The sequence below is a fragment of the Xenopus laevis genome, chromosome 9_10S, assembly GCF_017654675.1.
Source record: "Xenopus laevis strain J_2021 chromosome 9_10S, Xenopus_laevis_v10.1, whole genome shotgun sequence".
Classification (NCBI taxonomy): Eukaryota; Metazoa; Chordata; class Amphibia; order Anura; family Pipidae; genus Xenopus; species Xenopus laevis.
In genome coordinates, this window is record NC_054388.1 from 27,582,446 (window position 1) to 27,653,715 (window position 71,270).

At 39.3% G+C, this 71,270-nt stretch overlaps 1 protein-coding gene across 2 annotated transcripts; it reads left to right on the plus strand.

Annotated features, from left to right (window-relative positions):
• Positions 1 to 25,482: 25,482 nt before the first annotated feature.
• Positions 25,483 to 58,447, plus strand: hlf.S (hepatic leukemia factor S homeolog). 2 transcript variants are annotated; one of them, XM_018240540.2, is made up of 4 exons: positions 25,483 to 25,797; positions 30,816 to 31,145; positions 52,737 to 52,957; positions 57,818 to 58,447. In XM_018240540.2, the coding sequence occupies exons 1-4, from the start codon at positions 25,683 to 25,685 to the stop codon at positions 58,034 to 58,036; spliced, it is 885 nt and encodes a 294-aa protein (XP_018096029.1). In that variant the 5' UTR covers positions 25,483 to 25,682; the 3' UTR covers positions 58,037 to 58,447. The 2 variants fall into 2 exon arrangements, with proteins under 2 accessions (XP_018096029.1, XP_018096030.1); XM_018240541.2 differs by having other exon boundaries at positions 57,821 to 58,447.
• The last annotated feature ends 12,823 nt before the right edge of the window (positions 58,448 to 71,270 follow it).

A 71,270-nucleotide genomic window follows, 5' to 3' on the forward strand; every position in this document is an offset into this window, starting at 1 on the left:
GTAGAGACATAAGCCGGCAGTACGTCTGCTTAACTTTTCCTCCTCGGATAAGCGTGCTCCCCCGATCTGCATGGGCTCCTCAGAAGAAGTAGGAGTTGGAGCGGTAACAGGGGTAGTAGGAAGGAACGGTCTCTGGAATCGGGGAGCCAGGGGAGGAAGAAATGTCTTGCTTCTCTCTCTATCGGACATATGTTCACGCATTCTGGTATCAACTTTGATGGCAAGAGCGATGAGGTCTTCCAATTGCTCCGGAAGATCCCGAGATACCAGGTAAAAAAGACCCTGGTAAAAGAAAACGCATTATTCCAATTTGTCTCTGCGGCTAAAGTGCGAAAGTCTATGGCATACTCGCTGACACTGCGACTCCCTTGGTGAATCTGCAGCAAACGGGAAGCAGCGGTGGACACCCGGCCGGGTGCATCAAAGACCTTGCAAAAAGACTGGAGAAACAACTCGAAATCGTGAGTAAGGGGAGAGTTCTTCTCCCACAAGGGGGATGCCCACTCCAAAGCCTCCCCTTGGAAACGAGTAATCACGAACCCCACTTTAGCCCTCTCAGAAGGATATTGCGAAGGCTGGAGCTCAAACTGGATTTGGCATTGGTTGACAAACCCACGACAGGACTGTGGATCTCCATGGTAGAGTGGAGGAGCTGGAACCTTAGGCTCTGAAGCATGAGAAGAAGAAATGCCGACCACCGGAAGAGGAGCTGCTGCGGCAGCTGGAGGATTAATAGATAATTTCTCTAAGATGGCCTCCAGCGCTTTACCAAAATGGACCTGCTGAGCTTCATAGGATTCCATACGTGTAGCCAGTCCACGGAATGCTCTTCCGAAATCCGGAGGAGGCGGAGCTTCCTCAGAAGGGTCCATGGCCCGAGTATACTGTCAGGGCCCAAAGGCACAATTTGGAGTGCGGACAGAGGAGGAAGCAAATAGGCAAACACAGTTTACGGTACAATGGATTAGGCAGAAGAATCGTCAGTTCAGGCAAAGGTCATCCAGGCAGCAAGGTTTCGTGGTCGAGGTTTCAGGCAAAGGTCAGTCCAGGCAGCGAAGAATCAAGGTCGAGGTTCCAGGCAAAGGTCGAGAATCAAGAATCAATAATTCGAAAACACCCAGGAACTCTAGATAGAAGAACCTATACTCGGGCACTGAGAGAACCTTCTGATGACCTTAAATAGGTGGATTTTCACGCAAAAACGCGCTAGATGACGTCACAGGACGTGCGCCAGAATATGCGCCAGCGTCTGCACGTTTTGGACACCAGCGTCTTAAGGATGCGCCATCATTAATACGCTGCGCGAAAACGCCAGCTTAAATACACTGCGCGAAAACGCCAGCATCACGCTGGCGTCTGACGGCTGCATGGCCTCTTCTGGGCGCCACCATCTTGGACGCGCCGAGGACGCCTTACAAAAAGGGACTGATGCATAATCTCTGTAAATTACTGATCCTCTCTCCTCAGTATTTGTCTTTGCTATAGAATATTTGGCTTGAGCAGTAACAGCAGTAGAAATCAGGGGCTGGAGGACATGGAGTAATCAGTTTGAAAGGTTAGTTCTTACTCTAACAATACCAGGAGAAAAGTCACCTTTTTTGGTGCCTGTTCCCTTCATCACTTAAGCTTAACTTCACTGTTTTAAGCAGAAATACTTACCATAAACTGAATTAACCCAAAGCTAGATACTTACTATCTATATCAGTGATCCCCAACCAGTAGCTCCTGAGCAACATGTTGCTCTCCAACCCCTTGGATGTTGCTCCCAGTGGCCTCAAAACAGGTGATTATTTTTGAATTCCAGGCTTGGAGACAAGTTTTGGTTGTATAAAAACCAGGTGTACTGCCAAACAAAGCCTTAGTGTAGGTTGCCAATCCTCATAGGGTCTACCAAATGGCCAATCACAGCAATTATTTGGCACCCCAAGAAAATTTTTCATGCTTGTGTTGCTCTCCAACTCCTTTTACTTCTGAATGTTGCTCACGTGTTCAAAAGGTTGGGCATCCCTGATCTATATACACAACAACTACTCCAAGTAGATTAAGGGGGTGGTTCACCTTTAACTTTTTTAAGTATTATATAGAATGTTTTTTTTATAGAAACGTTGCAAATGGTATTTATAATCTCGTCTTCCTCTTTCCAGCTTTCAAACCCTCACAACCGAAAACTGTTGCTCTGAGTCTATAATTGTCCTATTATTGTTACTATTTAATTACTTACCTTTCAATGCAGGCTCTCTACTATTCAAATTCCTATTTCTTGTTCAAACCACTGCCTGGTTGCGAGGGTAAATAAGACCCTAGCAATCAGCAAAAATACCAAATGGGGACCTGCTGAACAAAAAGCTCAATAACTGAAAAACTTAATATTAATTATATATAGAGAGGGAGAGAGAGAGAGAGAGAGAGAGAGAGAGGGTGAGTTAGATAGATAGTGATGTTACTTAAAATAAAAAATGAAGACCAATTGCAAATTCTCTCAGAATATCAATGTTGAAGTCATATTCAAAGTTAAAGGGGTATTTCACATTTGATATAACTTTTAATATGTCATTGAAAGGCTTATTCGAAGCAAAATTTAAATTTGTCTTAATTTTTTCTTTATAGTTTTTGAATGATTTGCCTTCTTCTTCTGACTTATTCCCGGTATCAAGTGGGGGTCACTGTCTTCCCCAATTAAGACTGGCCTAAATGCAGCGTTGATGAAACTGGAAAGAGAAATTTGTGAATTCTGTGCTGTTGGATAATGTCAGTGTTCTTGCTGATAGCACTGCCCCCTCTATGATAATTAAAAGTGTAGGAGGCTTTCTTTCATATTACATCAAGAAAGGACCCCAACATCCAGTTTTAATGGAATATTTAACACTGGATACTTAAAGGAATTACACAGAGGACCTCAAAAAACACCTACAGCACTTAAAATCCCTCTGATTTGTATCTGTTTGTTACCCTCTTTAGACTGTAAACTCTATGGGGCAGGGACCTCCATCTCTTTGACAATAAGCACTTAATATGTATTGTAACTATACTTTATAGTTATGTGTTTTGTATTTTTATACTTATTTGTATTTATTATTGTAATGTCTCCCTGTTTCTTCTACTGATTTATTGTTCTTCTATACAGTGCTTTGCCCTCAAGGAGCACTATACAAATAAAAATATACATACATACATACAAGTGTAGCTTTTGAATAATCCTAATGTATGATGTCATTACACAGGTAAGTACCATTCTCTCTTTCCCAGTACCACCATGAAAGTTTTCTGGGTTTGCCTGACAGCTTGTAAATAGGAACCCCCCAGTAATTTGGTGTAATTCTACTTTAGAAGCACCTTCTCTTGCCCCACCCCACCCTACTGTGACATCACTGGAGCATTCTGCTTTAAAAAAAATGGCTGCATGCTGGTGCTGCAGATCTGTCCAAGTGATTGTTAGGCAGTTAGGGTCAGAGATATAGACTGTAGGTGTGAATGTATAATATATTTATATAGTGGACAGTATATGGGTATCATAGAGCCCTAGGTTTGGTTTCAGCCATGACACTACAGTGAAGTCTATTTACTTGCCTTCGAAGTTGCGCCAGCGTTGGCTTCACCGCACTTCACCAGGAGAATTCTCGCCAGGGCGCCGCTAATTCACTAAAATCGGAAGTTGCGATCAGGAAGACGAAAGGTAGCGAAGTTGCGCTAGCGTCAATTCGTCAAGCAAAGCAAAGTTACGCTAGCGATGCCTAATTTGCATACGGCGCCAAGTTAAAATACAATGGATGTATGTGTAGCAGCAAATACATTACACTACACAAGCCTGGGAAAGCTTCATAAAATAAAATAGAGTTGTTATTTTGCCCTATACATGTGCCCACTGTATAGTTTAGGTGCCATATGTTAGGAAATGTAGGGGGGGAAGGACAGTACCCCCAAAAAAATGTACAATCTTTTTCAGCTTATCACCTTTAAAAAGTAAAAGACGACAGCGTTTTTTGGGACTTAAAAAAAATTTCAACTTTTTTTTTAAGCAAATCCTATCTACTCTATTGCACTTCGCCTGGTCTGATGGGGCGAAGGCAAGTCTGGCGCAAGAGGTAACATTCAGCAAAAAATGCTCAAGTTAGTCAATTAGCCTAGTTACGTTCCTTCTCCATAGTGCAACTTCGTCTGGCGTAAGGGTGCGAAGCAGCGCTAGAGTAGGTCCACTTGCTAGCGAATGTTCGCTAGCGTTAGCCACTTCGCCCTTTAGTAAATTTGCCCCTAAAGGTTAAAAGAGAAAAAAATGTGGAACCACATGAGGTGAGGATCTGTATATTGTCTGGAAACATTTAGCCTGCTCTCAAATGTCTGAACTAGGAGAGCACAGGCATTAGAGGTATGTGCCCACCCTTTTCACATGCTTCTTCTGCATACCCCTAGATATGTATGGCAGCACTCACAGGAAAAGGGAAGTAACTAGAATTACATGGGGTGCCTAATAATGTAGTAATCAATCCCCCCTTTTCCAGCTGGACTACATGGGAAGTATGGGAGATTTTTCAGAAGGTATAGTGAGCTGATGATTTACATTATACAAACAATTTTAACTCAGATTTCTTGAACTTTAACTTAGTATCTTTACTTAGTAAACAGTTTAATGATGATTGGTGCCATTTAAGTTCTCAAATTTTACGTTTTCACACATTTTAGCCTGTTTTTTGTGGCCTCACCAATCTTAAGACATTTCAGCACTTGCATTTTATACCCGCAATTTGTCCCATTTTTTCCAGAAACGGCTGTTTGTGCATAGCTGCCAGGATTGTAATTAGGGTTAGATGTAAGAGGTATGTGCTTAATGGTGGTGGTGGGGGCGCTGGGCACATACCTCTATCCTTTTCTTTCCCTAGTTTGGGCCTGTCTAAATTGCCCAGTGAGGGTGGGCGCACAACTCATGCACACATGGTGGTGGTAGTATGTAGTGGGGTAGGAGTGTAGGCATACACATGAATCGTGACGATTTTCTTTGCAGCCACTGCACCCCCTGCTTCCCCCGGTAGTTACGCCACTGCGTGTAGGGACAACTTTGTGTACAGTAAACCTTAGCCCCCCACCTCTATCAACCCTGGACCACGTAATGTGTGAATTCCACTTTGGTTGCACTTCCTATGGCCACCTACAAACCACTTATTGTGGAAGGCGGAATAAGGGTTGCACATTTGCCAGTGACTAAGACCTAACAAAGTAGGCGGGGCAGATGTCATTAGGGTGTGGCAGTGATGTTGGGGTGGGCATGATGACATTAGATGATGGTGGCTTACTGGGGAAGAAATTTCACTTACAGAGGCAATGTGCCACTTTGACGGCAGCATGGAATTATTCATTCTAATTCTAGAGCCATGTTATAATTGCTATTCTCTGTTTATCAACGCAATACAAGCTGCAGAGCAGAAGATTAGTCCAGCATGGTCCATCAGCAGGCAACAACTCATCCAACCACTAGCCGGGAGTTCCACATCCTAGCTCCTTCCATCATATTCCCCAACGCGCTAACTTCAGTGAGCGCCTTTTGCCAAGGCGCGTCCCCGATTGCTAGACATTGCGCGCTTCAAAGACCCGCCGACTCCTGCAAAGCACGCTCCCACGTGATCCTCCTGGGTATTTGCAGCTTTTCGCCGCTCTGCTTCTTAGCAATTGGCGAAATGTAGGTCAGCGCGGCCCTGTCACATGACAAGGCACCTGCCGGCCGGCATTGCTTCCTTCAACGAGAACTTTGAAGCAAGGTTAGTTTGATGGTTCTCTGTGCGCTTCGTCTTGCAGATTGAATGCAGGCGGGCGGTTAAGCGCATCTAGTTTGGCAATGAGCTTTTTCCTGTGTTAGTGCTGCTTAGTGCCAGCCTCTGAAAAGAAGTATCTGTGTGTGCGCTTAAAGGAGGCTATAGCCAATTATAAGTGCATTATTGAAATCTGTGTGCTGCGTGGTGTATGGCTACACAGAAATCAGTGCAGTCTAAAGCAGGTTGGCTGCTACGTGATCTGCTAGACCAGCATGTAACTTGTTGGTCAGTAGACTTATCTTATATTCCAGGCTCTCATTCTGACCGATGAATGGTTGCTAGTGTAAATTGCTCCCTAACAAGTAGATACCTTCTGGAGTACTGCTGAACATAAAAGCTAAATAACTAGAAAAATCACAGATCAAAAAAAGAAAAGATAAATTGCCTGAGAACATCACCTTAAGAACAAATCCTTTAAAGAAAAAAAATGAACACAGGTACTGATTAAATAGCTGAGGTGCTCGATTATACTACAGCACTGTTGCATAAATGTATTCACTATATTATACAATGGTAAAATCAACTTAACTATAGAAAAACCTAACTACAGTAGAACCCCCATTATTTGTTTTTCAGGGGACCAGAAAAAAATTGTGTAAAATGGAGGAAAATGTAAAATCAGCAGCGCCGGATTTGTTTGCCGGCCGCCCCTAGGCCGCGCGGTCCGACCAGGCGCCCGCCTACACTTCCCCTTCCCAGCGCGCCGGCGAAAAAGCACCGGCGCAGCTGGTGTAATAAAATGGGGGTGCACACGTCCCCATAATGCGGCTGGGCGGCATGCCGTCCCTATTTTTTGCCGCCCTAGGCCCGGGCCTATGTGGCCTCGCCACAAATCCGGGCCTGAAAATCAGGGAAATGTATTATGCATAATATATAGGTGAGACCACAAAACAAACAATGTAAAATGAGGGGAAACTTAAAATGAGGGGATTTAAAATTGAGGTTTCACTGTAAAGTCAAACCATAGAAACCATGCTTAGTGATGTTAGTATGTTAAGAAAACATTTTTTTCATTTTTTATGGGTGAGAGGCTGAAAAAGATCGACAATTTTTTAGGGGCTACCCTCCTTCCCCCCTACATTTCCTAACTCATGGCAACTTAACTACACAGTGGGCACATGTGTAGGGCAAAATAAAAATTTAATTTGCTGTTTTGAAGGTTTTCCAGGCTTGTGTAGTGCTGCTACATATACCTCCGTTGTAACTTGAATTTGGCGCCGTATATATATATAATCTATATACTCTATATTGTTCTGAGAATTCGATTTACACTGAATGTTATGTTAAACATTAGTTAAGCAATTAGTCCTCGTGTGAGTCTTGACCCATCTTGTCCTTCTAAGGAGGCTGTAATGTTGTGTGGCATTGGGGAAAGAGGCATTGGCCACGGTTATTCCCCTAAGCATTGATACATTGTGGTCTGTAATTGATTATTAGAATTTACAAGCTATTACTATGCTTGAAGATCACTGAGCTTGTCCTTGAGTGAGGCCGGATGTTGTTATGAAAGTGGTGCTCTTATACCCTTCTTATCGCCCACTTGCCTTTCGTGGAAAATAATTTTCTGCGATAGAGTTCAGCTCTCATCTGTTCCAGAGGTCACACATCTATTTTTCTATTGGTTAATTAAGTCTGTATAGTACATAGACCCATTATCATTTTCAGTGCCTTGCAAACATTTTCAGACCCTTGACCAATTCTCTCATTTTCTCTTAAACCCTACACTGAAATGTTATTCTCTTGTCATAATGCTGTTTCATAACACAAAAGTTATTTTCTTTAGCTTTTTTTATGTGACATTGTTTTATGAAGAAAGCTTAAAAATAATAAAAGTAAAAAATAAATAGTACAAAAAACATCTTAAATACCTGTGCTTTAGATAAAAATATTTCATAGAACGCAATTTCATCATACGATTAGTTATTGTATAAAATGAGAGAATTGGTTGAAAGCCTCAACATATTTGTAAGGTACTGTATGTTTAAAAAAAACATACTACTGGCTATATCTTAAACATATGGTTATTTTCTTTAGCTTTTTTTATGTGACATTGTTTTATGAAGAAAGCTTAAAAATAATAAAAGTAAAAAATAAATAGTACAAAAAACATCTTAAATACCTGTGCTTTAGATAAAAATATTTCATAGAACGCAATTTCATCATACGATTAGTTATTGTATAAAATGAGAGAATTGGTTGAAAGCCTCAACATATTTGTAAGGTACTGTATGTTTAAAAAAAACATACTACTGGCTATATCTTAAACATATGGAACATACTCACTTCATTATTTTGCAAGTTAACCCAAAAGTAAAAAGAAGCCTAATAAAAGAAAAAAACAATATACAACTATTAAACATATTCAGTGCTTTTAAAGTTGTAAAAACAATTACTATTGATAGCAGCATTTGACGAATGCCTAGTTGTTACTAGTTAAACAATGTTGCAAAAGTATTAGTTCCCCAGAAATGACATGACTGGTAAAGGGGCGGTTCATCTTTAAGTCAACTTTTAGTATTTTATTAAATGGACAATTCTAAGCCACTTTTCAATTGGTCTTCATTATTTATTTTGTATAGTTTGTTTAATAACAAACTCAACTTTCCAGTTTTCAAATGGGGTCACTGACCCCATCTAAAAATGAATGGCTATAAGGGTGGTGGCACACGTGGTGATTCCCGGTGAGAATAGTCGCCCAGTGACAAATCTCCTCTTCTTTGGGCGACTAACCTCCCCGAAATGTCTTCCCACCAGCAAGGAAAAGGCAAAGTTGTCTCTCAAGGAAACTTCGGGAAATTCGGAAAACCAAAGTGTTCCGAGTGCTATCCCACCGGCGATACACATTCTTGCTGGCAGGAAGGCATTTTGGAGAGATTAGTCACCCGAAGAAGAGGAGATTTGTTGCTGGAGACTAATCTCCCGGAATTCGCCACGTGTGCCTCACATTTGAACTTCACAATGAGGATCACTTTGCTGGGTCACGATCACAGTGAAAACAAACTTGTTCCCCTGCCCGGTTTAATTGTATTTTAAATGGATCAATAAAACTTTCAACTATTTTATCAAAGTTTGGTTTCACTGTGATCATGACCCAGCAAAGTGAGCCTCATCGTGAAGTTCAAATGTGAAGTATCTAATTCTGCGGCCAGAGCAGCTGATGAGTGATCGACCGGCGAGTGATATACTCCTTTCCCTTCTGTGATCTTTTGAATGGCGTGCACCGCTTCTTCCTACAATCACCACGTGTGCCACCACCCTAAGGCTTTATTGCTATTGCTTCTTTTTTTACTCATCTTTTTATTCAGGCACTCTCCTATTCCTCTTATTCATAGTAATGCATGGTTGCTAGGGTAATTAGGACTCTAGCAACCAGATTGCTAAAATTGCAAATTGGAGAGTTGCTGAATAAAAAGCTAAATAACTCAAAAACCACAAATAATAAAAAATGAAAACCAATTGAATATTGTCCCGGAATATATCATACTAAAAGTTAATTTAAAGGTGAACAAACCCTTTAAGGGCACCTGTTGCCAAAAAATATTATACCCAACCAAAGGTGCAGTGTAATAGAGCCTGCACTCCGGTTGGGGATAGCAGTAGGTTTATTGAAAAAATTTCCCACCGCCAGCGCTAGGATGGTGCAAGAGGCCATGTCAGTCAGAGGGTAACCCCAACCGGAGCCTACACCTTTGGTTGGGGATAATATTTTTGGCAACAGACGTCCTTTAATCAACTGTGTTTTCTTACATTGTTTTAATAGTCTGAGCCATTAGGCCAGAGAATAGAAAGGGACAGACAAACACTGCCTTCAATAGCAATACACGACAAATAAGTTAAAAACCATAGAAAAATTTTAATGAATGTATATTGCAAAGCTGATTATGTTTTGTTTTATTAGGCAAAAAACAGCATTTTTGGGGTTGACATTTCTTTTAACAGTTATTTTTGAAATTATATTTGAAAGTGTAAGTAAACACACGTACTGAGGCCTGATTTTAATCAAATCTTACCCATAACGGAGTAAAATGCCTATGCATTTTAGATCCAGTTTTAAATCCAGTTCGAGCTCCAGCCTTCACAATATCCTTCCGAGAGGGCTAAAGTGGGGTTCGTAATAACTCGTCTCCAAGGGAAGGCTATGGAGTGGGCGTCCCCCTTGTGGGAGAAGAACTCTCCTCTTACTCATGATGTTGAGCTGTTTCTCCAGTCCTTTCGCAAGGTTTTTGATGCACCTGGCCGAGTATCCACCGCTGCTTCCCGTCTGCTGCAGATTCGCCAAGGGAGTCGCAGCATCAGCGAATATGCCATTTACTTTCGCACTTTAGCAGCAGAGACAAATTGGAATAATGATTCCTACCATGCGGTTTTTTACCAGGGTCTCTCTACTCGCCTAAAGGACGACCTGGTATCCTGGGATCTTCCGGAGCAATTGGAAGACCTCATCACTCTTGCCATCAAAGCTGATACCAGAGAGAGAGAAGCAAGAAATTTCTTCCTCCCCTGGCTCCTCGATTCCAGAGACCGTTCCTTCCTACTACCCCTGTTACCGCTACGACCGGCCCGACTTCTGCTTCTACTGAAGAACCCATGCAGATCGGGGGAGCTCGCTTAGGAAACGTTATGCAGACGTACGGCTGGCTTATGCCTCTACTGCGGAGGCAAGGCTCACTTTGCCTTTAATTGTCCCATGAAGCAGGGAAACGTTCGCGCCTAGGTAAGTTTGGGGAGACTCACCTGGGCAGAATTGATCCTTTCCTTCATCAACCTTCTCGTCTTTTTTTGATTCCACTAGAGCTTCAAGTCTCGGCTAAGCAAATCTCGACACAAGCATTTCTGGACTCTGGGGCTGCAGGAAACTTCCTGGACAAGGCGTTTGCTGCTCTGCATAGCATTCCTCTACTTCCTTTGACGTCTCCTCTTCGTGTTCTGGCGATTGATGACAGACCGTTATCTACAGCCTTTATCTCCCATGCCACACCAAAACTTGTAAAAAGTCGGCAGAAACCCTTCCTCCACACCGTTCCTACGACTGCCCCATTGATCTTCTTCCCGGCACCATGCCTCCTCGAGGTAGAACATACCCTCTTTCCCCTTTGGAGACTAAGGCCATGAAGAAATATATACAAGAAAACCTCCAGGGTGGATTTATACGCCCTTCTTCTTCTCCTGCTGGGGCCGGGTTTTTGTTCGTGGAGAAAAAAGATGGTAGCCTTCGACCTTGTATCGATTACCGGGGGCTTAATAAAATCACTGCCAAAAATCGTTACCCTTTACCCCTTATATCTGAATTTTTGACCAACTCAAAGGAGCTTGCATTTTCACCAAGTTGGATCTCAGAGGGGCATACAACTTAATCCGGATCCAGGAGGGCGACGAATGGAAGACTGCATTTAATACTCGGGATGGTCATTACGAGTACCTGGTCATGCCTTTTGGACTCTGCAACGCGCCCGCAGTCTTCCAGGAGTTCGTCAACGATATTTTCAGGGATCTGCTGGGGCTGTATGTAGTTGTTTACCTGGACGATATTCTTATTTTCTCAAAACATCTTGATGAACATAGAACCCATGTTCGGGAAGTTCTTTCTCGCCTAAGGAAGAATGCCTTATTTGCCAAGCTGGTAAAATGTTCCTTTGAGACTTCTAAAATCCCATTTTTGGGCTATATAATTTCCTCTGAAGGCTTTGAGATGGACCCAGCCAAGATTTCTGCCATTCAAGAGTGGCCTTTACCTACTACTACCAAGGCTATACAGAGGTTCATTGGCTTTGCCAATTATTATAGACAATTCATTAAAGGATTTTCGTCTAGGATCTCTCCAATTTTGGCTCTCATGCGGAAAGGTGGAAGACCTGATGTATGGACTTCTCAAGCCAAAGAAGCTTTTGAATCCTTGAAAAGTTCCTTTTCTTCTGCTTCTGTCCTAAGACATCCTGACCCCCTTCTACCTTTCTTCATAGAAGTTGATGCTTCTGATGTAGGTGCTGGAGCCGTACTCTCCCAAAGACAACTCTGTGATGGGAAACTTCATCCATGTGCTTTCTTTTCTAAAAAAATTTCTCCTCCAGAACGCAACTATGACGTTGGCAATCGTGAACTTCTGGCTGTCAAGTTAGCATTTTGAAGAATGGTTCTTCTTGAAGGTTCTGCAGTTCCTGTGACCATTTTTCCGGACCATAAGAACTTGGAATACATTCAAACCCTTAAACGTCTGAACCCCAGACAGGCTCGTTAGTTCTTGTTTTAATTTTGTCATTACTTTCCGACCTGGCTCCAGAAACTAGAAGGCGGATGCCTTATCCAGAAATTTTTCTCCTGTGGACTCCTCTTTGAAGGACAAAGAACCGATTGTTCCATCTGCAAAGATCGTGGCTGCTTTGTTTCCTTCTATGGGGTCTCAAATCTTGTCTGCTCTAACTTCTGCACCTGCTGATACAACTCTTGGTGAGGCCTTTGTTCCCCCGGATCTTCGTCAATCTATTCTTCATCAATCACACAGTTCCAAGCAAGCTGGCCATCCTGGGATCAAGAAGACTACCGAGTTATTATCCCATCTTGTTTGGTGGCCATCTCTTCCGAAAGATGTTAAAGAATTCTTGTTCCGTTTGTGCCGCATCTAAAACCTGCCACACCTCCCCCGAGGGATTACTTTTACCACTACCCATTCCTTCCCGGCCTTGGACACATTTGGCCATGGACTTTATTGTGGACCTTCCTCCCTCCCGTGGTTGTACAGTCATTTGGGTGGTAATTGACAGGTTCAGCAAGATGGCTTACTTTATCCCTCTCCGTAAATTACCTTCTGCTTTGGAACTTTCTAATTTTTTCATTCAACACATTTTTCGCCTTCATGGTTTTCCTTTAGAAATTGCGTCTGACAGAGTTCACAGTTTATTTCCAAGTTTTGGAGGTCCTTATGCAAATCACTCAATATTTCGTTACATTTTTCCTCTGCCTATCATCCTCAGTCCAATGGAGCTTGTAACATGTCAATCAAGCTCTTGAACAGTTTCTAAGATGCCATATTTCCTTATGCCAAGATGATTGGGCTGATTTACTTCCTTGGGCCGAATTTGCTCACAACAACTCTCTTCATGCCTCTTCTGACAGATCTCCTTTTTTTGTGTTTATGGGCAGCACCCTTTGGCTTTTCCTCAAGATGTACTCCTCTCCAATGTACCGGCTGCCAACGACCAAGTTTCTCATTTGTCCGCCATTTGGCAAGCCACGAAGATCAACCTAGAGAAGAGTTCCTCCAGTCAAAAGTTTTATGCCGATAAGAAGCGTTCACTTCCTCCATAGTATGCTCTTGGTGATAAGGTGTGGCTCTCTACTAAGAACATTCGTCTTAAGATTCCATCTGCTAAGCTAGGCCCCAGATTCATTGGCCCTTTTCCCATTATTAAACTCATTAATTCTGAGACCGTTCGTCTCCAGTTGACCCCAGAGATGAAGATCCCGAATGTCTTTCAAGTATCTCTTCTCAAGCCAGCTGCGGTTGGACATGTTTCTTCTCTGCCTGTTCCTGTATCTGTTGATGGTCATCAGGAATTCGAAGTGGAGAAAATTTTGGATTCTCTGTGTCCAGGGGTTCTCTTCAGTATTTGGTGGAATGGAGAGGGTTCCTGGGTCAAACATTCAGACATTCATGCTCCTCTTCTAATTCGAAGATTTCATAAAAGGTTTCCTCTTAAACCCAGCCTTGGTGGTCTGGAGGCCCCCCGTGGAGGAGGGGGTACTGTAAGGCGTCCTACGCGCATCCAAGGTGGCAGCGCCCAGAAGAGGCCACACGGCCGTCGGACGCCAGCATAACGTCTGCGTTTTGGCGCAGCATATTAATGCTGGCGCATCAATCTGACGCTGGTGCCCAAAACGTGCTGGCGTTGGCGCGCATTCTGGCGCACGTCCTATGACATCATCTGGCATGTTTTGGCGCGAAATCCTACCTATTTAAAGACGCCAGAAGATTCTCTCAGCGCCCGAGTATAGGTTCTTCTATCCTGAGTTCCTGGGTGCTTACTATTATTGATTCCTTGATCTTCGACCTTTGCCTGAAACCCCGACTTTGATATCTTGCTGCCTGGACCGACCTCTGCCTGTAATTCCGACCACGTTATCTTGCTGCCTGGACCGACCTTTGCCTGAACTGACGATTCTTCTGCCTAAACTTTTGTACCACGAACTGTGTTTGCCTAGTTGCTTCCTCCTTGGTCCGCACTCCAAACTGCACCTTCAGGCCCTGACAAGTGCATTCTCTGTATGTCCATTGCTTCTTTGTAGGTTATTGAAAGTATTGTACCTTGCAGCTTTGTAGAGTATTAATGGTTGTATTTATATAATTGTGGCTAGAACTGTATACATAGTACAGCATCTGCACTCAGGACCAGTGTAATAAGGAGGTCTTGTGGGAGACTGTATAAATTACAAAAAAAATATCGTGAATAATCTGTAAAAAACAAAACCCTACCCAGCTTCCTCCTGATGAATTACGCACAAGTGCACATATTGACGCAAGGGAACCATGAAATGATCTTCAGCTTAGACATGGTGGTAGATCCAGGGGCCACTACTGGCTTATGTCAATAGCTGCTAATGTATAAACTGTTATGGGACCTGTTATCCACAATGCTTGGGACCTTGGGTTTTCCGGATAATGAATCTTTCCATACTTTGGATCTTCATTCTTTGGATCTTCTACTAGAAAATCATGTAAATAAATAAACCCAAAAGGTTGGTTTTGCCTCCAATAAGGATCAATTATATCTTATTTGGGATCAAGTACAAGGTACTGTTTTATTATTACAGACAAAAAGGAAATATTTTTTAAACATTTGGATTATTTCATTATAATGGAGTCTATGGGAGACTGCCATGCTGTAATTCAGAGCTTTCTGGATAACGGGTTTCCAGATAACAGATCCCTTACCTGTACCATGTGATTACATTAGTCTGTAAATAAACAATTACAAACAGTCCCTAAAGCCAAGTCCAAATGGAGCAAGGGCACAAACAGCATATTAGGGGTTGAATTTACACCTGCTGGCATCACGCTTTCCTGTAGGCATCTTTTCTAGCATATAGCTTTATATCTGACAGATGATATATCAGAGTCGGTCTTATGCTGCTCTAAGTCAATCAACTGTAGTGCTCAACTTTAGGTACAGTGTGGAATAATGAACACTTTGTTGTAAAGTATAAGCAACAATGTAATACATTAATCCTATAAACTACATGGAATGCCTAGGGGCTTTCCTATATGCCACATCACACAAATTACATATTTAAGCCATTTTAAGCATGGTTCTTGTTAATTATACAAAACACAAATGACCCCCCCCCCCTCCTTTGTTTCCTAAATTTTAACAGTGCCCTTTCAGCTAAGGCTACTATTTGTATACCTTATACTCAGAGCAAGAAGCAGTGCCAAGATGCAACTAGCCTATCACAATCACATTATTTCATTCTTCCCATATGTACTTATGTAAAGCTGTTCATCACAGTGATGGCAAGCCTTATGTAAGGTACCTAATAATTATGAAACTTTTTTCCTGGAATAATATTTTGTACTGTAGGTTTCAAACTGCTAATTAATAAGGCCTGCGATTCTGGCAAATGTGTTATTTAAAACCACATTGTTTGCTCTTTAGCTTACCCTTAAATGGTGTCCTGTTGCCTTCTGTGGAAGGATTTCCAATAGGTCATTCATTGTTCTGCACTTCCCACAGTCATCTGTACAACCATGAAAACATAAATGAAACTGTCATTGCAAAATACTTTAAAAATTACTTTAAGATAACATACCCTACTAATTACTAACTAAACTATGAAGTTTCAATCCTGTGAGTGAACAGCACCTTCAGATTCTACAACATGAATGTTCTGAAGGGGAGGTCACACAGGCTGAGGTCAGGAACAGGCTGAGGTCAGGTTGGGCAGTGAGGATCAGAAGTCAAGGTCAATCAGAGAATCCAATAGAAGCAGTAATGCAATAAAGCAGGAAAGCTTAGCATCCACAGAAGCTGAAGATCCTTTAGCAAAGTCTCTGAAGTGACTGGCATCCATAAATAGGCAGAGCATAAGCACAGACTGGTACATATCATAAAGCTACCTCGCTAGGAAGTGTTGGGCAAATTCTGGAAACAAGGGCCCATCTGCAATTTATTATTTTGCCAAGAGAAAGAATTGCAGGGAGATTTGTCATCTGTGGTAGCGCAGCTTTAAACAGTTGTTTAAATTAAACGGGCTGTAAATTTTTTAATTTCACAAGCCTTTCTCTTATAGTTGCTCTGGCAGGGCAGAAATGTAACAAGCTGATTCAGGGCTGGGCCAAGTCAGAGCACCGTCGCTAAGCCCCCCTCCGTCTGCGTGTACACTTGTTCATATCAATGCCCGCTAGCTCACACTTGGTGTAGTAATGTAGTTCTGTGTGGACCAGGAGGGGGATGCAGAAGTTCTGTGCCTCCAACCTCATCAGGAACTAGGGGCAGGCAGGGAGAAGAGGTATCTGCTTGGTTGCCCTTTAACTTTGCACCCTAGGCATGAGCGTCTTCTGCCTACCCCTAGTTCTGGCCCTGAGCTGACTAGTTGGAAAGGCGAAAAAGTTGTTCTCATCGCTAGATTTTAAACCATTAGGTGGGGGTGCAATGAGTCTGTGACCACAAACTTTATAGGCAACCTATGATTGTTTCAAATTACCTGAGCTTTTTGTTACAACCCAATATACTGCCAATGTATGCTGCTGGAAACTACAAGGATGTGTAATTAATTTACATGTGTTAGAAACAGTTGCGGATAAAATAGGCAGTTCCATAGATTAAAAAGTGTATCCAGAAAATTTTGGCCATATAGCATGTCATGTTCAGTGGGCATTATGCTCTGAAAAAGTTGAGACCTCCAACAACATATTCACAAAATTCTAGTGATGCCCTCATTGCAGCACATGGACTAGGTAAATATCCCCTCGTGTTTGGCCTAAAGTCCATCTAGCCATTCCAATCTCAGACTGGAGATCTAGGGAGGCACCAAATCCTATGTTTTTTTGGGGGTTTCAGGCATATCCTGAATCTTTCACTAAAGCTGGCCATAGACGCAAAGATCCGATAGTACGAATCGAGGATTCATACGATTTTTGGACCGTGTGTGGAGAGTCCCGACATTTTTCGTCCGACGGAGATCGGTCGATTGGTCGATCGGACAGGTTAGAAAGTTTGTCGGCTGACGATAATATCTCTGCATGTATTGCCGATCGTATGATTTTTAGTGGGAAATTGTCACTAGTTTTTGTCGAACATAACTTTCGTATGATTGCTATCAGGGGCGGAACATCGGCTGATCTGTTCTTTTACTACTTTATTTGATCTGAATGGTAAGTGGCATGGGGAAGTCCGATCATTCGAGGATTCGAGCGATCGGATCTTTGCATCTATGGCCAGCTTAAGGATTTGGATGAATCCCAAATTCCAACCCTAATGCAAATTAGCCTTATTTTTTTAGAAAAAGCAATAGTGCCCAAAAAGGCACTGATGCAGCCAAATGCTGAATTCAGTGCAGCTCTAATAAAAAAATATTTTTTCTGTGAGCTGGAAAAACATCAGACACACCGTGTTTCAAATCCACGTCATTCACCCACATTATTTAGTGAAAAATAATGATCCTGTGGGTGGGTTATTGTGTTTGATTTGCTTTCCCTTTTATATACCAGCGAATATGACAAAGGCAAGAAGGATAATTGAGCATCTTCATTAAAGTCTCTGATTCACGGGTATTAGTTGCTATTTTTTTGCAGATTCTGAAACACAGAAACCCTATTTAAGTATTTATTACTGATGGGTTTGGGTTTTTTTTGTAATACTGTGTCAACAAATGGATTGTTCAAAAAAAAATAAAAAATATTTGTAGGGTGTTAAAATAATAGGAATTAGAAGTCCCAGTTCCATAATTTCAGTGTTCCTAGTTTTAAATACTTACCACACCTTGTGCTACTTGTCCAAATGCCAGTATGCACTGTATCCTTTAATTTAATTTTTTTATTTAGGCAGTTAATTGAGGACCACACCTGTAGTGGTGCGTGGGCCAGCCCAATACCCACGGGTTTACCTGTGGGTCAGACGGGCTCAGGTTGACCTCGCACCCACCTTTCTGCGTCGCCGGCGAGTGCGGGTTGAGCTCTTCTGACTGCTCTCCCCGCCTGCGACCTTACAAATGTCAGTTCTGACTTCCGGGTTCAACTTTTATAGACACGTGCCTGCTTGCCCCGTCCCTTTTGTGACATCATCGGTGGGGTGGGATGGCACGGGTCTATAAAAGGAAAACCGGAAGTCGGGCACGGGTGGAGGGAGGGTGGGTGGAGAGAGCAGCTGCGGGTTGGGAAAAACCCGACACGCACATCACTAAACACCTGTACTGGAAAAAGTGCTTTGAATATTCTTTGTGTTTCCTTTATTTTAGTATTCTGTATTTTTTTTATCTAGGTCAATGCTGATTGGCACTTATGCTTTATACATGTAAAGCCAACTATTTTATTACAACGTTATATACTTTTAATTTTATTCTTATTTACTTTGTCTTCTCTTAATTGTATTCTTTTAAATTAATACCCTAGCTGAGATTGCCTATCTTACAATTCTATACATATTTTTTGATCTATTTGAGTTAATGATACAGCCTTTCCCACCACAGTAGCTTGCTTTTAGTATTAGATTATATAAATAATTTGTTCTGTAATTTTTGTGCAGTGTCAGATGGTCATGTTTAAGGATCAAGTAGACAAGGTTTCGCTTTTTATTAGAAATGGACAAAATCTAGGATTGGGTTCAGCCAAATAGCAGCATTAATCAGATATGACTGAATACTTTGCTTCTGTCAGAATTTAACCAAAAGCCTAGGCATGTGAATTCAAAATACTGTACTACTAAAAGGGTCAAACCCTTGCAACCAAAACTTGTCTCCAAACACAGATTTCAAAAATATGCACCTGCTTTGAGGCCACTGAGAGCAACTTCCAAGGTGTTGGTGAGCAACATTTCTCACAAGACACTGGTTGGGGATTACCTCCCTAGATGAAGGTCTCAGTAGGGGGTCAGGAAACAAATCCTTGTGCAACTGTGTGCTTTTTTCCGATGAAATTATAACTGCACATATTTAGGAATGTTCTGTCCACACATTATTGTGAACTTTCACTTAAACAAACAGTTTTGAGATTGGTTTATTTGGTTTTATGTTAAAATTACTTTCCCTTTCATGAGGCTCCGGTCTCCGCGGATTTGTTTTCATTTACCAGTGTCATGCTGAGTTTTGAGTTAAAGTAAAGTTAGGAGGTGAAGAATCACCTTGGGATAAAAAACTGGTAGCTGCTTGATTTCCCTTAACAAAGGCAGATTAAATAAATGCTGTAATCATGGAAGATTTGCCTACAATTTTTGACTGTCCTGTGTGCCTTGCATTCAGAGACTCCAATTAGTTGTTAAAATGCTCTTAAAAAAAAAGCACTTGGTAGACATTTTATGTCTTGTTGAAGATTGAAGATCTCAGCAGACAACCATGTTTTCAAAAGCCTAATAATGAGCCATAATTACACTCAACCTTTCAGTTTTTTCCCTTCAGCTGGTTTCCGCACACCTGCTTTGGAGCACGATGAGTAATAGGGTATATGGCTTCAAACCACAGGAGCACTGCTTTTGCGTTATGGCCCAGCTGGATTCTATAGGAAAGCAGCAAGTACACCCTTCACTTTGCTATTAGTAATATACATTCATGTTTATTTGGTACTTAACATGAGAAAGTTGTGTTTAATCTGCATTAGAGGGAAGTTTTAGAAAATCACATATTTATCAAGGTGTGTTGTTTTATTTTTTTTACACCATGTGAACATGAGATTTGCCGCTATTATTTTACACTGCTTCAGATTTTTGTAAGTAAGTTAAAAAAAAAATTCCGTTAAAAAATTACGATGCCTTTCACTTATCCACTCTGCTGGACTTTCCATTACAAAACAAATCTCTGTAGGAAAGCACAAAATGGATACTAAGCTGCAGTATACTTAATTATGTATAACAAAGTGCCAAGTGCAACACACTTTCTTGTGTTCATTTTGTAAAATTTTCATAAAACCAGTTTTTGGGGCACATTACTTTTAAATAAATATGTCTGCACTATTATATATTTTTTCTTTTCAGGAATATTGCGTGAATACTTGAGGACACCATGGATTAAGCATTATGAGCTTGCTTGATGTGCACTTACTTTGAAAGTCTGTTGAGTACGTAATTTTACCATGGGGTGGCTGACTTATCATCCTTGGTCTGACTCACCTAAAGGGTCTACAGCTCATGGCACTTTGTAAACAAATTTCACAAAATTAACACAGCACAGTTTGTTGAACTTGGCACGTTATTATAGATAATTAAGGGTACTGCACCATGGTATCCATTTTGTGCCTCCCTACAGAGATTTGTTTAGCCAGTATGAGTAGTGCACAATAGTGGAAAGCTCAACCCAATCCCAAAATAATTTAACACTTTTAAAATTGTAGGGTGCTTAACCATAAGACCCTTCCCTTGTATCAGGATCAATGGAGCAATATGAAAAAAATCTGGATGCACACCTTGTGTCAAAAGTGATTTATTAAGCCCATATACATCAGCAAAAAGGGAGCAACATTTCAGGTCCCTCCAGGCCCTTTATCAAGCCTTTTATGTCACACAAAAGAACCACTATAGATAGGAGCAATGAGGGAGGTCACCCCACAACCAATATACATACAAGATACACAGTAGTCCAAAAATATCATAAAGTTCTGTAAAGTCCAATGTAATCTCAATTAAAGTGTCCACTTTGCATAGTGTCTTAAAAAGACATTCATTAATTGGCAAAATTGTAATCTGAAGTTTCGGAAACACTTTCCACACATTGTACTCTGCACCTTTCCTTAGAGACATGAACATACAGTATGCAGAAATTGTGAACCACACTCAGGGTGTCCATTGTCGATCAATTAATATCCTTAAAAAACAAAATAAATTATTCAAATATATACAGACTTATAAAAACAATACTAATTTATATTAAGGTATGACAACTTACATATGAATAAACATGGCTGGGGTATATTCGCTGTTTAGATCTTGGCCCATAGTGTATCCAATTTATGGATCCAGGTCAAGAAATGCTCCAAGTTCATACGAGATGACGAGAACTACCGTTTAGGGAACGTTTACAATCGGAGCAGAGGAACCGGTAATCTTCAGTGTTAAACATCGCAGGAGACCAGCACAAGGAACGTCCAACGTTGATTACTATGTGTCCGAAGGGACCAAGGCACCAGAAAGGAAGCTATCACATCACCGAACAGCGGCTCTGGGAAAGTGCTACCAAGGATTCCTCTACTGACAATAGAATGAACAGCTCAGCCTGCACATTTTCTATTTCTTCTTTTTTAAGGGATTTAACAGTAGGACATGTAAGAAAGAAAGAAGCCACCATAGATATAAAGCATTTAAAGTGTTCACATCACTACCACCCAGAGGAACAGAAGCAGCAACCACAGCAGAGCGCGAGGGAAAACAGCTACAGGAAACGTTAGTACATAACATTTCAGACACTACTCTCTCACACCTTTGCAATTGTCAGTTTTACAGAGAGGTCTTACCTTTTTCCCTACCTTCTGTTGTAGCACCTTTTCACTAGACATTGAACTTCAGAGGTTTTTCTGCACTCAAAGATTAAAAAGTCACTTCTCCAAGATGTATATAGACTATAACTATGCCTTTAATGCAATGCAGTGTAGTATTTATAGTAATGCCGGTCTAGGTCACTCAAAACTTTCTCTTAAAAAACTAGAATTGAGTAACCAAAGTTCCTTTATACCCCTACCACTTATAACATTGTGGAAGCTTATTTTAAATTGGTGACAAGCAATACAGAGAAGCTCCAAAGCAAATCTTAACGCAACCCTTGGTTTGGATGTAAACCTAACCTTAATTACCATGAAAGAGCTTGTCTAAAAGAACTAATGTCCAATAAAAGAATTATAATCAAGCAGAAAAAGGGGGAGCCCTGTGAAATATTGAAACAATTATCACACACAGATGTTTAAAGACCACTTAATAATATTCCCCTTACTTCCATACAGCATTGGGTCTCATTGATGAAGACCTAAATCACTTTTTGATCAAGAAAAATCCCATTACCCCTGTATTTTATACATTACCCGTAACATAAAAAATCTCTCTGAACCTCCTGGAAGACGTATAGTTGCAGACATACTGTATATTCTATAATGAGTCCTTTGGTGATTTTCCTTGATAGAAAACTTCAAACATTGGTACAAGATATGGGACACCACTCATTTACTTAACATATTGAAAAACCTCTCTTTAGCTGATTATGATATTTTGTTAGTAAACTTTGATGTCACTATCCTGGATACCTCAATTTCTCACACATCTGGCCTTGAGGCTTTTAATCATTATCTACTGAACCACAAAACCATTTTTACTTGATTTATTGGAGACCGTGCTCCATCAGAATTATTTCCTATTTGCTGACCGATAGTATTTACAACTACGTGGCACGGGCAGCCATGGGCAGCAATGTAGCTCTTATTTACACCATTTTATACATGGCACATCTAGAGGATACATATGGCTATTCTAATCTACTATTTCTTACTATGTTGCTGGTCATGTGGAAAGGCACAAGGGACACAGCTTGACTTCCTTGGAACAACATTGATCCAGTAACACTGAACTTTTTGTATGTTCTGCTAACAGTGTGGCACTGGAATAAAGACAAATATTTACTGTAAAAACACAGATAACTACAGCCTTTTGCATTATTCAAGTTTCCACCATATATCACTCGACAAATCTGTACCGTTCATGCAGCTTACCAGGGTAAGACGTATTGTAAGTAAAGGGGATGTTTGTAAAACACGCCTATCCAAAATGTCCAGTCGTTTTTAACAGAGAGGATATCCAGCAGAGGTTATACAACAAAGTCTGGAAAAAATGAGTAATATGGACAGGGATCAGCTGTTGGTCAATAAAGTCACAAAGGTGTCCAATGACGACAGACTGATATTTGTAAGTAAGTTCACTAAGGCCAGCCGACAAGTTTCCAACATCATGCGTAAGCATTGACATATTTTACAATCCTGTTCACCTCACCTACCATCCTTTTAGTAACCTCCCCTGATGACCTGTAAAAAAGGTAAAAACCTATATGACCAGCTGATATTGGGGGCACAAACATAAATGTACAACAGTTCTTGCAGACCCCTTAATTTGGCACTTTCCCCTGCATACATTGTACACAATGTAACTCAGTTATTAAGGGTAACTTTTTTTTATCATCACCCTCATACTGGCATAAAGTATGAGATTAAACATATTTTTACATCTTACTCATCATATGTTATTTATCTATTGAAATGTCCCTGCAATCTAATTTACACACAACAAAAACGGCACGACAAATGAAAGACCTATTCTCTAAACAAAATCCACAATACGCAGAAATCTGACTACTCTGCCAGTACCAGCACATTTTTACCAAGATAAACATTAGATTAGCCATTAGATTAGATTTTAGATAATAGACATGGTAGAGGCACCTAGACGAGGAAGTAATAAACTCCTCCAACTGAAACAAAGGGAAATTTCCTGGATCCATAAATTGGATACGCTATGGCCCCAAGGACTAAACAGGGAATATACCCTAGCCATGTTTATGTATCATGTCATACCTTAATATACAGTACATCAGTATTGTTTGTAGTCACTAATTGTTTTTATAAATCTGTATATTCTAATATATTCTAATAATTTATTTGTCTTTTAATGATATTAATTGATCAACATTGGACACTCTCAGTGTGGTTCATGGTTTCTGCATATGTTCATGGGTCGCAGAAAAAGTTATGTGTACAATGTGTGGAATGTGTTTACAATAAATCAGATCCACTGTTGTATTACAGTTTTGCTAATTACTTTTTTTGTTGCTTGGAATGCAAGAATTTTGAAGATACTATACAAAATGGACACATTAATTGGGATTTACATTGGACTTTACTGGACTTTATGGACTCCTATGTATCTTAAGGTGTAAGGTGTATATTCGTTGTGAGATGACATCCCCCTTGAAAGGGGAGGGGTTTACAAGCCCCACCCCTCACTGCCCCTATATGTAGTGATTTTTTTGTGTGACAGAACAGGCTTGATTAAGGGCCTGCAGGGGCCCAAAACATTTTTTGCTGATGTATAGGGGCTTAATAAATCACTTTTGACACAATTCGAAGTAAAGGTGTGCATCCAGGTGTTTTTCATATTTCCAGTATGTGGTCATTCCCAATATGGAATGACTTGAAGCCCCCCACTAAGAATAAAGTTCAGCATTTGTATAGCAAACACTGTAACTAGCTGCATCACTGTTATTATTGTATGGACTAAACCAGCACCCTTATATTGGCTGCAGATTTAAAACTTTTCTGCTGATTGGAAAAAGGAGCATTACATACAGTGTTTAAAGCAATTGCAACACCCCTTTGCAAATTAGCCCCTCTTGGTAATTTAGCTTTATTAGCAGGTTCATGCAGCCGTTACACTTCAACTCTAATACTTTAAAACAGTCTAGAAAGTACTATGTACACAGCATTACTATAAACACCACAAAAATCCATGGAGTTATCCCCATAAGGTGGCCCCACATGGGCCAACAAGAGCTGCCAACTCTGTCCCTGCAGACTAAGTCAGCAGATTAAAGGACTGGTTCACTTTTAAGTTAACTTTTAGTATGTCACAGAATGGCTAATACTTAGCAACTTTTCAATTGGCCTTCATTTTCTTTTTTAATAGTTTATGAATTGTTTGCCTTTTTATTCTGACTCTTTCCAGCTGTCAAATGGGGGTCACTGACCCCATCTAAAAAACAAATGCTCTGTAAGGCTGCAAATGTATTGTTACTCCTTATTACTAATCTTTCTATTCAGGCCCATCCTAATCCTATTCTATTCTCTTTTTCAAATCAGTGCATGGTTGCTATGGTAATTTGGACCCTAGCAACAAGATTGCTGCCCCCCCCCTCCACAGGCTGGAAATATATCTGTCTGGAAATCGGACAGATATCAATTACCAGGTTTGAAAATCCCATTGAACAAGGAGTAGATTGGCGTGTTGATGTTGCCCATGTCTGATGGATCTCAGTGCATGATCTGTTTGTTGACCCCAGGGCTGGCAGCGTATAGTCACCTTTACTGTTGCTGCCAAGGTTTCCAAAGTAGATTTCAATCAGCAACCCTCAGAATCCTTAGCAAGCCTCACTGCTGGATAGCAGCAAACTGTCTATTTCATCAGTAGCCAATCATCTTTTTGGCAAGTGTTACAATTTTTTTATAAAATGGTACCACTATGTACCAAAAGAAGTATTTCTTGTTTGTAAATGCTCCAGTTCATTCCTGCATCCAGTGGCATTGCGCAATTCAGTACAGTGAGGGGAGCAAGCGGTTAATCCCATCATGAAATCCCTCTTGGCATCCAGCTGCAAAATAAAAAGAAAAAAATCAGCAGGGAGAGCAAATGCAACCTAAATATTCTTGTACAGTTAAGAGGATCAGCTTGGGGACACTCCTACATGTTCCTTTTTAGGAAGGAGGCGTGCCTGTGACATCAATTGTGTCATCTGCTGCACATGGAGATGTGTATGTTCCAGCAAGAGCAGCAAAGCACAGAAGTGTGTGTGTGTGCATGCAGGTAGCATCAGCAGTGATCCCTGCGCTACCAGTCTATAGAACAAACCCTCCGATAACTTGTAAACGGCATAGCTACCCATTTTTTTTCTTTCCCTTTTTTGGTTGTACTGACTTGAAGCAGCTGCAAAGAATTCACCATGGAGAAAATGTCCAGGGTTTTACCTCTGAATTCAACTTTTATACCTCCGACTTACGGGGTCCTGAAATCTCTTCTGGAGAATCCGTTGAAATTACCCCTGCACCACGAAGATGGTAATGTATCTGCCAAAATCCGTGGCTTTCTATGGCTGTGTGCGTGGCCGGACACTTTATAATACAAAGAAAAATTGGGGCTTTTATCTGTATTTGTCTTGACTGCTCATAAGTATAATCAGGCTGTATTTTATATACAGAATATTTGCACATAGGATTAACTGTGATTCAGAAAATAGGTGTGTGTGTATATTTATTACTGTATGTGTGTGCAGATGCATGGATAGAGAAAGCCAGAGGAGAGGGTTCCATGTATCAGAGAAAATCACAGAATTTGGACATGCCTATATTTAGTAACTATTGTGTAGACTGATACAAGTATGGGATCCATTATCCGGAAACCCGTTATTCAAAAAGTTCAGAATTACGGAAAGGACGTCTCCCATAGACTCCAAATATCCATTATCCGGAAAGCCCCCTGGTCCCGAGCATTCTGGATAACAGGTCCAATTCATGTACTTTATTATAACATTGGGTCAGATTTGTACATCTGTACATTACATTAATTTTTTGATCTTCCTGTCCTTGGGTGTAATGACATTGCATACAGGGGATTTATGGGAGTGGACTCTATAACCTGCATACTGTGTACATCTGTAGAGGGGCAGGTACCCGCACCCTCTGGCATCAACAGTTCTTTCTCAATGAGAAAAGTTTGTTTTATCATGCGCCTCTCCACTTGATTTTATGATGAATAAAGTCCCTTTTGTTCACTAGTTAGAAATCAATATTTTGTTCTAGTTGGTGTATGAATAATTAGACAATCAGTAACTGGTACGTTGTGTATAGAGCACAAAGACGTGATTGATTAAATTAATCGCTTAATAGGATTAGAGGGAGTCTTGCTTCATGAGCACCTGTTTGGGGTGTGTGGTAGTGCCCTGTACACGGAGGGAGGGCCTGCTAATGTTGCTTGGCTGCAAGTCATTAAAAAATCAGAAGGTATCCTGTAGTAACCTCTTAAGCATGTTAGCTCCATCATCTGAACTGCGGCCAACAGTAATTATGTTTTTCATGGTGATTGCTCACCTTACTAGTTATTTTGAAATCCATTATCCAAAAAGTGCCAAAATAAAGCAGTGCCATTTGTCATTGTTGATGGATTCATTGTTTCTCTTTAGTAGTAAGACATTAGCTTTTATTTGATGTTAACTAAACCTTAAGGCAAGGATGATCCAAATGATGATTTCTTACATTCTGGATATGAAAGCCTATATGTGTACAGGTATAGGACCTGTTATTCAGAATGCTCAGGACCTGGGGTTTTCCGGGTAATGGCGCTTTCTGTAATTTGGATCTTCATACCTTAAGTCTACTAGAAAATCATGTAAACATTAAATGAACCCAATAGGCTGGTCTTGTTTTCAATAAAGATTATTTCTATTTTAGTTTGGATCACTTACAAGCTTCTGTTTCATTATTACATAGAAAAAAGTAATCATTAAAAAAAATGGATTATTTGGATATAATGGAGTCTATGGGTGGCGGCATTTCCATAATTAAGAGCTTTCTGGATAATTTGTTTCCTGATAACAGATCCCATACCTGTATTACCAAGCTTTGTGGTGAATGGATTATGTTTTTAACAGAGTTATGGAAAGACCTACAAGGTGTCAGAACTACTCTGATCTAATAAAATGGTTTACTGATGCTACTGAGAGTATCCTTGTAGTGTTTATGGTATTGAGATGCTGGGTTTTTAGAATTGTCCATAAGGAACTTGGCCAAGTAGTGAACCTTGTCCTCACTTAAATATAAAAATATTCATTTATATAAACATATTTATGGGCAGCAATTATTCTGTCTATTGAGGTGCCTAGATCCATACAGTCTCATTGGGGTTGCCACCTGGCAGGTATTTTACCGGCCTGGTTGTTAAAAATGATGGCTGTTTCCAATGTTATTAATAGGAAAAAAAGATAAATATATATAGGAAGGCTGGTATTTTTTTCCAAAAAAGGTGGCAACCCAATGTCTCATATATATAGATTTGCCTAAAACTAGTCTATGCAGCATTTTACAATGAAGAAAAAAAAATCCTGGATTTTGTGCTGTTGCCTTTTAGTCCATGCACAGAATAAATTGAGCTGTACTTTGAATTCTCTCCATATAAATATATAGTATATATAAACTCATTTGTGGTTAGTTTGAGCAGCTGCCAGTACTTAGCTCTAGAAGGTGTGGGGGGGGGCTTAGGTTCCCCAAAAAGAGACTAACTATTTAAGTATGTTATAACTCAGATATCCATTGTTTATATTTGTAGCCCCTCAAACATAGGTTTCGCCCTGCCTGAGTGTGTTCTTTTCAGACGTTATTGAACTACAACAACCAACTCCACTACAGCAACTGTCTAGTTTCACTGCTGCTTTTTAGCAAGAGACTATAAGTCATAATGTGCCAACCATCAGCATTAGCTGCAAACTCATATATATTTTATAAGCATCTTTTCAACATTCAGTACACATTTATAATAGCTTAAAAGTACAGAAACGCCAACAAATTTAAATGTTTTATTGGAATGACAATATAATGTACTATTGCCCTGCACTGCTAAAACTGGTCTGTTTGTTTAAAGGGATACTGTCATGGGAAAACATGTTTTTTTTTTTCAAAATTGTCATTTTAAAATCTAACATGGGGCTACATATATTGTCAGTTTCCCAGGTGCCCCTAGTCATGTGACTTGTGCTCTGATAAACTTCATTCACTCTTTATTGGTGCACTGCAAAAAATACACCTTTTGGGTTAGGAATGAAATTTTACATGGTAGAGTGAATTATTTGCACTGTAAAAAGTGAAATTTAGAAATAAAAACTACACCATCAAAATGATGACAGAATCCCATTGTAAACTACAGCTTATCTGTTATCTGCTGGGTATCCTGTGCATTTTCTAATTTTTCAACTTTGAATGGCTGCCCCCATAGCTTGTTTATATAAACTATAGTAGAGTTTCTGAAGCATACACACCAGCTGTACCAGTCAGTGCAGCACGACCATACATCATATTTCAATTACTTTAAAACACTGTTTTTTGGTGTTACTGTTCCTTTAAGGTGTATTTGTAAATGTAACTTATTAAAAGCAGTGTCTCTCTGTCTGTTGCTTTTCTCTGCACTGTTGGTCTTCTTGTATACATGTAGTTCTAAGAAACTTTCCAATATTCAATAATGACACATTTTGAAGGATTTATAAGTTGTTTGTATATATAATTGTTATTGTCCTTTATTAATCAATGTATTCACTGCTGATTCTGACTTGCAGAAGCCAATACTCCACCAGCTAAAACTGCATTCCCATAATGCATTACATGTTTCTTTACAGGTCTTCATCACATCACAGGTCTTCTGCTACTTTTTTTCCATAGTCACAACCAAAAGTGCAGAGCATAGCAAATTTATGATGACTTTAAATGATCCTTTAAATAATTTGTAAACTATGTTGGAAAGTTGCTTACAAACGCATGGTGGCAGTAAAACATACAGTAGTAACATAGGTTGAAAATAGACACTTATCCATCGAGTTCAACCTTTTAGGTCTGTATAAACCCTAAAATTGCTAGTTGATCCAGAAGAAGGCAAACTACCCCATCTGAAGCCTCTCCAATTTGCAGGAAAAAAAATCCTTCCTGACTCCAAGATGGCTAATGGAACATTTCCTGGATCAACTTTGTACTAAGAGTTACTTTTAATAACTCTGTAAACCACGCAGGCTTTATTGCTTCCAAATTATTTCTTATGCACTGTATGTAAGACCCCAAAAGCAGATGTAGAACCCTTCCAGTTCCTGGTTTAGAGATAACCATCTCACTGTAGAATGGCGTTTGATCACTAACACACTATTGGAGGATTCTGGGAGTCATTATTAAAGGGGTAGTTAACTGTTATTTTGATATTCAAGGCAAATGTCATTCTAAGAAACTTTTCGATTAACATAAATTTCAAAAAAATATTTAATCATTTTTAAATTGCTTCTGAAAGCAGTATCTGACTGTGCCTTCTGTACAAGACTTCACATTCCCATAATCCTTTGCATACTCTGTGATGAAAAGCTAAAGAAGAAGGAGAATCCCAGAAGCTAGAGGATGGCTGGATATTGCTACATAGTTTCAGTGGCATATTTAGTCAGAATCAGCAGCTCAGAGGATCTCTGCCTCCAGTATATATTGCATATACAGATAACTGGTTTACAAAAAAATTAGAATGCCCTGAATCTTAGATTTGGCCAAATCGGAGCCTGGCTAAGCAAAATCCAAACCTTTAAAATCACATGACTTTTGGTCATGTGAATAAGGGGGTTACATTATTTTCTCCCTTCCATTCCCTAATCTGTGAATGCAAATAAGGGTTTGGATTTGTTTCGGGATTCGCCCGAATCTTTCCTGAAAGATTCAGGGTTCAGTGCATCCATAAAAAACATATTTTAAAAACTTGCTTAGAATTACTTTTTGTTTTCTCTATAACAAATGTTGTATTTGTGTTTATTTCCCTATTAAGGTGTGCAGACTTTCCTTGTAAAGGCTACAGATACTTTCATAAATGCTTCATTTTTAGACTTTTACAAATAAAAACTGTAAACAAAACAGGCCTTGTCAGTGGCTGGAGAATAAAGCAAATTGTGTGCACAGAACATTCCTTACTCTGCATTTTGCATAGAGAGCTACCATAGTGTTGAGCATGAGTAGATCATGGGCATTATGCTGGGGTTATGTTGTTTTCAGAGAATGCCTTAGTTGAGAGAAGCAAAATGGTAGCTGCTGCTTACTGTATATAAATAAATGTTATTAGACAGGAAATGAAAGGAAGGAAGCAGACAGCATGCTATGCTGTGAGTTCAAGGGAAAATAAAAGCACATTCAACTTTATCAGTAGGCTGTTTAACATTTAAAACTGCTTTCAGAGGGTGATGCTTTTTGTTAAAAAGTGGTATTTGCGTGTAACATGTCTGTATTTCCCTCCCCCCCACTCATAAGCATGAAGGTATGTTTTCTAAATACATAACTTGCTCTTATCTCTGTAGCCTTCTGTAAAGAGAAAGAGAAGAAGTTAGAAGATGACAACACAGCCTCTACAGTCCCACAGTCAGCTTTTTTAGGGCCAACCTTATGGGACAAGACGCTACCCTACGATGGAGATACCTTCCAGCTAGAGTACATGGACCTGGAAGAGTTTCTCTCTGAAAACGGCATTCCTCCCAGCCAATCGTCACACGAACTGAGCCATCACCAGCCAAGCCACCCACAAGCTTCTGCTACGTCACCATCTGTTATTGATCTAAGCAACAGGGCATCGACATCTGTCCTGCCAGGCCTGGTACCTCATAACTGCATGCACAGCCCAGTCCGACCTGGTAAGTGTCATATGCAGAGTATTGGCTAATCACCTAATGTGTCACTGTCTTCTTTGAACATAGGAAAGTTACAGCTCCAATGTCCAGGGTTTGCAGGAACTTGCACTGCAAATATAAGTAGAAGTGCCAAATGCTGGCCTCCTGTAGCCTCCTAACAAGAATATTTTGGAGCATTTAGCCTGTTGCTAACAGGGAAGGCCCATTTCTACTTTTTTCTAGTAAGAGAAGGAGCACCTTCTCCAGTATAGTGTTAGTGAAGTAGAAATTACAGTGAATTTACATGTTGTGGGCATGGTGATATATTTAGTTTATTGCAAATCAGAATGTTATACTTGTGGATGCATCTGCACTCATTAACACAGTTTAACTCATAATATCTTAGTGTAGACGTATAATATCCCAATATAGAGAAACTTAGATTTTTGATTTTAAGAAATCTGCGGCTGGTAAGGATTTTTCTATTAAGGATGGTAGAGAAAAGATTTTTAAGAAGGCTGCTAATGCACTGGTCCTTGGGTAATAGAGTTAATTCATGAAAATAGACTGCAAACTCTCCAGTAACCTCAGCAGGGACCAGATTGCTCTATCAACTATATTTTTAGCAGTACAGTACAACACTAGCAAAGGTTATTGTTTTCATAAATCCTATTTATAGCTCCTAGTTGGGTGATCTCTTAAAGAAAATATAAAACTCTGAATAAAAATGATGGATCAGCAAATATAATAAGCAAATATGGCCTATTGTACTTTATGTATAGTAACAGTGTTCTAGATTTTGTGTAGTAATAGGAAAGAAGGTCTAACAACATTAAAATCTATAAGGGGTTTTTGGTTTCTTAGATTGGCCAGAAGGCAGCTGGGACTGTTTTATTTCTAATACATTAGCTGGCAGGGAAGCAAAAAAAGTTCATCCAGCTCTCTAGAGGAAGTGTGAAACAGAAACAGTTCACTTTGCAGTCCACTTTGTAGGGCACAGAAAAAAGTTACATATCTAGTGATCCCCAACCAGTGGCCTGCAAGCAAAATGTTACTCACCCTCCTCTTGGATGCTTATTCTATGAGGCCTCAATCCAGGAGTTTATGTTTTAATTCCTCGCTTGGAGGCAAATTTTGGTTGCATAAAACCATGTGTACTGTCAAACCTGTATGCTTTCAGTCGACATAGTGGCTACCAAATAGTCGATCACAGCTCCTATTTGGCACCAGCATGGAAATTTTTCATACTTGAGTTTTTCTTAATTATTTGCATACGGGTAGAATTGGTTGGGGACCCCCGCTCCAAACCTTATGAAAAAGAGCAATTGTGTACCAAGTGCAACCCAGAAACCAGTGGAGGTGAGATCCAAAATAGTAAGATCACCTATTCACCATACATAGAAAAGGCTGTAGCCAAATATAATCATACTAATCTTCTAATATCCTTAAATGAACCAAAGAGGTGTAATGCAAAATAGTGAAATGCAGCTTTAATCCAGAATAAAAAGCTCTAACCGGGTGTACTCACAAGATCTCAAAGTAAAACAAAAAAATAAAATCCTTATTGGAAAGATATCCTCATGCTCTATGCGTTTCATTTTGTCCGCCACGCTATGTAGGGAGAGCAAGTGCATGCTTGTGTCCCAACATGGCCACCCACAATATGAGCACCCTCTCTCTACCAGCAATTTCGTTTTCACAAAATAGTATTGTTTTCCACAGGCTCTATTATCCCTCACATCATGTGGGGGTTTTCCCCTGACAGGTGCCCTTTAAGATGTTTGTGAATTTGAAGATTTTCTTGGATAATGAACATTACTACACTTCAACTCCAATTTCAGTTCAACACCACTTTATTTAGTACCCCTATATAAGGACAATAAGTTAAATATTCGAAGCTAACACTCCAGAGATGCCAGTTAAAGAAACCATAAATAGCAGGTGTCGACTCACACATGACACACCCTTTGTCTTGTTTACCTTTCCAGTCCCGTAATTGAGCACACACACGGTTACAATGCTTCTCACATTACCTGTCATGTGACTGGTTGTGCGGATTATTATACACACATGGTGCTGCCTTGTGCTGCCGATCTGCTTAGATTCTTAGCTCCTTCTAGTGCTAATGACTAGTGCCTGACGTGTGAGGCAGCTCATATCCAGTCTCTTATCCTGTCTTCCACTTGCATTGCACATTAAACTTTGCATTTTATTTACTATAATGCACTGGATTCTACCTGCCATACACCTAAATGTGTCCATGAACAGGGGTTCTCATATGTGGTCGGCATTAAAAGGGTAAGGTTGCAAACCTTATCCTTTTAGTGGCTTTGCATTCTTTGAGTACACAGCAATTTACCTGACAAGCTCCATTTAGGGTCAGAACAGTCTTAAAGAAACAGTAGTTAAAAGTAAGTAAATAAGAAAATTAAAGTGTTTTAAAGTAATGACAATATGCTTTTGCCCTGCACTGAAAAATGGGAGAAAATGGGAACCCATATATCAGATACAGACACAATACAAATTATACTTCTATACGATTATAAAAAGAAGAGAATTTATTTATGTTTATTTTCCTCTATAACAAAAGTGTTCTGAGTGCCATTCCGCCTGTGATTTACATTTTAGCCAGCGGGAAGGTATTTAGGAGAGATTATTCACCCGAAGAAGAGTCGATTTGTCTCTGGGCGACTAATCTCCCAGAGTAGCCATGTCTGCCACCACACTTTATGAAACTCAGGGATTCTGCTCAGCAGGGACAAAGATAAATATATCCGCTAAATGTATAAATTTAGAACAGTTAAAGAGTTGGCGACCCCCCCTCCCAGAGCTGCTTTAGAAGGTGAAAAATTAAACTTTACACTTCAATACAGAGAGTCCTCGCGTTACATACACCTGACTTACGTACAACATACTTACAAACGAGGGATATTACAGTAACATACTGTGGTTTGCTTGATTTTTAGGGCAAGACATTCGACGGCAGACGGCACTTCTGAAAAAAGAGGGTTTATTGGAAATCCTGCTGCCCAGCAGGATTTCCAATAAACCCTCTTTTTTCAGAAGTGCCGTCTGCCGTCGAATGTCTTGCCGTATACACAGTGGGGTCACTGTCTGACTGTGCACCTGATCAGAGGGGAGAGCGGTGAGCTAGTGCGGCCCTTCCCTTTTGTTTGCTTGATTTTTATAACCATTTAGCTTTAATAAACCACCTGCCCCAATCTCCTCTGGTGTATGTTGTCTAATGGGGAGCACATAAATGTAAAAATAAATACTTTGTTAAAATAGACATCTGTCTAAGTTGCATTTAATAAGTAAATGTTTATGTTTTAACCGATATACAAATTCAATTGAAAAACGAACCTACAGAGCCTATCTCGTTCATAACCCGGGGACTGCCTGTATAAGAAAAACGGTCGCAAATAGAAAATAGAAAGTAATTGGAAAAAGTCTTTATTTCTGGTGATCTATCTGAAACCAACTGAACTGAAAAAAGGTTTTGAAGTGAACAACTCCTTTAACCCTTTCCCTGTCAGCTGTTTTGTCCTAAATGCGAACATCTACTGACAAGCATTTTTTAGACTTTTTGTTAGGTATCCAGACAAATCACCCCAAATATGAAAGCCTGGGGTCCTCTGAACAGTTTTATGCCTAATATGTATAAGTTTACCTAACCACGTGGCATATAGAGGCCCCACAATTAAGACACCTCATATGGTCAGTCATTTCAAGTACTGCAAAATCAACACATTTACATAATTTTTTTGAGGGGGGGAAAGGTAGAAAAAAGTAAGTTCACTTCAGAAAACCCATATATTTTCCGAAAGTACACATTCCCCCAAATCTAAATTGGGTATGCATGTCTTTCTACTCCAAAGCCCCAAGCGGAAACATTTCCAAAAATCACCTCAAAACTTCCATTCTTTCAAAAAACTTCTCCAAAGCATTCTTTTTCCCACATACTATTAGGTTTCACCGCAAATAAGAAAGCCTGGGGTCCTCTGCACAGTTTTATGCCCAATATGTATAGGTTAACCTAAGCACGTGGCATATAGGGACCCCAAAACTCAGCTGCTGAAAACAGAGCCCCTACTGTGTGTTATGTGCCGTAAGACCACCGAACTGTAAAAAGACCCCCAGAAAACCATATATTTTTGGAAAGCAAATATTCTGACAGAACAAAATAAGTAAATTATATCTTTCTATACCAAAACTCTAAACAGCAAAACTATACTACTGTAAGGGCCCATAGGCACAGTTAGGAGTGCGGACCAAGGAGGAGGCAGTTTGTCAGACAGGGGTTCGTGGTAACGAGGGTTCGGCAAAAGAATGGTCAAGTCCAGGCAAGGGGTTCAATCCAGGCAGAGAAGGTTCCTTACTTTTTAACTACTACCCTGTCCTGCCAGGACATTGATCCCCAATTATGAACATGGAAACCGGGATCAAGATGGCTTACAAATCGCATACTTAGTCATCAAGAACCTGGAGCCAGAGTGGCATGGAAAAACATGGGGCCCCAACTCTGCTGCTTGGCTCTGCATTTAGCTACCAGAAAAAATAGAATGATTCACATTTTGGCAGTCAGTTGGGGAGTAAGCCTGGAGCTTTCTTGGGGCCTAGTAGTGTAAAAAAGTGATTGGGTGCTTAGGTCTACTAGATCTGATTAGTCTGACTGTGACTTTTCAGTCCAATTGGTGGGAACATTGCACTAGCTGTGATTCACAAGGATTTGGAACATATCTCAACATGACTGTGACATCACAGTGATTACAAATAGGCATAGGCAAATTTGACCTGTTAGCTTGGTCAAAAATTCGCCGCCGACAAAAAAATATTTGTAGCGCGGTGAAATCTTTTTGTCTCGCCTCTTTTTTTTTTTTTTTTTTTTGTCGCATGCTGTCATACAAGTCTATGGGCGTCATTCCCGCGGCGAAACAAGGCAAAAAAATTCACCCATCCCTAATTGCAAAATCAGATCTGATCAGTCTGCTGTAAAATCATATGCAGTCACACTATCCACAAAATCGAATGCAAGTGAATCGAAATTGCATGACTGATAAACACAGAGGTATTTATATTCATAGACAGATACGGGAACATTCTGGTCCTTAGGGGATGACGGCTGGTGCGTCAATACAGTCATGACCCCAATCACAAGGCTCACAATACTTGCAGTCTCTGCTTCATACAACCCCATTGCTCACAAAAAAAAGATGGGGCTAATTATCCGGCCAAGAGGCTGAAGCTCTTTTGTTGTGACCAGGTAACATTCCACAGTCAATTGTTGCAGCAGTAATTTTATTTTGTTCACTAAAATAAGAGCCAGTTCCTGCAGTAGCCTTAACTAATCCAATCTGTTCTTGCAGCTTCATACATTTTTTATTATTTTTTTTTTTCTATTATCAAACATTTTCTGTACAGCAGAATACATGGTCAGTGTGAGCCAGGAGTTATAAGTGGTATCCTGATTGCCATTAACTGTGGCCCAGTCACTATAACTGAATAGATGTTTGCTTTTATTTTTAACTGCCCTAGACCAGTTCAAGCTGACTGGTTGCTACAGTTTTATTTAAAAAAAAAAGCTCTGCCAATTTTGTGATTAAACATTGTTGCCCTGTAGCTCTGGGTTTCTATGTTTGGTTTCAACGAGGGTACTATGTATGTTTTCCCTGTATGTTAGTTCCTCCGGGTGCTCTGGTTTCCTTCCAGACACCAAAGAATATACAGGCAAGTTTATTGGCTCCTGAAATTATATGAATGCAACAGGAAAAAAGATTGTAAGCTCCATTGGTGCACAGACTTATGAGTTACAAAACATGTACCTGACAAGTAATATGTTAACCTGTGTACATCGGCTATGTAGCGGGGCTTGCACTTTTAAAATAAGGTCTGACATCCTGCAAGAGGTGCAAGATCTTTTACCCTTTTTAGTTCTGTCCCCTGGTGGCAGTTGCATGGTGTACCACCATCAACACTACTTGCTTAAGTTTGCAAGGCTTCTACAATCATAAGGGTCAACTGGGCTGTTGGAGCACAGGATTCTGGGCCCTGCTTACTGCCCAAAGTAGGGGAGTCAGTTTGCAGCTGACTGTGTGGGTGGGTCGGGAGGGAGGTATTCACAGTGGGGTTTTCACAGCTTTGTCGGTGAGCCAAGAGTTGTGGATATCCCAGCCTGATACTGGCTGCCCGGAAAAATGCTACTGCTTACCAGTCACTGGCCCAGTGAATGATAGCTGGTAATTTGTTGCCTTGGTTTACAAAACCTGGAGCAAATGAGCACACACTAGGGGTCAATTACAAGCCCTGGAGGTGCCCAGTAGTTCACAGATACACAGCACTTGTGCCCAGGGGAGTTGCTGCTTTTTGTGCAGAGTATTGTACGAAAATCTGTCACTCTGTGCGAAGACCAGCACAGCTCAATGATGTGGACTCTGAGTGCTGCTTCTCCATCCTTGTGCCTCAGAATGATGGACAAGGGCTGGGATGGCAGGACACCTACTTGCCTCCCCTTTTGAATCTAGCGTGGCCTAACGCAGTCAGAGAGGAGTGCGCAGATCTCTGCTTAATGCTTCCTTTTTTTTGCACTTTGCCCATTGCGCAGTCCATTGTGGAATTCAGCCCTACTATTTAAGTATGTGTACACAAGTGGCGCTATCAAGATGGCAGTACCAATTTGAATGTTCCTGCCCAAATCATTTGTAACGATTTTCCCAAGCTGACAGATAAGGCTAGGTCATTAACAGTATTGAACTGCTTTTTGCCTGCAGGCATGACCTATCCATCTAGAGAGAAAAAATATGACACAAAAACAAACAAAAAAAGAGAGAGAAAATATGACACACAAAAGAAAGAGAAAATATGACACTTGGCTACATTAAAGGTTTGGTTTTTAGAGGGGACGAGGGCTTACTATAATAAATAATAACATAACTTCATTGACTCACACACACTTGGGCAGAGAGAACTAATAATGTTCTGTACAGTTTGAGCAGAATATTTTTAGACCAGTGCTCTGTCAATCATAAGCTTGTATTGCGCATCAGGGTTTGCCCATGGCAGATTCCTAGTATGAGGCTGTTGCAATCTGTGATGGAGGTGTGGGCTTTGAGCTCTTGGGTCACATTGAATCACTTGTGCCAGTTATGTTATGAGCTGCAGATCCTGCTGTAACTTTCACTGACTTTCGATAATTGTCATATTAGTACAGTAACTGTAACAGTCTGGCTGTCCTGAGTCGCATGTTCCATTTACAGGTGTTATAATTCCTTGTACAGCATTACTACAGACCACAGTTATGTTTGAAACCAACAATGAGCAGAACAGACACTGCAAGTATCCTGGTTAGTTGATAGAGGCTTCTGGAAATTCAGATGCAGAATTGGGAGTTAAGATGAAAGTGACCCAGCAGCCCTATGGCTGCTCACAAGTCAAGCTACTTTGAGCCTTTATTTGGCTTTTTTTTTTTTTTTTACTTTATTGTATTACTGTATATTTGTTTCACACACCAGCTGTAGTGGCTTGTAGGGGCTATTCCAGCACTAAATTTTTTATGTTTAGAAGTGAGTCGCCCACCCAAGTACCCCTGTGCTCTCCGACTGCTACTTTCATTTAACTTAACTGTAGGGTGGATGCCCTCTTCTCCTTCATATCAGTTCCAGTATGCTGTCAGTGTGGGATTCACAAAACCATATGATGTGTTAATTTGTATCTTTAACTATTGGCCAGAGCTTACAATCTCATGGAAATGTGAATACTCTTTCAACTACAGAACCTTCTCGGATGTGGCTATGGCATGGATTTACAGTCTGCTTATTGCCTCTTAAGATATTTTATGTTTTAAAACATAATCTCTTTGGTTTTCACATAGACTTTCATTTTAAATTTGGCAGCCTGTGACTCTACGAAGGCTGCCATCATAGTCCGCCTATCTTGATACCCTTCACTGTTAATAGAATTGACGGTATTACCTACCAGAGGAGCAATATTTAACAGATAAAAGCATTCTTTGCTCAGTGAGTTTGCTGCATAAGAAATAAAACTGCTGCCAAATTTGTATAGAGGAGTTAGAAATGTAGTATTTACTAAGCTGACCTGTATTTATTTAGGCCGCTGTGAGACATCACAGTCACTTACTGCCTCTACACATACTGTAGGTTATTGTTGGTTTTTAGTAGCAAATTACATTATTATCTTGGTATGCTTATCTTATCTCTCTCGAAGGCAGAGGTCTCTGTACACCCCTTCAAGGGGGGGGGCAGAGCAAACTCACAAACAGACGACATCTGTGTACTGTTGCCGGGGAATTCCCTACGACTTCAGTTGAACTGAACAAGCCATTTGGATAAGTGGTGAAGCATTTTCAAGAAAAACTCTAAATTCGAGTTTTATTTTTACTATAAAAAAACAATAGATTTATTATACCCCAAGGATGGAAAAAGTCTGAATCTGAAAATCCAGCATCTCAGAGCTGCCAAGGTTGTATATAAGTCCATGGGGGAGGTCCCTATCCTATTTGGAAGTTTCTGTGGTCTTTGAAATTAGCAGAACATTTGACATATTTCTGACAAAAATCCGGAAAACTCTGGGATTTCCGATCCGATTAAATCATGCTTTTTTTATTAATAAATAAGGTCACATCACAGATTCTAGTTTGGTCAACTTTTTTTATTTAAATACTCAGAAAAATTCAGATTTTGATAAATACAGTAAGCTCTAAATGTCCCGTTGCCTTTGACTTAATTCTGCTTGATACTGTCCTTTAATGCTTAACCAGCTTCACAGCAGAAAAAAACCATAGCTCACATTCAGTTACCTTGATGCAGTGTGCAATTTTGAGTGCAATTTCCATGGGTTTTTTCTTCAGAAATCTAGCAACATTGTGGGTGCAACAGGGGGATTCACTTTGCTCAACTGCACTGCACCTACAGTAGTCGCTTCAAATTCACCAAAATAGATTCCTGGTATAATTTCCGGTCTTTACCATGTGAGTACCATCAGTATATGATTCTTTAGGCACCTCTGGGAACTCTGGAGTTACCACCAGATCGGGGGAGGGGGGGGGTTGGGTAGCTCCAGGGTTCCTGTGCTTCAATAGACGAAGCATTAGGGATTATCTCTCCATAAATAGATACAGTGATCTCTCTGCTGTCATAAGCCGCACGTACTCCAGCCTCGGATTCTTTGCAGTGATTCTTTGTTGTAACTGTGAAATATCTTTGGTGTGACTAGCTGGAGGCCATCATTTGACAATGATGCATTTGTGTTACCCTAAATGCAGTTAAGGCCAATATCTCTCATGAGGATTTTTTTCTGAGGTTCAAAAAAAATTATGGGTACACACACTTTATGATTTATGATTTATGATTTCTGATGCAGTTATCAGTACCATTACTTATTTTCATGGGAAAAAATGACATTTCCACATGTGACATTACAATGACTATATTATATTATATTCCCATGTACTTTCTTGCCTTGAAATAGCTACGAGTGAAGGTACAAATCAGCGCTCTACAAATACATGTTAATAAAGTCTAATATGTTTTTACAGCAGTACTACCTATGTGATTGTAACTTGTTACCCTGCTTGTGTATTTATATATATATATATATATATATATATATATATATATATATATATATATATATATATATATATATATATATATATATATATATATATATAAAAAAATATATAGTCTGGAAACACACATACAGTACATAGTAGATGAGGTTGCAAAATACGTACAACCATCTACTTCAACCTTTTTGCTAGTTTGTCCAGTGGAAGATGAGGAAGACCTCAGAGGGGGAAGAAATTTTTTCCTGATCCTAAGATGGCAATTGGATCAGTCCTCGGATCAACTTAGTACTGGAGTTCAATTCAGTAACCTTTTTTTCTCCCTTTCTTAAAAGCAGCCCAACCCTTTCTTGAAGCTATCTAATGTATCTGCCAGTGCAACAGCCTTTGGCAAAGATTCACCACTCTTACTGTATCAACCACTTCCACATCACTTAACCTGAAATCACTTTCCCTCTGTTTAGACTCTAGACCAATGTATGTCCTCTTTTCATCTGAACCAACCTATGGAAACTCTTATAAGCCTCAGTTACTCATACTGTAACATCTGTAACTGAATGGGGCCCAAAATATTAACATAGTATGATTTTGTGCATTTTAGAATTTTCTACTGCTAGCTAGAAAACACAAAAAACTGGCACCATAAAAATAATGCTGCGCTGTGGTGCCTTTCAACCATATCCACACAGTTTACCCTGTAAAGAAACGAAAAAAAACATGACTTTATTTAGTCTTTCTTTGCTTTTAGTTTCCAATAAAACATTCTTACCCCTTTTTAAAATATTTTATACAAAGTAGTTAAGCAGCCCCAGATGTTACTTGGAATTCTCCCCTCCTGTCAATATAACAGAGACATGGTTCCCATTAATAGTGCAGTGGGGACACCACAATCTGCTGAAGCCTTCTCCTTAGTATTGTGCTTATTGGCAACCTAGTAGTTATGTGATCATTTGTAATAGCCTTTGCTGACTTGAGTGCTCATTGGTCGGAAAAAACCCTTAAAATACCCTTGTAGGTCAAGCCAAATCCATATTTTGGAGCGTAGCTAAATGAAGGCATGCAAGGTAACATCATCCAGATAGATTAAAATACAACATTCATGCAGAACCTTGATCAATTATCTAATTTAACAGGAAAATAAATGCTACAGTGAAACTTTCATGTTCAGCGAAAGTCTTTTTAGTGTTACATTTGTTCATTTTAGGAAAAACATAAATAAAATCACTGAAATCTGCTGTTTGCACCAGTATCCAGTTTGTGGTTGAGCTGGTTTCTTCATGTATGTTGTACAAAAGTATTGCTAATTATTGTTTTTCTCTTTTGGAGACAACTGATAATTCAATAGACCAAGAACTTTGAAAGTTCATTATTAGAAAATTTCCAAGAGGAGCATGTGAGAGACTTAGACTCAGCTGAATTTTCCTGTTGGCATGGAAACGGTATTTTCTCTTTAAAAAAAAAAAGTACTCGACAGATAAAATCTAAAACTGCAAAGTGCACTAAATATATATATATATATATATATATATATATATATATATATATATATATTAAAGATGTGGAATTGCTATGTACAGGCCTAGTTAACCAGACACATCAGGGACTAAGCTGCAGTGTGCAACAAAGAGCCATTTCAGCTTCTTTCTCTCAGATGGGTTACTCGTAGGCCAGACTCTTCTGCCATTCAGCAGAAGTGCCAGACCTAGCTGGCCGAGCACCCTAGGTAACATAGTAAGTTAGGTTAAAAAAAAGACATGTCCATCAAGTTCAAACTTTTATTTCTAATTTAACCTGCCTAACTGCTAGTTGATCCAGAGGAAGGCAAAAAAAAAACATTTGAAGCCTCTCCAATTGCCTCAGAGGGGGGAAAAATTCCTTCCTGACTCCAAAATGACTGAATCAGACTAGTCCCTGGATCAACTTCAGGGTCGGACTGGGGACTGGCGTGTGCGATGCATGTGTGCGCATGCAAAGGGAGGTTGCGGCATTGAGAAGCCTCTGAATCACGGATATGGATGCAGATCTGGGCCAGCCCAGTCCGACCCTGATCAACTTGTACTATGAGCTATCTTCCATAACACTGTATTCCCTCCCTTGCCAGAAAGGCATTCAACCCCTTCTAATGTATCATCCACTATGACTGATTCAGGGAGAGAATTCCAAATATTCACAGCTCTCACTGTAAAAAAAAATAAAGCATTAGAGCAGGGGTCCCCAACCAGTATCTCACGAGCAACATGTTGCTCTCCAACCCCTTGGATGTTGCTCCCAGTCCCATCAAAGCAGGAGCTTTTTTTTAATTCCTGGCTTGGAGGCAAGTTTTGGTTGTATAAAAACCAGTTGTACTGCCAAACAGAGTCTCCTGTAGGCTGCCAGTCCATATAGGGACTAGCAAACAGCCAGTAACAGCCCTTATTCGACAACCCCATGGACTTTTTCATGCTTGTGCTGCTCCCCAACTCTTTTTTTACATTTAAATGTGGCTCACGAGTAAAAAAAGGTTGGGGACCCCTGCATTAGAGAGATTATTATATGATCCCCTTATATATTTATACATAGTTATATCACCCCTTAAGCACCTGTTCTCCAGCGGAAACAACCCCAATTTGGCCAGTCTTTCCTCATAGCTAAGATTTTCCATACCTTTTACCAGCTTAGTTGCCCTTCTCTGTACTCTCTCTGTATATAAGGCCCCATCTAAAACATGACGTACAGTTTTGGTCTCCAGTGCTCAAACAGGAAATTATTAAATTAGAGAGGGTACAGAGAAGGTGATCCAGCCAGCCAACTCACCCCCCACCCCACCTGCTGTGCACAGTGATGCTGCAAAAGGTGGACATGTGAGTACATATGCATGCTGACACCTGCTGATGCAGAAGGATCAGGAGATGAGTAAGTGGTCAGAAGATGAGCTGGTGGCCAGGGCCCAGACTAGCAGTAGGCAGAAAGAAGAGGTACTGTGCCTAGCGCCCCCAATATTGTGCCCTACGCATGTGCCTCTTCTGCCTACCCCTAGTTCCGGCCCTGTCCGGCAAAAAATACAGACAAACTTAACAACTCTGTCCCCCTCACCATCCCTCATACTAATGAATGTAAAATTCCCTGATGCACACAAAGCGGTGACAGGTGGACTTAAGCTTTGCCAGTAATCGCCATGCTGCATCCAGTAGCATTAGGCTCAGATGTGGTATTCTGACTGCACGTGTTCTCATTTGGAGAGCAGCAACAGTCAGAAAAGCCTGTATGCCCACTGCAAGCGTCCTGTATATATATCCCAATTAAAAAAAAATTAAAAAGTTTTCTTTTTTTAAATTCATAAATATTCATAAATATAAATCACCGAACTGGAATGTGCACTTATTTTTATAAAATCTTGAAGACTTGAAAAAACAACTCAAATGCAGTTAAATCACATTGTCCAATATCGAGGAGTCTACCAACTTTAAAAAAACAAAAACTATAAAAATTTGAATTGAAAAAATCTCTTGAATTTTGCCTTGAAAAACTCCCCTTGACTTCTACATGTTTCTAGATGCTGCATTTATTCTTTGAGTTTTTAATTCTTAATCTCGAATATTCGAGTTTCAGAAACTCTAAAGTGAGTTTAATAGCAAAAAAAAAATTGCTGTAAAAGCCTTTAGTTCTTTCTCTCAGTCTCTATTTTTTTGTCCCTATTTCTCTAAATGCCCATAGCTGATATACACAGATGTCACAGTATATAAGATTCGGACGAATACCGAACCGAATTCGGATCATAATTTGCATATGCAAATTAGGATCTGGAAAGGAAAAAGTGCAAAAAACATTTTAACTTCCTTGTTTTGTGACAAAAAAAGTCACATGAATTCCCGCCCGCCACCAATTTGCATATGCAAATTAGGATTCAGCAAGGCACAAGGATTCAGACGAATCCTGCTGAAAAGGCTGAATCCTGGATTTGGTGCATCCATAGTTGCAAATCTAGGGAAATATATTGAATTCCAAAGACAGTGAAGGGCAGAGTACAGTGTGTGCTTCAGTATGAAGGAGGCAATATAGGGAAGCATATTTAATTCCTGAGGGACAGCGGTATGTGACAGAGGGAAAGGACAGAGGTGGGCCAGCCTGCCTAGAAATTACATTTGGGGTGGGTACAGGGCAGAACGTTATGCAACTACAAATGTAGTGGCAAATATATTGCCAGGAATTTGTCATTCCAGCTCTGGCCTTGAAACAAAAGCCAGGTACATTCCATTTCTAGGTCTCAATCTGAAATGGATCAGAGACTCAAAAAAGTACATGAACGGTCAAAAATCAGAATAACCAAAAAAACGTTGGTGACATTGGAGGGCTCACAGTATAAGAAAAACAGCTGCATTCAAATAACCAACATTGATCAGTGAAGGAGCTTAAAGGATCAGACTTGCTAAAACTGTGTTTTGCATTCCGTGCAGCTCCATACCTACATATCGTTAGAGGAATAAAAGCCAGGGCAATTTGTTCATTTTTTTAAAAAAACTTTTAATGCGATGCTTCATCTGCATCTCCATAGTTAATTAGCCTGTTCAAGTTCTGCTTTTGATTGGCCACCTATGTGACAAATCATAAAACAGCTCATGATGCTTAAAACAGAAGAGTTCACGGGCTTGCTATAATTTCTTTACTTTTTTTCTGCTTTACCCCAAGCTGTTATATAACATTCATTTGGAAGCCATTGGCTAATTCCAACTGTTGATTTCTCAATATTGCAAACAATAAAACTCCATATATTCAGATTACAGTTGGTGAGAAAAATGGGGATATGTACAGTACATCGAAATCTCTGAATCCTTTTATCAAGTGGTTGTTATAGTTCTACTTCTCATGCCTCACAATCTTTGTCCTCCTCTCCTGACATAGGAACCAGTGTGTTTGTAGTGCATTGTTGTTCTGCCCATACAGTATGTATTCACATTCAAATAGTTGCTTTGTTATGGGCCTTAATTCCTAGCATGTTATCCCACTGCAGGTCTGGCATCTCGGTGTTAAAACCATATCAATGTGAACTACACAGGAAAATAAAATGTAATCTTTCCTGACACTTTGGAAAGTACAAGGTGTATTTTTGGAAAGTCCTTTATCCTTCTTGCATTTCTGCTATAGTTTGTTCCAAACCAGTATCACATTGTAAAATCTTCTTCCCAAGAAATGTGAGCTCCTACTATCATTACCTTTTTGTTTTAATGTGTAAAAAAACAGCTTTTCTGAGTTGATAAATCTTTCTATTCTAAGCGAAACGCTCCATTCCAGCCTTCGTGTGACCTGAGAGTACTGGCAGGTGTTGGTGTTTTGTGCACGTGTGTGGGTTCTACTGTGTGCATTGCTGAAATGAAATTGTTCTCCCGCATGTCCTACTAGAAATCCAATAGCCATTGACAGCAAGAGTACATCTGGGTATCAGTGTATGAAATGGATATGGGAATTAAGCACGTGTTTATGGTACATGGGGAAAAAAGTAATTAGAATTAGAACACACGTGCAAGACGAGAACAAGGAAGAAAAGCAAATAAACCGACCAATGCAAGATAAAGAGGGATCAGTACTTTTATTCAGTTTTTAGACCTTTAGTAATGTTTGCTTTTAGCTTCATTAGGCCAGCTCATGTAATATCTAATTAAAAGAAACCCTTTATCTCAGTTTTTAGGTAGATAAGTCACCCAGAGCTAGGGTCAGCCGATTATCTGCACTGCTGTTTCTCATAACATATTCCATTTAAACCACAATGCCTTGCTTGACTCTGCTTTACAGGTGTGTTAAAGAGGTTGTTCACTTTAAATTTACTTTAAATATGATGTAGAGTGTGTGTGAGAGATATAGAGATTGTGATCTCAGTTATCTTTTTATTCAGCAGCTCTTCAGTTTGTATCAATCTGATTCTATGGTCCAAATTCCCCTAGCAACCATGTATTGATTTGAATAAGAAAATATGAGGCCTGAATAGAAAGAGCAGTAATAAAAAATAGCAATATGTGTGTAGCCTTACAGAGCATTTGTGTTTTAGATGGGATCAGTGAACAAGTCAGAAGAAGAAGGCAAATGATTTAAAAAAAAAAAAAACTTGAAATGGGGACCAATCAAAGGAGGCTTACAAATGAGCCATTCTATAACATACTATAACATACTAAAAGTTAATGTAAAGTTGAACCACCCCTTTAATCACAGAAAATGCAAGTTATTGTGGGAGTGGAAGCCTTGGGGGGAGGGGGGGTGAATACTGCTATATTGTTTTACAGGCACATGTAGGGAATAGTAAAGAGAAGACAGACAAACACTTTTAAAAGCAATAACATTTGCAATGAACTGTAATATAATTGCAGACGTGCAATGAATGTGTAATGGGATCTGTCTTAAAATTTCATTTATGTTCATTTGGCAGCCTTTTATATATAGGATTACAGTCACTTTAAAAATGTTCCTGTGTATCCCTGGTGCCACAAAAGAACCAACCTTGAACCACATGCTTTTTTAAAGGGTTGGTAAACCCTTCATTAAACTTTTAATATGTTATAGAATAGCCAATTCTAAACAACTTTTCAATTGGTCATCATTACATATGTGTTTTTATAGTTTTTTAAATATTTGCCACCTTCTGACTCTTTCCAGCTTTCAAATGGGAGTCATTGACCCCATCTAAAAACATCTGCTAGGGCTCTTACTGACGAGCGTTTTTCTGCGTTCAGCCGCAGGGGAGCGCAGGAATAGACGCATTACATTTTTCCAAACGCAGCTAGAGACGCAACATGCTGCATTTTTCCTGCGTTCGGCGCCTACACGCACCTGTGTGAGTACAGCCCCATTGGAAAAAATGTAATGCGTCTATTTCTGCGCTCCCCTGCGGCTGAACGCAGAAAAACGGAACGCAGGGGAGTGCAGGTAAAAACGCTCATCAGTAAGAGCCCTAAGGCTACACATTTATTGTGATTGCTAGTTTGTATGATCTATTCAGGCCCTCTCCTATTCATATTCCAGCCTGTTGTTCAAATCAATGCTTGGTTGCTAGGGTAATTTGGACCCTACCAACCCATTGCAAACGAGAGTTGCTGAATAAAAAGGTAAATAACTAGAAAACTACAAATAATTAAAATTTTTAATTAATTGCAAATAATATCACTCTACATCATACTAAAAGTCAACTCAAAGGTGAACAACCACTTTAACTGTAGATATACTAGTAGATAGGCTTATGCAGAGCTACAGTCTCAAAGAAAGTTGCAAGGAAAACTAACTGCAGGAGGTCGAGGGAACACGTGCATTTCATCTTGCAAATCTTTCTTCAGCCAGGGAACATAACATCCCCATCTCACAAGTGATTCTCCCGAGAGAAGCTTTTTCAGCCTTTCTATTTCCCTTAGCAGAGGCCTCTGAGTGTTGCTTGATCTTCCACTGCTTGATCAAGTCCCTTTTTCAGGACTTTTAAACAAAAGCGCCATTAAATATTCACATCCTCTTTATTTCTAGCATAGCTCTTGGTGGGTGGAAGGACTCCACAGCTCACCTCACTTCACCTCTGATTTGCTCTTTCCTTTCCCTTCTACCACATCTCAGCACTACAGTACGACGCACGGCTGAAAAGGAGGAATCTGCCATTTGCCTTCTGCTGCTACTACAGACACTAAAGGCCTCTTATGCATTGGTTTCAGAACACTGCACATTCCCACACATGTATGCAATTAATATTATGATTATATTAGAGCACATTAGTCTAAAGGGGGGGGCTCCTAGTAGTTGAGCTTTTCTATAGGAAAAAGATCCCCCATTATGTGTGTATGTATATCATACATTACATGATATCACAAGGCTCAAGAAAAGAGGTATTCCATTGTTTACACCACTTCTACATAAAGAGGCATTATTAATATATACTGTATACTCTACTTAAAAGCCCTGACCATTCATTTGCTGACCCATACATTTAGGCAAATGGAATCAGTGTCATAAAGGTGATCATAACATGAGAACCCAGACTATCAGAGCACAAGTCACATGACTGGGGGCAGCTCGGAATCTGACAATATGTCTAGCCCAATGTTAGATTAATCAAAATTAAATATAAAAAAAAAACTGTTTGCTCTTTTGAGAAATGGATTTCAGTACAGCTGGAGCAGCACTATTAACTGGTGCATTTAAAAAAATTCACACGACAGCATCCCTTTAAAGGGGATGTTCACCCTTTTGCAAAGTCCTACCAAAGTGGTTCCACTTTGCATAAGAGAAGCACTTTTCCCAAATACATTAAAGGGGTTATTCACATTTGAGTTAACTTTTAGTATGATGGAGACAGTGATATTCTGAAACAATTTGCAATTGGGCTTCATGTATTTATTATTTGTGTTTTGTTTAGTTCTTTAGCTTTTTATTCATCAGCTCTCCAGTTTGCAATTTCAGCAATCTGGTTGCTAGGGTCAAGCTTAACCTAGAAACCATGCATTGATATAAGTGACTGGAATATGATAGAAAAGAAAGATGAGTAATAAAAATTAGCAATACAGAGCATTTTCAATGGGGTCAGTGACACCCCAAAACAAGGCAAATTTAAAAAAATAATAATAATAATAACAATAAAGACCAGTTGAAAAGTTGTCATTCTACAACATATTAAAAGTTGCTCAAAATTATATTTTCTTGTTTACATTTCTCATTATGCAAATATAAAACAATTATATGGCGTTTCTCTAGAAGGCAAACGGCTTCCATAAGCTTTGCTCCTTCAGTGTTCCATCTGGAACCCTGTAGCTTTAGCCATCAGGGCAAGTGTTAACGTGAGAGATTAAAGAGAACATTTAGGATTGTGAGCAGGTTTTAACAGAGCAACCCTGAATAACTGGCCAGTTTCCAGTGGGGAAGATCTGAAAACATGTTTACCTGAAAGGGTTTTGAGAATGGTAGTGTGAGTTTAATTTTTTATTATTTGTGTTTTTTTTTTATTTAGCTTTTATTCAGTAACTGTACAGATTGCAATTTCAGGAATCTGGCTGCTAGGGTCCAAATTGCCCTAGTAACCCTCCTTGAATAAGAGACTGAAATATGATGAATAGGAGAGGCCTGAATAGAAGGATGAGTAATAAAAAATAGCAAATAACAATACATTTGTGGCCTTACTGAGCATTTGTTTTTAGATGGGGCCAGTGATCCCCATTTGAAAGCTGGGGCAAGTCAGAAGAAGGCAAATAATTCAGACTATAAAAAATGAAGGCCAATTAAAAAGTTGCCTAGAATTAGTCATTCTATAACATTCCAAAAGTTAATTTAATGGTGAACCACCCTTTTAAAGATGCATTGGTCAAAAGATACTTTTTTCCCACTTCTATTAGCAGTATATTCAACTTTAAAAGGCTATACTATACTTCTTTGGTTTTCCCAAGAAATGTAGCCATAAAGTTATATACCATATGAGGTTTATCCTGGCTTGATGATTTTATGGTGATATTTTTGTAGCTTAAAATACCCTGTTTCACATTATAATAGTATGGATGATATGGTGAGAATAGAGAAGCATCCTCTGGTCCTTTATAGGCATAATTTTCAACTCAAAAGGGTCCAGATGCATGTGGAAAAGTTTTATGTATTTATATATACACACACAAAGATATATACATTGAGATGGTGATGTTTCCAAAGTTAAAGGAGAACTAAACCCTAAAAATGAGTATGGTTAAAAATGCCATATTCTACATACTGAACTTATTGCATCAGCCTAAAGTTTCAGCTTCTCAACAGCAGCAATGATTGAGGACTTCACACTTGTCACAGGGGGTCATCATCTTGGAAAGTGTCTGTGACACTCACATGCTCAGTGGACTGTGAGCAGCAAAGCTTAGGCGTCGTCACTAATTTACGTTTGCACATGGATAGGAAATTGGCTACAGGATAGGGTACAGAGGGTGGTTGTTAATGGAACATTCTCTACTTGGAGTAAGGTTCTTAGTGGGGTCCCTCAGGGCTCGGTATTGGGTCCACTTTTATTAAACTTGTTCATTAATGACTATGGGGAGGGTATTGTAAATTAGTGTGTTTAAAAAAGTGAATAAATCTCAAAAGCCTTCTATCAGCTTTTATTTCCATACACACAAATGCTTTCGGAACACTGCACATTCTATTCCAAATCAAAACATGAAGAACAATTTACCAAATTTGTGTTATTCCTTTACAGAAATTGATGAAAAGGGAATAGTATGCTGTACAAAAAAATGGCAGTGTCTGTTAGTGATGGTGAACTACTATTATTCTGAACTGTATATTCACCCTATAATCCAGCTTCTAGCAAAGTATTTATTCACTACAGCAAAGCTTTGTATGTAGTTGTAGAAGAGTGCGGAAGAGGTTAAACATACATTGTTTTTTTTCGTTTTTTTAAACTTTCATGCACCATGTGATTTCATCAAAGCTATTTCTGTTATTGGCGAATTTCAGAGCCACGCCCATCAGACACTTGGAAGGCTCTTTAATCAGACTGCTTTTTCTATCCTTACATAGTTTGATTGCAGCTTCCAAAATAAAGGGCTTTTAATCAGGGTTTTCAGCTGTTTAATGACAGTTCAGTAAAATGTTATGGTGGGGGAGCAAAATGTCTCGCCTTTGCCCTCTGCTGTTATTATTTTGCATTACACCAGTATAACTTTTGAATGAAATGAAAACAGTAGCATAAATTGCAAAATTTTGCTAAATTTTTAATCCAATTTGCACCCTGGTATTTCTTGGATTTCTTTCAAAGGGTGCAGCATTCAAGTATCTATAGAGATGTAGCCTATCTGACAGCATTATACAAAAAGACAAAGGCGTAGTATCTGTTAACGGAACAGTTCAGTTAGTTTAGTCAGTTTAGTTATGTCCCATGTGCCCCCCCCTCAAGGCATTGATTAAGAGTTTCAAAGCAGGAAGTTGTGTTCTATTTTGTTCTGTTAGACACACAACTTCACTCCAGCCACCTTACCTCAGGTGGCAGTGAAAAAACGTCACCTCCTGTAACTTTAAGAGCAAATTGCCAGTTTTATCAACTATAAATTTGGCTCCACTAGTGCAGAGAACACTATAGCACTCATTGCACTAACAATGCGGTCCCCCCGACCTGCTCTGACACAAATGTTTCAAGCATGGATCACCCCTGGCCTTTATAGATTGCATGTTTGGCTAACTAACTATATTTAGTAATTTTTTTTATTTTTCACAGCCTACCTATTTACCCACTGAACTGTTCTTTTAAAACAGTGACATTAAACACAAAAGTCTAATATCTGTATCTGTAATGTACATTCATATTTTAAAAAGTAGTTTTTTTAGTGTCAGTATCACTTTAAGGTATCGTGATCCAAGTTACAAAAATAACCCTTATGTTGAAAACCCTAAGTCCCAAACGCTCTGGTTAACAGGGCCCATAACTGTACCATTATGCATTGATAGTAACTTCTTCTTTAAAGCAAACTATTTACTATGATCCCATATAGGGCACAGGAAATCCAGTGCTACATGCAGAGCACAGCACCCACAGGTTGGGCACATGCAGGGATATGTAATATAATTTTATAAAGAGCTGGATGTAATGTGTGGCTTGCATACAAGTTACTTACATGTGACTGGTCCGCGTCTACCCTCGTGGTGGCCCTCCGTCAGCCGGACTCCGCTCCAGGCACAATGACAACGTCCAAAGTAATAGTAGATAGACAGGAGTCCTAATAACCACGGGTAGTTTTAAGATAAAAAAACATCTTTATTTCCAAGCATCTTTAAAAACACAAACAGGCATCCTCCTGGAGCTCTTTAACTAAACCATGACGTGTCTAGTCACCTACTTGTAATGTGTGGCTTGCACCCATTTTTTTGCACTTTGGTTGATATCATTGAATCAGCATTCTTTCATAATTTTGCAATCAAAAGGATACCACCATACCTTCCCTCTGTTTTAAATCCCAATTCAATTTAGAATATATGTTGAAACTGTTAAAATGATATGCTTCCAGTGGTGCAAAGGAAGAAGGAAATTTGGCCATAGAACTAACAAATGTTATCTTTATTTTATCTAGGGCAAATTTTGGCAGCAAACCGGAACACCCCAAGCCCCATTGATCCAGAATCCATCCAAGTTGTGGTCGGATATGAACCAGACCCAGCAGATCTGGCGCTCTCTAGCATCCCAGGCCAGGAGATGTTTGACCCAAGGAAGCGCAAGTTCTCGGAGGAAGAGCTGAAACCACAGCCTATGATTAAGAAAGCTCGTAAGGTCTTTATCTCAGAGGATCTGAAGGTAATTTGGAAACAGTTTTCAAAATTCCCTCTGCAAATTAACATTGCATGTCTTCTGTCACAGTTTTATCATCACAGTCCCTCTCTTCTCTTCTGTTGATTAGTCCTACTTTCTGTCTTTCTCCATTATTGTTCCCGGGTCTCATTTGCCATCACAGGAGCATATTTACTAAAGTGCAGATTCTTCTTCTCCTTTATCACCACCAAATTTTGCATCAATACATAAGGTATAACAGCGGAGAAAATGTGCCAGAGAATTTGTGCCATAAAGAATTGACGTATGGGGGATAAAAGCATGGAGGATATGACATAGATAACCCAATGTAAATATGGCTTTTTGATAGTAGTTAATGGTAGTTTGCCTGCCTAAATCTGGCAAAATTCCACTTGGCGAAAATGTGTTTTTGCTCTTTAGAGAAATTGGCGAATGCTTGCAGTTTCACTGCACATCTCACCTGGTGGAAAGATGTGAAATTGCACTAATATGAAGTTTATTTGGCCAAAACCTTGTAAAAAAAAGTTGTAAAAACTTGTACTCACCTATTAGTAAATTGCCAGTGCTGTTGCAAATTTTTATATGTAGAAATAAGTTAAATCAACTGGATTTGCTGTGTTTTTTCCTTGAAGACGTTTTACCAGTCATCCAACTGGCTTTCTCAATTCAGAATAACTTGTACGTAGGATCTTTCTTCAAGTTATATCCTCTGGAATGTTGCTCCAATCAGCATAATATGTTTATCATAATCCACAATGATGTGGAAGTTAGGTGTTGATTGTATTAGCAAGATTAGACTTGTGTATTGTAATAAAGTCCCCCCTGTTGTAAAATTGCAATATAAGTAACCTTGGTCTTTGGCATTATGTTTTAATATAGGCATGGAATGCCTAGGTTACATATAATGCCCTTATGTATTACAACAGGGTGTATGTTATTAACATATGCCTATTCTAGAGCAGGGGTTTCCAAACTATAGTACCCATGAGCCACATTCATAGTAACATAGTAACATAGGAAAAATACCTTCCTGACTCCAAAATGGCAATCGGACTAGTCCCTGGATCAACTTGTACTATGAGCTATTTCCCATAACCCTGTATTCCCTCACTTGCTAAAAAGCTATCCAACCCCTTCTTAAAGCTATCAAGTGTATCAGCCTGTACAACTGATTCAGGGAGAGAATTCCACATCTTCACAGCTCTCACTGTAAAAAACTGCTTCCGAATATTTAGGCGGAACCTCTTTTCTTCTAATCTGAATGGGTGACCTCGTGTCAGCTGAAAAGACCTACTGGTAAATAAAGCACTAGAGAGATTATTATATGATCCACTTATATATTTATACATAGTTATCATATCACCCCTTAAGCGCCTCTTCTCCAGCGTGAACATCCCCAATTTGGCCAGTCTTTCCTCATAGCTAAGATTTTCAATACCTTTTACCAGCTTAGTTGCCCTTCTCTGTACCCTCTCTAATACAATAATGTCCTGTTTGAGTGATGGAGACCAAAACTGTACGGCATGTTCTAGATGGGGCCTTACAAGTGCTCTAAACAGTGGAAGAATGACCCCCTCCTCCCGTGACTATCTGCCCCTTTTAATACTGCGTAAGATCTTATTTGCCCTTGATGCTGCCGACTGGCATTGCTTGCTACAGCCAAGTTTATCATCTACAAGGACTCCAAGGTCCTTTTCCATAATGGATTTGCCTAGTGCAGTCCCATTAAGGGTATAAGTGTCTAGGATATTTTTACATCCCAGGTGCATGACATTACATTTATCAACATTGAATCTCTTTGCCACTTAGCTGCCCAGATTGCCAGTTTGTCAAGATCATGTTGCAAGGATACCACATCCTGGATGGAATTAATTGGGCTGGATAGTTTTGTGTCATCTGCAAACACTGATACATTACTTACAACACCCTCATTAATGAACAAGTTAAATAAAAGTGGACAAAATACTGAGCCCTGGGGGCAGGGGCGATCCTGGCCCCTCCACCGCCTGAGGCAGCAGCAGTTGCTGCTGCTCCCCCTCCCCCGGGAATTTGCTCTTAAAGTACCAGGAGTAGCATTTTTGCGGCCCTTAGTACCCAGTGGGGTGCTGCCGCCTGAGGCGACAGCCTCAACTGGCCTCATTGGCGAAGCACCCCTGCCTGGGGGACCCCACTAAGAACCTTACTAGAAAGTAGAGAATGTCCCATTAACAACCACCCTCTGTACCCAATCCTGTAGCCAGTTTCCTATCCACGTGCAAACGACTTCATTAAGCCCAACAGACCTTAGTTTAGAAAGCAGTCGTTTGTGGGTAAAAGTTGTTGGGGAGCAGCACAAGCATGAAAAAAGTTCCTTGTGTGACAAATAAGGGCTGTGATTGACTAATTAGTAGACGCTATGTGGACTGGCAGCCTTCAGGATGCTCTGTTTGGCAATACTTCTGGTTTTTCTGCATGATGGATGACTGCCGTCCACTCCAGAGTAATAGTCAGTTTGAAATAATGATGGGGGTTATTATATTTTCCCCTGTTCATTTCAGCTTCTTATAATAATTTCATCTAATAGATACCAATTGTATTACAATTAGTGTTATATTTGCTGTACATTAAACATAACATATATTGTTAAATGTTCTTTTGTATTTGTGCATATTATTTAAATAGATAATTGTCTGTTTTGTTTTATCCTTTTTAAATAAAAAATTAAAGGGCACCTAGCATAACAATGTCGTTTCCAGGTACAGGTGTAGGACAACCACACGTCTGTTGGGAGAAACAAAAACTGTTATTGCCAGAAAATGCGCCCTATGAGCCCAATACTGCCTACACCTGGAGCTTTTGTCCATATTGGAGTGCACCAGCTCCCTCACTATGAATGTGTATGATGTAGCATTTGTTGGCTTTTCCCCTGATCCTAAATCACACACTCGATCATAATGAGTGAGCTGGAGCACTCCAACATAGCTAGAAGCTCCCAGTGTGTGGGCGATAGAGGGCAATGATTCCTCACCTTCAGAGGGGGAAACGATTTAGTGCCCTTTAATAAAGCACACCTCCTTCTGAGGGTAAGAATGCTGGGTGAAAGGTCCGAGCTAAGAGGGGATTTGCAGAATGTGATGAGATGTTGATTTCTAGAGCTCTGGATGCACGGGATGTATATAGTTCAGCCGAGATTAAGTTTAGCTGTAAGCTCAGAGCTTTTGCTGGGAAGATAATACTATATGAACAAATGGAACGGCTTTTTTAGTGTAGATATTTATATAAACCAAGAGCATGAAAGGCACGAAGACTTGTCCAGATATGCAGAACATGAGACGTTATTTTAATCTCCTTGATCGTTAATTACGCCTGTAATGTGTTCTGCTCTTTCCACTTGTACCTGCTGCACCCAGGAGAAAAATAATGGCTCCTGTTCTAGATATCTAGATAACGTTTCTTGGAAGGGATGCGCAATGAAAACATCTGTCTTTGTTTCCCAGTAAAGATGGCTGATCCTGTCCAGTAATACCTGGTGTCTCTGTTGTTTTTTAACTTAATCACTTTGGAGGCACTGAGCCTCTCTGCATTTATTTGAGCCATTTCAGCATGCTGATTGGCTGCTTGATTCCCAGGACATGTTGAGGAGATTAGGGCACATGATTCCAGTATGCCAACCTCTGCTCAATCGGGAGGGGATTAAAGGATTTGCTGTAGCAATTTGTAGAAATAAAGATGGATGTGGCTCAGGTGACTCAGTAATGAATTGCTTCAAAGCTGATTTTGTGGTGAGTTAACTAGATGGAAGTCTGGAGATTAATTTGAGTTCAGATGTTCTCTGTTCCAGTCATTGTGATTTCCTTTGTTCGATATTTGTATTGTTTTGAAGGATATAATTTATAAACACTGCATTTCCACAATATATTTATATTTTTAAGCTATATGCAATGATAAAGATAAAGGAAGCATGACGGTCAGATCTACTAATGTGCCATTAATTACATAAGAAAGCCTTGCTGAATTCCTTGTTTTTTTTCCTGATAATTAGAAGGGCAGGTAAGCACATAGAGATGGTGTATAGATTTAACTAAGAACCTGTATAGCCTCTTCCATTTCCCATTTGCCTCAGCATCCCTTACTCCCTTTAACTGACAGCTGTGCCCCTGGTCACTGGGGTCACTGCTTCTGCTTCTGGGGGTCACTGCTTCTGGGCAAACCCCCTGTGGCTGCAGTAACAAAAGCTTGAGGATAGAAAAAAATGGGGTAATGTAATAAAAAGTGTTATGTTTGCCCAGACCCATAGCAAACAGTTATTTGTTTGGCTGCTTTGAGTAACTAGACAAGCAGCAAACTTAAGACCATTTATTACATTGCCCTCTAACAATGACACAAAGATTTGTTAAAGAGCTTGGAGTTTTTATAGAATAGTTCATTATTTTATTCATAAATGTAGCTACCATTTTGACAGCTGTATGTGATTGCTGCTGCATGTACAGATGGTGGAGATATTTTGCACAAAGCACACTATTTATTTTTATTGAGTGGTGCCGATTCCTGTGCCAGAGGTGTCTCCATTTAGGGAAGAATGCATGATACAGCACCAATGCTAGCTTGGATGTCTTAGACAAGTATAATATCAATGGCTGTAGATATCCCAAGATCTACAGTTAGTTTAGTGTAGGTATGTGTATATTTATTTTTATATATGTGAGTGTATAGATATTTGTAAATACATGTACTAGGGCCATTTGGAGGGGTTGAACTTGAGGGACTATTGTCTTTTTAGTTAACCATTTTCAAATGTAAGTGAACATATGGACTGATTATTGTCAATTCTTGTTTCTTTCTTCTAAAATCTAACATCCCCATCCCTCTTTTTTTTAAAAAAATGAGCAGGATGAAAAATACTGGACCAGGCGCAAGAAGAACAATTTAGCTGCCAAGCGTTCACGGGATGCTCGGAGACTGAAAGAGAACCAGATTGCCATCCGAGCCTCGTTCCTCGAGAAGGAGAACTCGGCCTTAAGAATGGAGGTGGCCGACTTGCGGAAGGAGCTTGGCAAATGCAAGAATGTTTTGGCAAAATATGAAGCTCGACATGGTCACCTGTAAGGAAAAAAAAGTGTGTTTTATTTATAAGGACAAAATGGACACCCTTTCCCTGTAGCACTAAACACAAATCAACCTATCTGTCATCAGCACTTTACTGGAATCAGAAACAGTGTTTCTGTGCTTGTTATTCTGCACTTTTCCATTTTACAAAGCGCTTTCTAAGAAGGTACCATTTTCTTAACCGGACTATATAACAATAAGAAAAAAACTCTTGTAGCAAAACCTGTTCCAGTGCTCATTTCAGAGCCATCTTCACCATGTTCCCTTTAGGTTATTGTCAGCCATTATGGGAGTATGTGGGTCTCGCTGGAAGACCGTCTGACATTTTCCTTACATCACGGGACACATAAACAAGTCTACAGTCTTATGATCTAAAATAAGAACTGTTTAATAAAATGTTTTTGAATTCTTTTGGTCCAGAATCCTCAATTCTCTCTTTGTTTGGTAGGGGTGGGGAGAGAGGACCTTGACAGCTATGAAAATAAATACTATAATTGTTTTCTGGAAAACAAAGATGAAATCTTTAATCATAATAGATATGTATATTTCCAGGTTGCTTCTTTTGTATGGTCTAACTATGTCAGCAATATTCCTTGAGTTCAACGCTTGTGATTGTCTCATTTTTGGTAAATAACCATAATATTGAATATGGGAGACTTATTTGCCCCACTGTTGGCACATTTTATATTAAAAGCAATAACTCTCTACATTAAGCATGCAGCTGGGCTTTTCTATCAGGATTGCCACAATGCTAAACTACAATATATCACACAAGTGAGCATGTAACTATCACAAGGTGCATATACTACATTAGAATTTCAGATGCATTTGCATGTGTTGATTTTTACCATCCTGACAATTTCCCCCCTCCCGTGGATTTAAAGGGGTGGTTCACCTTTAGGTTAACTTTTAGTATGTTTTATTTATTTGTTATTGTTTTTTAATTATTTGCTTTCTTCTTATGACTCTTTCCAACTTTCAAATGTCGGTCACTGACCACATCTAAAAAAACAAATGCCCTGTAAAGCTACAGATTTATTGTTATTGCTACTTTTTATTACTCATGTTTCTATTCAGGGCCTCTCCTATTCATATTAGTCTCTTATTCAAAGCAACACATTTTGTTGCTGGGGCTATAAGGACACTAGCAACCAGATTGCTGAAAATGCAAAATGCTGAATAAAAGCTAAATAATTCAAAAACCACAAATTATAAAAAAATTAAAACCCCTTTAAGTAAAGATTTCAATGAACAGGCAGACCTTTTTTGACCTTTCCACCCCATGAATGTGGTCTGGTGCCAATTACAGTGCACAGATTTTTTTTTATAATAAAACTTTGCTTAGATCGGCCAGGTTTGAAACAATACCTGCAAATTTCCACTTTTATATTGACCTTGTAGATCTTCAAATGTATAGTCGGCTTAAGGTGTAATATGGTGAAAGAGTTGTCAGCATTCTGAAAAAAATTTAGATTTTTACATATATGAAGTATTAATATGAAATAAAGTTGTCAACATGTTAGGTTTTACTGTTTAAGGTTTCATTATACACCAAGTGTAGTCTAGCATTGTCATAAGTGCAGGCAAGTTTATTTTCTCTTTACATAAATTGTATTGTTGGCCTTTTTAACATTGGGAATTAGGGCTTTTAGCCTAACAGACTCCAAAAGAACCTGTCTATGGACTTGAAATGAGCAAATCATCACAGAACAGCCATGAAGAATCCACATTGTGATTGGGCAGATTTAAAGTGTCCTCACATTGTTGATCATTGGCCAATCGTAAAGCATTGTCCTTGTGTGATGCAGCCATTCAGCTTGACTTCCATACATTGCCTCACTCTTTTAAAGCTCTGCTCTCTGGTTTTTTTTCATACTGAATGTTACATAGTTAGTTAAATCTGGCTGAAAAAAGACAACGTCCATCAAGTTCAACCACTCCAAATGAAAACCCAGCATCCATGCACACACCCCTCCCTTCTTTCAGATAAATTATACATTTTTAGTATAGATTTGAGTATATATATTGTATCTGAGTGTAAGGAGGGGTGTGTGTGTATGAATGCTTCTGGGTTTTCATTTGGAGTGGTTGAACTTTTTTCAACCCGATTTAACTAACTATGTAACACATCACAGTGTGATAAAAAGAGAGCAGAGCTTTAAATGTGAGGCAAAAACTTTTTGAGCTGCTTGATTTTAATGTAATTCTGTAAAACCCAAAGAAAAATGTTTTTTTATCACTGGAATTTCATACTCAATCATTTTCCTTTCACTTGCACACTTTGTAAAAGGTCTGTTGCAATTTAGTAAGTATACATATTAACTGTTCACAGTAAGGTAACAAAATATCCGGCTATATAGATCAACTTGCCTTTCTTTCCAATTTCTCTTTCACACTTCTTCCTGAAACCAACAATATTGTGTAATTAATTCATTGGTTCTCTGTTACATCTAATGGACCCTTCTAATGTGAGGATTGATCTACAGCAAACATCAAGCAATTCTACACAATTCTAGACAACCTAACACAAAAGACCTTTCCCCAAAATTTAATTTCGCCGTTTCCAGTTTGTCTCCCTTTTATACCAAATGTTGTTTTCAGATAATTTAAAAAGGTTAATTTTTTTAGATGAAATGTGTTATTATTTTTGTGTTAGAGCAAACTGAAACACTCTGCTCTTAGTTCACTTGCAGGAATGTTTGACAAGCAACACATTTGGACCGACAGCCTCAAAAGCAGGCTTGTTTGTCTGGTGCAATTTACCCAAATTGCATTGTTGTGTCAGTTTTGATTTTTTTTTTTAGTAAAAAAAGTTGGCTCCAATGCATTAAAACAGATCCACACAATTATGTGAGAGGTTTTAATATTTCAAAGAATACAAACTGGTAGACTTGTATCAACTTACTGTAATTCACTGCTAAAAGTTCAGGGAACATATTTATCTGTTTAAAGAGATCCTGTCATGGGGAAAACATGTATTTGTTTTTCAAAAATCTGCACTGAAATCTGTTTTCCAAAAGACCAAACAGATTTTTTAATATTTAATTTTGAAATCTGACATGGGGCTAGACATGCTGTTAGTTTCCCAGGTGCCCTCAGTCATGTGACTTGTGTTCTGATAAATCAGATCAGACACAATGTCCTGAGATGCCTGCCTACATACCAATATTACCAATAATAAAAAAATATACTCGTTGGTTCAGGAATATAATGTTGTATGGTAGAATTAATTATTTGTAATAAAAAAAATTAATTTAGCAATAAAAACTACACCATAAAAATTACAGAATCCCTTTAATAACTCATTACAATGGAGAAAGAAGGTTTTTAACTACCCCCTTAACTACGGCCATTTTCCTGCTAGCAGTTCCACTGCCTGTTAGTTGACTTCTGCAGTGTCTCAGTGTGCTGTAAAACTGAATGAATGTACACTGTTTCAAAAATTCTACAGAAGGTATCGGTGTTGTCATGTACTGTGTTCGATTCAATTGAATTAACACTCTCTGTAGACTATTATTAGAGTGGAAAGACTGTACAGTTTATTTGGATTAATTTATGGTTAAGGGTACATTAACAGGATTTTTTTTTTTTAAAGAATGAGAGAAATTCTGTGTAACAATGAGAAATCAAATGTGTACATAATAATAAAAGGTTTCTATAAATAATCACTAATATATTGTACAAAAAAATTGTTTTTTTTTTTAAAAAAAAAATCTTAAATATATGAAGACTGTATTTCATCATTAAAGACCTTGTCTGCTTTAAATTATTTCTTTAATTAAAGGGAGTAAACTACCCTATTTCTAAGAAGTGTTTAGTTTTCAGTTATTTACTCAGAAACCGAAAATAAATAATAGCAGCATAGTCTGTGCAGGCATTCTGGGTATACATATACATGGGAGACCCATATTGTATGCAAAGTTTTAGGCGGGTGGAAATAAATAGGTAGAGCTGTTACAAGTCTGTGGAAAATTGAGTAATGTGGCAGCACCCGTCTACATTTATCTAAAATATTTACAGAAATATTTTATGCACACATTAGCTGTGCCAATGTACTATACTGTCTGTTCACATGAAAATAAATGCAGGAAAAACACAACTTTTACATGTTCTAATGCTGGTCCTTACTAAAGTAGCCATATTTTAACATATATTGATAATAGGGGGCAAACATGTGATGCAAATTGTTAATTCTACAGCCATGTTTTCTCTCCGTGAATTTATTGCACTGGCCTGAAGTTTCATAATCTGTATAACAGTAATAATTCAAGCCTTCAAAGTAACACACAGAGGCTCACCATCCTGGATTTTGTTAGGAGCATCAGTGACATTGCACATGCTCAGTGCGCTCTGGGCAGCCATTGAGCTAAGCTTAGATGTTATCACAAATCATGAAATAACCTTCCCCTGTCATATAAGCTGATGTTACAGAACTGACTATAAAAAAATATCATACTATCAACCAGTTAAATCTTATGGTTAGACAAGTAAAACTATACCCTCTGAGGCTGCAAGGTATTTGTTGTCATATTGAATTCACTTGTTTATATGAAAACCCAATAAAATATTTTAAACACAGGACAAGTAAAACAATGAAAAAAACAAGCTGTTTTTTTAAAGAATATATAACATCTACTAAACTAGCTTTTCAGCTCTGCACCTTAAATATTTTCTCACACTTGTTTTACTCATCAAGAACAGCTGTCTTAAATTCAAGTATATCATTTATAGGGCTTTTTTGTCAGGAATTTAGAAATTGTACCATTTCTTGGACATTTGTCAGTTTAACATATGCAACACTGTCTATACTATATATTTTCCAAACTCTGGGGATGAGCCCTTAGTGGTAGTGGGGTAGAGCAAATACAGCCTTAAATGTTTATTTGCTACTATATGTATGAAAGGGATTAGGGGTTGCATGATCAAATGTTGGTCCACAAAAGTGGGCTTTTATGCTTATTTCTATTGCCACTATAGAATATCACTATACTGTATATGTGAGAGGTCAGTTTACAGTATGTGAGAAGTCAGGTGTTCGCTGGTAATTTTTTTTTAATTTGTTTCCCCTCATATGGATGGTTAAGGTGGCCATATATGCACAAATAAAGTGGGAAAATTTGCCGGATCCAAGTACTAGTGCATCCTTGCATGCCTTAGCAAATAACTTGGACAGACTGTCTTGTAATCCATCAGATTCCTCTCTTTGCACATGTTAAGGCATTTGCAGACCTCCCTGTTCATTTCTTGCCCTATCAGAGACTTCAATATGTAACTAGTATAGGTATAGGACCTGTTATCCAGAATACTCAGGCCATGGGGTTTTCCGGATATGCGCTCGTACTCATTTGTGTGGTTGCGCTCCCCTGCGTTCTTGTCAAAAAGTGTTTAAACACAGGGCAGTGCAGGCCCAGTCACATCTGATTCTTCTTTAATGAGGTGTCCTCACCATGACATATTGAATGCAGGTGAAATGTAACATGCTGCTTTCCATCTGCATTCAGCGCTTACTTTCATTTCATCATCAGAAGGACAGCACCATAGAGAAAAATTGCCAGCATCTGAGTCTGCAGAGGGGACGCAAGGGTGTACAGCCCAAAACACAAGTCTGTAAGAGCACTAAGGGATCTTTTTGTAATTAGGATCTCCATACATTAAGTCTACTAAAAAATAATTTAAACATTCATTAAACACAATAGGATTGTTTTGCATCCATTTAGGATTCATTATACTATATCTTAGTAGGGATCAAGTACAAGGTACCGTTTCATCACTACAAAAAAAATAATTACAAATTTGAATTATTTGATTATAATCGAGCCTATGGGAGATGGCCTTTTCTTAATTCAGAGCTTTCTGGATTACGGTTTCCAGATAACAGATCCCATACCTGTGCTGCAGCACCAATTGATACTGTATTTATAAATCCCATTATACATGTGTAAAATCCTTAAAAATCCACATACTTCCATGACTGTTTATGAAACAAACATAATAATATAGCCTGCTTATAGATTTTATTCCTGTATCATAAATACCCTATTGAACAACTGCCTAAAGGTCAGAGAAATCGAAAATATCAAAATAAAAATTTCAGAATAAATGATCCTAAAGGTTAGAATACTAAATAATACAGTTGACGGAATGATAAAACTGCTACAGTACACCATAAAACCATGATCATACATTTGTATTAAAAAATGCAATAACATATCTCTTCATACAGCAAATGAATATGACTCCAGGATCAACACTCCACGCACCCCTACATTGAGCTGAGACAGAAATATATTTGAAATAATATAGAGTGTGTGCAAATTAGGCTCAAGTAGCAAAGTAAAGTTTAAGATAACGAAAAAAAATGATACTTTGCATATTACAACAAAGTAGAGAGGTAAAATAGGACAGACAGATAATACTCAAGAAAGTTTTTCTGATGTGATTAATGATCTAATGCATTTGCTGTTAGATTCTAACAATGCACAGCTCATGTTAAAACCAAAAAAGCTAATTAATTGCACCCAAAACTACTTGATCTATGTTTGCCCCTTAATGAACTCTGGGGAATGGTTACATATTTGGGAGTTGAAGGGTTGAGAGGATGTCTGCTATGCGAAACTGGCAGCTGATCCCACAATATATTTTAAGAAACAATATATTTATTTATTAAAGGGCACCTGTCACCTGAAATTGTTATCCCCCACCCCAGAGGTGCAGGCTGCTAGAAAAAATAGTTCAAATAAATAGATAGTGCCCTCTAGGCTAGGCTGCCCATACCAGCAGGGAGCTCTCAGTGTGGGTGGCCATGTTGGAGCACACACATGCGCATAATGAGCAAATACCAAAATTAACTCATTATTTGCACGTGTGTGACATAAGCTTGCGAGGCATACCCACTGAAACGATGAGACTCGCTCATTATGCATGTGTGATATACATAAGTTTGCCACATTTCCGTGGCCCACGATCCATCATGGGGTTGGGCTGTGATGCAGCGATCAGTGATTGCCTGCCAATCAAGGGAGATCCTGCCCAGTTTTCATTATTTGGAAAATTGGCAGACTGTCTTGACCCGGGTAGCCCTTCTGAAAAACGGGCTGCCCGGGTAAAATCCGGAGAGATGGCAACCCTAACTATAAATACATGCCTGCACATGCAGCTCCCTACCTGCGCGGGCAGCCTAGCGCTAGTGGGGGCTATTTAAAAAACAAACTATTGTTTCCCCCCAAACAGATTGTGGCTGCACTTCTGGAAGAGGGAAACTTTCAGGTGAAAGCTGCCCTTTAAAGATGCTCTATACAAAGATGAAATTACCAAGTTGGGGTCCTGGTACTTCCTGAATACTAAAAGTGAGTTGGAGGAACAAGAGTTTTATAACTGAATTATTATCTCTGCTGAATACATACATTTTTGGAGCAATGTGCTATGGATAATTAGTTTAAAGCCTCCAGATAAGTGAATACTCAATCTTGTTTAACTAGGGTTATCAGGAATCACCTTTGGCAAAACATTGAGCAAAGCAAAGGGTTAATATTGTATGGGTTTACAACAGTGTGTTTTTTCCCCTCCTCCTTATGACTGGTCAAGATGGGAGGGGTTTGGAGGTTTAAACAGCAGCAACAATGGAGCTCTGTTTAGTTGTTCATAAAGCAAAATGTCTTTACTTTGATAAATATTAAGCAATGCAGAGCTGTAAGGATTTAGCCTGAGCGATCATTTTGTATTCAAGTTGGATGAGCAGGGGTGTGTTTTTACAGCTTTCCATCTGCACAGGTGTCTTTCCCAATAGAGGGAGGGTTTTTTCTTCAATGAATCCAATGCAAACTAGTTCCAAACTAGAACAAGGAATTACTTACAGGTGTGTGTTAATTGGGGCTTAAAAGCTCCCTGCTTGCTCACTTGAGCTGCTGTTAAGGGTAAGTGCAACATGGTCTTACTACTCCATCACGCTGTTTGCTGGGGACATCATTTTAAATACACTACAGACATAGAAACCCTCATTTAGTCTTCTGATAGAAACCCTCATCTAGTCTTAGCATTCTAAGTAGATTAAAGAGTTCATTTTGAAAGCATCACTGGGCGGAAACATTTACAGACTTTCTGCTCTCTTATTTTGCTGGGGGTCCTAATCAGCAATGGACTTGGCTTCCTAGGGCCAACTAGAGAACCTAATAATGAGGGTTTGCTGTCTCTTTCAAGTGACCTAAATTCTATTGTTGCGAAATAAAGGGCTGATGGGAGTTTTGCTTTTTTGGGATAACTGGGAAACTCTCTGGTGCCCTGGCAGGCTAGTATAGGGATCCCCAACTTTTTGAACCCGTGAGCAACATTCAGAATTAAAATGAGTTGTGGAGCAACACTAGCATGTAAAAGGTTCTTGGGGTGCCAAATAAGTGCTGTGATTGGCCATTTGGTAGCCCCTATTTGGATTGTCAACCTAGATTGAGGCTCTGTTTGGCAGTACAATTGGTTTTTATGTAATTAAAACTTGCCTCCAAGCCAGGAAATCAAAAATAAGCACTTGCTTTGAGGCTACTAGGAGCAACATCCAAGGGGCTGGAGAGCAACATGTTGCTCATGAACTACTGTTTGGGGATCACTGGGCTAGTACAACTGTATCCAGAAACCTCTGATCTCAGATGACCTAGGGAAAAAAAATCAGTATTCCCGTATACAATTGCATTTTACTAGTCCCCTATAAATTCTGCTACCTGGAGACTTGGAAGGTGACCCGTTGGGTGCATGGGTGTTTGGCTTATATCACATATTGAACAAATGACCACAGCACTACCATTTTATAGCCTTAAGGAAAAAACAGATTGAAAGGAAAATGTCTGTATTTAGTAAAAATACACTTTTAGTTACATGATTTGTACAAAGTATGCTGATGTGCCCTGCCAAGGCAGTGTCTATGCATCAGTACTAAGTGAAAAGAGTATTTTCTTTGGGGGGGAAAAGATCATACCTGCTACTCTCTTTATTTGGCATGACCTCTTCCAAAGAAACCATTTAGCTTTATGAGCTTTTTTGAACACCTTTTTACGTGCAGGACTGTATTTAGAGGGGCGGGGGTTGGGAGAGCAAGCATTAAAGGGAAAGACACTTTCCCCTATAAAATATACAAAATATATAAATGTTCAATAACTATATATATATATATAGTTACATAAAAACGTCGGTACACTTGCCTAGAAACATAGGAGAAAGATTACCAGTGCTAAGTTTGCCTTTATGTAAGCTCACATGTCACGTCAAGGCTTCTCATTGTACCTGAGCCCTACTCTGCCTATTAGCTATCTAGGTCATTAGTGTCCATAGAAGTAACAATTATGATCTTTCCTGGAAAAGATTTTTCCAAGAAAGATAATTCGTTTCAATACACATGTGTAGAGCTGATTCATCAGATATACGGGTAGAAACAATAGAATTATACTTGTTTATGACCGTTCAGCACTTTTCAGTGGCCGATGTTCGGGTGCCTTCAAAGACACCAATCAAAATTTGCCACCTGGGCTGATCGATTAGCCAAGCCTTCTGCCAATATCGGTCGGCTTGTCTGCCACCATGCATGCACCAGATATCATACGAACATTCATTTTGTACTATATTATCAGTGTGTCTATGGCCACCTTTAGACAATGTTGCACTTACCCTTAACCCAGCATATCTAGTGAACAACCAGGGTTAATCCTCAGATAATTAACCTTCACCTGTAAGTAATTACTTGTTGATGAATGGCAGCAAGATGAAATTTGGCTACAACACAAAACACAGAAAGAAATCGCCAGTGCTCGATCTAACCCACACAACTAGTGTTGACCTGCTGCTAAAAGCTCCCTTTCGCCAGCATTTGTCAAACCCACATCTTAAATGCACTACAGACTTAGAATGCTTATAGGCAGTGTGGGGCTTGTGTGTATGTGGCCTAAATATGTAAGCTCACGTGCCACATCAAGGCCCCAGTATGGTACTGATAGCTCATGTTTGTAGCCATTATTTTTAAAGGAAAACTGAGCTCTAGGAATCCTGCTCCAACATTTTAGGCAAGTCACTGCGGTTTTTGTAAAAGTAATTTTGTATAATTTGTGTAACTTTCTCTACACTGCAAGTAGCAGTGATTGAACTGACCCAGGTGATCATTACACCCCCCCCAACAATCATGGCTAATTTATTCATCAAATACACAGGACAATATCCCAATGCAGAAGGAGCAACTCTGTAAATAACAATGATTTATTGTGTAAGGGAGGAATAGTTTATGTCCCAGCCCTGTTTGTCTAAAGTTATTAATGGCCTAAATAGAATTGTAACATTTATATGGCAGGCCCTGGCTTTCTCATGATTGGCATGATAGCCAGCCGCAACTTCTGTGGGCGAATAGTCCACCATCAATAATGTGAGTTTCCAGTGGAAAAATACATTTGTTAGTTCGGCTTTTGGAAGTTGTCCAGAATTGCCTTGCGAGGATGATAAAAATATTAAGGCAAGAAATCTTCAATATTAAAAAGGAAAGAAAACCAATCTAAAAATAAGGGATGAAAATGAATGTAGAAGAAAATAAACAGACAAAAGGAGTAAAAATGGAAATAAATCTAAACTAGAAAAAGAAATCACGATTAGCTTTCTCTTTTTTCTAAATTAGATTTCACTTCCCCCCACATTAGACTCACCCATCTCTAGGTTAGATTTCTTTTTTCTAATTTCTTTCTTTTTAAAAACACTTATACTGTGTGTGTTTTGTATATATATTGAGTAAAAGCTATGGCTTAAGTAACTGTGCAAAATAAGTGCTTTTTCTTGTGTTTTATGGAGGAAGAGTTAGGTGTCCCAGATATCTATTAGGAGGAATTGGAAGATTTAATTTTATCTAGAGTCTGAGTATTAAGGGGAGAGGTAGGTGTCCCTGATATAAAGTATGTGTTTTAAGAGTAGAGGAGATGGGTGCCTAATGTCTCTGTATAAGGAAGGGGGTAGAGGGAGGTGTCCTGTTGTGTTCGTATTAGGAGGACAAAAATGAGGGCTCAGTTAACCAAGCAACATTCTGTGCAAAGTTTGGACACTTTGAAATTGTGATATTTTTTTACCCATAATGCATTTCCACCAGAAGTTCAGCATCATTGTGGTTGCCTCATTGAGCAGATAAAACAAAAAAACAACGCTGACTGCATCTGAAATTGTTGTAAGTGACCCCTACTCATTTTGCCCCCAGATGCAGTAACAAGAAGAGGAGGAGCTTTGGTCATTCTGACAGTAAGTAGGCAGCAAATAGAGAAATTTGGCAAGTTAAGGGCAGAGAAACACTAGCAATGCTGCTTTCCTTCCAAGTCGGCACAAGTTGTACCAAAGAATGGTTAAAGAAAAATAAAGTGAATGTTCTGGAATGGCCAAGTCAAAGTTCTGACCTTAATCCAACTGAAATGTTGTGGAAGGACCTAAAGTGAGTTCATGAGAGGAAACCCACCAACAGCTAAAGCTGTTCTCTATGGCGGAATAGGTAAAAATTCAATGTCAAAGTTTAATTATATATATATATAGGGAGACTCCCTGATGAAAGTTCCTGTGAGGAACTGAAACGTTGGTTCAGTCCAATAAACCTCCTATTTATCTTCTATGATTTGTGTTGCTGCATTTTCTTGGTGTGCCGTCATCCCACATTACTTATTGAGTTTTTTCTAGACTGGCACCCAATCTTTTATTTTTGTTGTGGGTGTGCATTCCGTATTTCTCTCTCTCTCTCTCTCTCTCTCTCTCTCTCTCTCTCTCTCTCTCTCTCTCTCTCTCTCTCTATATATATATATATAATTAAAAAATTAATAGGAGTGAGACAAGTGTTGTCTGTAAGTGTTATGGTCTTGAGTGAGTTTGGTGCCAATCATCACCATTTGAAAAGTACAAGTAATCTAGTTCTAGTGAATGCATTAAAGCAGTAAATTTATATAAAAAGACAATGGGTAACTAGATGTCTACAAGAAGTCTCACGAAGGGACACACCCCCTTTTGTGGAATATGCAGCCAAAAATATAAATATATATATATATATATATATATATATACAGGTACCTGAGGCTTTCCATAATTTAGAACGTCATAACTTAAGTCTGTTAGAAGATCAATGTCCTCATTAGGACAATGTTCTGGTGGCATAAGACTAGAGGGGTTTCCTTTCCTTTCATTAGGTCTTTGTTCTGTTGGCACAAGACTGGAGCTCGGTAGGGATTCCTTGCCTCTCATTAGGTCAATGTTCTGGTGGCACAAGACTGGAGCTACAGTAGTTAGGGATTGCTTGCATCTCATTAGATCTGGATAGGGCTCTTACCTCTCCTTAGGCTAAAATTAGTGGCAGAAGACTGGAACTAGACAGGGACTTCTACAGGGACTACTTCCTCTAGGCCAGTGTTCTGGTACATGAGGCTAGAACTAGGTAGGGATTCATTGACTCTCATTAGGCCAGTGTTTTGGTGGCACGAGACTGGATACCAGGGTTTTTGTCAAGAAAATATTTTAGGGCACGGAGTGGTGGGCCCTTGATATCAGGTTCTTTGGTGGGCCCTTGATATCAAGTTTTTTGGTGGGCCCTTGATATCAGGTTCTTTGGTGGGCCCTTGATATCAGGTTCTTTAGTGGGTACTTAATAGCTGTTTCTTTGGTTGGGCCCCTGATGTCAGATTCTTTGGTAGGCCCTTGGTGTCCCAGTCTGACACTGGCCCTGTCCTTCTTTAAGTGGGTACTCAGGTTACGAAGAGACCAGGATGTACTTTCTATTCAGCGGTAGAAAGGGATGGACCACAATGGATAGGGGTTGGGTTGATCATGTGTCAGATCATCCTGACAATAAGTAAGTGCCTGTATTAACACTGCACTGACAAACTTTCAGTACAAACATCGGCTTAGTTGCAGCAGTGGGTCTTTTAAAGAGACCGGCTCATCTACATTAAGGTAGGCAACCCATTTAGACATTATATAGTCCCTCGCATTTTCCAGACCACACCAGATAGCCAGTCTGGGCCTGTTAATCCTTCCCATTTTATTACTCAGTAATACATTTTAACTGTTGCAATAATGTTAGATGACATGGTGGAACATAGTTTAATGTAGTAATGGAGCTAGCCACTACTGGCTAGCTTCATTACTACACAATAAACACCACAATACATGTATCAGTGCTTATTCTGAGATAATTAACAGTAGAGATACAATGTAAACTGCCCATTGACTCCTATTGAACCTCACCAGCTTT

What these genes read in the sequence shown, in the direction of transcription:
- hlf.S (XM_018240540.2), top strand. Translation starts at nt 25,683, where the DNA reads ATGGAGAAAATGTCCAGGGTTTTACCTCTGAATTCAACTTTTATACCT. An exon ending in GCACAGCCCAGTCCGACCTG is followed by an intron (nt 31,146 to 52,736) that starts GTAAGTGTCATA and finishes TATTTTATCTAG; the next exon opens with GGCAAATTTTGGCAGCAAAC. An exon ending in TTATCTCAGAGGATCTGAAG is followed by an intron (nt 52,958 to 57,817) that starts GTAATTTGGAAA and finishes TAAAAAAATGAG; the next exon opens with CAGGATGAAAAATACTGGAC.